Source organism: Pistacia vera, unplaced genomic scaffold, assembly GCF_008641045.1.
Source record: "Pistacia vera cultivar Batoury unplaced genomic scaffold, PisVer_v2 Contig1238, whole genome shotgun sequence".
NCBI classification, from domain to species: domain Eukaryota; kingdom Viridiplantae; phylum Streptophyta; class Magnoliopsida; order Sapindales; family Anacardiaceae; genus Pistacia; species Pistacia vera.
The window spans coordinates 29,461-101,549 of NW_022195291.1; the positions used below are offsets into that span (position 1 = coordinate 29,461).

Here is a 72,089-nt window from a genome sequence, read left to right on the forward strand (position 1 = left end):
ATAATAAGAGCATGCGAGCTCCAGCATTGTCAACTCACCAAGGCCATTCTCGCCACATGTGATATACATAGCAACAGCTATCATATACGCATTGGGCGCCAATTGTAATGGCGCGACCTCAAAGTGGTCGAGGATCGATCTAATGAAGGGGTGAAAAGATATCAATGCCCTACATTTGAAGATCACCTCTGAGATCATGGCCATTCCCTCTAGGGGATTCCAAGCTGTGTATGTTCTGTGCTGGTAGACATCCACGCTAAGTGCATATTGGTCCACTGCCTTTTGTATCTCATCCCGGGTGGCCACTGACAAGGTCTCTTGCACAGGACCCGTTGGGGCGCCCGGTGCCTACGAGCTTGTCCTCTCGGTTGCTTTGGTCGCTAAGGCATCCATTGCTCTTAAAGTCTGGAAAACGGGTGACACGTAGAGATAACTCAGTCTTCGTACAATGTTCTGTATGATGATGTGGAAGGGCAAAAGAAACACTACTGTGCCTTCCTTAAACCCTAGAAAAAACCTAAAAACCCTTGGGGATGAATCCCTAAGGATTCGTGCCCTAAGTTCTCACTCTTTGTAAAGACAAAACTTCTCTTCTCACCACTGTCCAGAAATACGCACCATGAAAGTTTACTAGACAGTTTATACCCACCATTATCGCAAAGGTCAAGCAAACAGTAAAATAATAAAAGAAAACGATGCAGAAATCCTCTTTACCTCTTGGTTGCAAGGATGAACTTCTTGTCGTAAAGGAGAGTGCGCATCAACTAGAAAAAAGACAGACTGATTTCATGAGAGTATTGTTCTTTCTCTAAAAATATGAGTTATGTACAAAACTTAAGGGGAGCCTAGGGTTTTATAGGGGAAAAAAATGATGATTTGCTTCCCTAGGCAAGCGACGCTTGGGCGGGATGCGTTTCTCGCCATTGATTGCGACCACGCGTCGTTAATCCGCAAGAAGAAGTAACCGCCACACTTCTAGAGTGTTGTTGAGGCTTCCCTCCATTGGTGCAACCAAGCGACGACTCGATTATCTCCTCCACATTAAATGCACCCTCATCCTCATTTAATGTTGTGAAAGAGAATATCGTTTCAGTATGGCTTGTATTTAATGCGCATGGCTGGCACTTATTGTGCAATAGACATGTCTGTCAGAATAAAGATTATTTTATTAACTAGACTAGCTATCAAGCACAATGGATAACATCTGAAGAGGTTGTTCGAGTGAAACATTCTTCGTAATGTATCGGTTTCAAGACGATATGATTCCTTGCTTTCGGTAAAAAATGTGCTAAGTATTCTCAGATTGCAAGCTGCGGATGAGATTCAAAGTATATCGGTATGGCACTGAGTAGGGTCTGACCCAAGTCATTGAACCTATAGGAGAAGGCCACCTCAGGTCGCTGGTGCTATTCTTAGAGGTATATGCCGCGACCTCCTTGCAGCTCGATCAAATCAACCAGACGTCATTCGAGAAAGCATATCGGTATGGCACTGAGTAGGGTCTGACCCAAGTCATTGAACCTGTGGGAGAAGGCCACCTCAGGTCGCTGGTGCTATTCTTAGAGGTATATGTTGTGACCTCCTTACAGCTCGATCAAATCGACCAGACGTCATTCGAGACAAGTCAAGTTGTGGCATAATCATGAAATTCCCAAGGTTCAATTCTTAAACCTTAAAAATTGGAAGGCTTCTGTTATGCTTAAAAAGTTAGGGCTGACGTGGACTCTCGTCAGAAAGAGCCAATCAAAATTCAGGGAGGCTTTGTGCCATCCAAACATTACCACGTTGTGCAATAACGGAAGAGGTATGGTTCTTGTCAGTGCAGCAGGTGAATGCCAAGCTTGCAAGTGGCTAGGGATCGTCCACCTGCCCAAGCCTATGCAATTTGAGAATATCTCTCATGCAAACAACCAATGGGATGCAAGAAAAGAGTTGCACGACACCCTTACACACTTGCAAACTTTTAATCATTACCTTGAATTCTCCCACTATAAATAGAGGACTCCTCTCTCATTTACGGGATTGGCTTATCTTAGTCTAAAACAACATACACACACACACACACACTCTCTCTCTCTCTCTCTCTATATATATATATATATATAGATTGTAACTCAACTCGCTATGTGCGACCTGATTGTAACCATTACAGTGGATAGGAATTGCTTTTGAGCATCTGAACCACTTTAAAAACTGTCTTTTGTTTACTCTCTTGCTGCATATTTCCATATTACGTGTAACTTCTAAGCCAGCTTAGCATTTTGCATGTGCGAGTCCTTGGTGTCAAAATCAAGCATCAACACAATGAAATTGAAAAAGAAAACCAGGATTAGATAACCAGACACAATCGATCTAAATCGCATGCATTGGTTATATTCAAATCAATAATCCAGCACAACAACTCATTTAAAACAAAATCCACCACAAACCGCACAGTAAAACCCATAATTTTTACCCATTTAAACAAAACCATCAGACTCGCTTCTTCACTTGCTCTATAGCTATCGTCGCCAACCACGGCTCCGCTAGTCCGTAGGTCATGCATATCCAGCCCCCCACCCATCACAGCCGCTCCCCTATGCAACCTTCCATTGCCTACAACCCACCCGTTATGTTCGACCTCGCAACCCCTACCCCTCCTAATCTCCATTTGTTAGAATATGGTTTTTGATAGTGCATTTGAGGATTTAGTGGAGGTCCTGTTTACAATGGAATGTTAGAATATGGTTTTTGATAGTGCATTTGAGGATTCAGTGGAGGTCATGTTTACAAGGGAATGTTAGAATATGGGTTTTGTTATTAATGTTTTTAATCCTTGAAGGATAAATCTGTAATTTTAGTTAGACTAAGGATAAATCTATAATTTCAGTTAGACTAACTAGTTGACTTGTTGATTGGGGTCAGTTTGTATTTTAACAAACTGTGTAATAGAATTCATTAAATAATATTTCTCACGCACAGATATTCAATATTTTTCTCTCGTTTTCTCACATTTTCTCGCACTTTCTCGGCACTTTTCTTAGCTGTTTTTCTTTTGATTTCAAGCCCTCATTTGGTATCAGAGCCATCGACAAACGTCAATAATGGCCTATCAAACTTCTTTTGCTTCTTCCTTTGACAAATCTGAAACAAACCCAAACTCAAAACCTTCCACTAGCTCAACAAATCCCAGCAATTCCTCTGGTTTTTCATCATCAACACTTCCAATTATCTCACCCAAGTTGACGAGAGATAATCACAAGTTCTAGAAGTCTCAAATAATCTTCGTTGTCGGCTTGCACGATCTTAGGGAACATCTCACTGGTTTGGTTTCTTGCCTAGCTCCTTTCGTTAGAGTTCAATCAGAAATTTCAAACACTGAGGTAATCAAGAAACCTAATCCTGAGTATACTTTGTGGAAGAAAACTGATAAACTTCTATTTAGTTGGTTGTTGTCTTCGATTTCAGAATCAATGTTTACAATAATTGCTAAATGTCAACATGCTACTGAAATCTGGATAACACTAGAAAAGGAATTTCTTACTGAATCTAGAGCCAAAACATTACATGTTAAAAGCTTGTTACAGAATACTAAGAAGGATAGTCTTAGCATGCATGCCTATTTTCTTAAGATGAAAGGATTTACTAAGAATCTGACTACTAGTGGGGTTAGTGTTACGAATGAGAAAATACTAAATTATATATTAGATGGTCTTGATTCAGATTATGACGCTGTTGTAGTCAATATAACCTCTAGGTTAGAGTCTAGACTAGAACCAATCTCTATTCAAGAAGCTCAAATTATCCTGCAAAAATTTTAGCTAAGATTGGAAAAGGCAAATTTTGCCCTGAATTCAGTTATCCATAATGAGTTCCATGGAGTCTCAGCTAATATTGCCAATCTTGCTATAGACACCAACAAGAAGAAATCTCAGTTACCTCAAGATGCTCAAAACCTTATTGGAAAACTTCAATACAATACCCTACCTCAAAGTGATCAGCTTCATAGTTTCCCTTCACCATATGCCCCACCTACTCAAAATCAAACCATGTCTACACCCGGATATGCTCATAATTCATATTATAGTCAACAGTTTCATAATGGTTATTCTGGTGGTAGAGGTAGAGGTAGGACTGGAGGAAGAAACAGATTTGTTTGCCAAGTTTGTGGAAAAACTAGGCATCTTGCACTAAACTGTTACCATAGGTTTGATGTTCACTTTTCAGGACAACATTCTCCCTCTCCTGGTTTTACAAACAATTCTCCTAACTTCACACATAACCCTGGTCCTCCTAACTTAACACATAACCCTGGTCCTGCTAATATTGTTGGTTTCTCCAAATCACATGAGTTTAGCCAAAACAACTACTCACCCGCAGCTCATCATACTTACTCACAGAATGCTAATCTTGGAACTTATGTGCAACCCTCCAGAAATCAATTCCCTCAACACACCATAGTGTCACATACACCCACTCATAATGTTGGTTCTCCATTAAGTACAGGTCCTATAGGAGGGCAGAACCAGGCCTTCATAACACAATCACAGCCCTATTTGCCTACCTCTACAGCAATCAACTATATAGCTACACCCTTTACTGTTCAGGATGCTGCGTGGTACATGGATTATGGAGCTACAGACCATGTGATCTCTGACTTTGCACAGTTGACAGCAAACTCTAGCTACACTGGTGGTGAGCAGCTCCAAGTGGGTAATTGTGAGTTATTATCTATTTCCCATATTGGCTCAACTGTTTTACCTACTGCTTTCCAGCCTTTATACCTTAGGAATGTGTTATGTGTACCTACTATTACCAAAAAATTGCTTAGTGTGTCTAAGTTGACTAGGGATAATCCTGTGTTTGTTGAGTTTTATACTAACTATTGTGTGGTTAAGGACATAACCTCCAGGACAATTCTGCTTCAAGGGGTACTTAAGGCTGGTCTGTATCAATTTCAGGTTCCAGCTTAGTCATCTCTTCCCTTATTTCCAAGCTTGGCTGTCTCTTTTAATTCCAAGCTTGCTAATAAGCCTGATGTTTCTTTGTCTAATCAGCTTACTAAGTCTAATAGTGTTACTTCAAATAATAAGTCTTTTTTAGCTCCTATTTCGAATATGTTCAGTTCAGATTGTAATACTCAGTTTACTCATTTGAATAATTCATGCACTGAAACATTAATGACTAGCAATGTATCCAATTATGATGTTGTAACTATACTCAATAAATTCATACTTTTGAATCATTTCCTGTTCAAAAAATTGATCTTATGTTGTGGCACAATAGATTAGGACATCCTAACATTTCAGTTCTCACTAAAATCCTTAAAGACTTGAATCTACCATACTCTATCACAATTCTGTTCCCTTCTACCAAACCTGCCAGTATGGTAAATTACACTAGTCAGTGTATCCTAGGTCTACTTTTAAGGCCCTTAAGCCACTTGCTATAGTGTACTCTGACCTTAGGGGATCTTCTCCAGTACCTACACCTGAAGGTTTCAAATACTACATACAGTTTTTAGATGATCACAGTCAGTTTACATGGATTTTTCCATTAAAAGCTAAGTCTGAAACCTATACAGTGTTTACATAGTTCCATAAGTTAGTTGAATGACAATTTGACACTACACTCAAATGTGTTCAAACTGATTGGGGTGGGGAATATAGAAGTCTAGTACCTTACTTTAAGACTCATGAAATCCATTTTAGGCACTCTTGCCCTCTCACTCATCAACAAAATGGAAGGGTTGAGAGGAAACATAGACAAATTGTAGAACAAGGCTTGACTCTACTTGCCCAAGCTAGTATGCCTCTCAAATTTTGGTGGCATGCTTTCCAAACTACCACATATCTCACAAATAGGTTGCCTTCACCAGTGCTGTCTAATCAGTCACCTTTTTAGAAATTGTTTCATAATAATCCCAATTATTATGATATTAAAGTGTTTGGTTGTGCTGTATATCCCTTTCTTAGGCCATATAGCTCACACAAATTCAATTTCCATACTTCCAAATGCACTTTCATTGGATATAGTTTGCATCATAAAGGATACAAATGCTTAGATGTTTCTAGCAGGATTTACATTAGCAAAAGTGCTAAATTTAATGAACTTGATTTTCCTTTTAAACATTCCAGCCCTGTCATTGTTTCTACCTCTTCTAGTAACTCATCAAATTCTCCTATTTATAATGCTTGGCATGTACCTCTTCCACCCTACATTCATCTCACAAACAGCCCACTAACTCTCTATCCTCTGGTTGTCTTACCACACAATGTCAGTCTAACTCACAGTTCACTTCTCTCACGCATCAGCTTTCTATCACACCAAATCAGTCCCATTCTTAGTCAACATCCTCACTTGGATCCATATCTCAGACCCTACCTTCCTCTGCATCCAAAACAGAGCTCCAAACACAACCCCAAACACAACAGGTTTTACCTTCCCCTGCATCCAAAACAAAGCAGAGCCCCAAACACAGCCCATACCTTCAGTGTTTCCTCCCATTTCTTCACCAATATCTCTCCCATCAAATACTTCATTTGATACTGTTCCACTGGTAGTTAAGTTGCCTTATCCTCAACAGTTATCCTCAGTGAAAAACATTCATCCCATGATCACTAAATCCAAAGCTAGGGCACATAACACAACTTTAGTCACCTCCTCTTGTCTGGATTCTAAGGAACCAACTACAGTTACAGAGGCCCTTTCCCATCCATCTTGGAAAGCTGCAATGCAAGCCAAATTTGATGCCTTGATGGCTAACCATACTTGGGAATTAATTCCAGCCATTTCAGATATGCATACTGTCGGTTGTAAGTGGGTTTTTAAGGTTAAATAGAATCCTGATGGCACTATTCAGAGGTTTAAAGCAAGGTTGGTAGCTAAAGGGTTTCAGCAAACACCCGAGATTGATTACCTAAAAACCTTTAGTCCTGTTGTAAAATCCCCTACCATTAGAGTAATCATGAGTTTGGCTGTGAGTTATGGTTGGGATATTCAACAAGTAGATGTCAATAATGCATTCCTAAATGGTGATCTTACGGAGCAAGTGTATATGGTTCAGCCTAAAGGGTTTGCTAGCTCAAAGTTTCCACATCATGTATGTCGTTTGACCAAGACTTTATATGGTCTTAAACAGGCCCCTAAGGCCTGGTTTGATAAGTTGAAAAAGGCTTTTATTGAATGGGGTTTTGTTCATTCCATTGCTAATCCTAGTCCGTTTATTTACCAAAATAAGAACACCATTATGTACGTGTTAGTCTATGTGGATGACATTCTACTTACCGGTAATAATCCTCAATTGGTTCAAGAAACTGTTCACTACCTGAATACTCAGTTTGCCTTGAAAACATTAGGGTCTTTAAAATGCTTTCTTGGTTTTGAAGTTTCTCGGGATGAATTTGGCCTCCATATGAGTCAAGCAAAGTATGCTAAGGATCTCTTAGTTAAGACGAATATGATTGACTGCAATCCATGTTCTACACCTATGTCGGTTGGTGCTAAACTCTCCTTGGATGATAGTGAGTCCTATGAAAATCCAGCCCTATACAGGAGCACTATTGGTGCTCTCCAGTATCTGACTTTGTCCAGGCCAGATATATCCTTGCAGTGAACAAATTGAGCCAATTTTTAAAGGCTCCCACCCAAATGCATTGGCAAGCCTGCAAGAGACTGCTCCGATACATTAAAGGCACCTTGAATTTTGGTCTCCTTTTTAGCAAAACATAGAGATTTAATCTAGAATGCTTTACGGATGTTGATTGGGCCAACAGTCTTCATGACAGGAGATCGGCCAGTGGGTGTTGTGTTTTCTTGGGCAATAATTTACTACAGTGGACTTCTCGAAAACATAAAGTGGTCTCTTTATCCTCCACTGAAGCTGAGTATAGAGCATTGGTCCAAGGAGCTACTGAAATAACTTGGTTCTATAGCCTATTTACTGAAATTGGTCTACCACTTAGTGAAGTTCCAGTTATATGGTGTGACAATCAAAGTGCAGGATCATTAGCTTCAAATCCTGTCTTTCATGGAAGAACTAAACATATTGAGTTTGATGCTCACTATGTGAAGGAACAAGTTACAACCAATAAACTTAAAGTTTAGTATGTGTCTACTGAATATCAGAAGGCTGATATATTTACTAAAGCACTTCCCACTTCCAGGTTTGAAAATTTGAGGGATAATCTCACCATTCGAGCTGCTCCTGTCTCTTTTTCAAAATCACCTGCTGATGTTTCAAAGTCACCTACTGATATACCTGCTAAATGAGTTGAATAATTTTGCTGATTCACTGAGGTTGATATGTTTCTAGTTGAGCAGTATCTGATATATAAATTGTTGTTGTTATGCTAAATGAATGGGTTGATGTTCTGACTGGAGGTGGTGTTTGTTCCTTTGTTATACTGAAAAATGTATATTGGTGTTGTTTGTGCTTTGACTGGAGGAGAGTAATTGATATGTTTCTGGTTGAGCAAGTTTTTTTTTTTTTTTTTTTTTTTTTTTTTTTTTTAATGCTAAATGAGAGTGTTGGTGTTGCTGATTGGTGCAGTTGACTGATGTTGTTTTTATTCTGTTGTATTGGAGAATGTATGCTGTTGTTGTTGGTGTTTTGACTGGAGGTGAGTGGTTGATTACTCTATTATATTGGAGAATGTATGCTGTTGTTGTTTGTGTTTTGACTGGAGGAGAGTGGTTGATATGTTTATGGTAGAATTTTTTTTTTTTGGATGAGTATGGTTGTTGGTGTTCTGAGTTTGAGAAGCTGCTGATTGGTGCTATTATGCTTATGTTCTGTTTTTGGATGAATATGGTGCTACAGCATGAGCTGAATTTTTTTTTTTGGTAAACTATTGAACGAATGTTGCTGAGTGTTCTAGATTGGTGAATAAGTAAAATAGAACTAAAGTTGCTGATTTTTCTGGTTTGCTGGATAAATCACATTGGGCTGATGATTATTGCGGCTGGAGAGTTTGATGCTATTATGCTACAGGATGAGTGTTGCTGATTGCTTTGGTTTGCTGAATAAATAAACTTGGGTTGTTGATCATTGTGACTAGAGAGTTTTCTATGGAAGTTGAGTTTACAAGGGAATGTTAGAATATGGTTTTTGATAGTGCATTTGAGGATTCAATGGAGGTCCTGTTTACAACGGGATGTTAGAATATGGGTTTTGTTATTAATGTTTTTAATCCTTGAAGGATAAATCTGTAATTTCAATTAGACTAAGATAAATCTGTAATTTCAGTTAGACTAACCAGTTGACTTGTTGACTGAGGTCAGTTTGTATTTTAACAAACTGTGTAACAGAATTCATTAAATAATATTTCTCACACACAGATATTCAGTATTTTTCTCTCGTTTTCTCACATTTTCTCGCACTTTCTCAGCACTTTTCTTAGCTGTTTTTCTTTTGATTTCAAGCTCTCATTCCATTTCACTCCACTGCCATCGCATCTCCACCACACCCGACCCTTCTTTGCTGGGATTTGGTGATTGAGATTTTTTTTTTCACTTTACAAAACATTGTAAATTTAGAATTTTGTGAAGCTGTTGGCCCTAAAGGGTTAAGTTTATTAGTTGTGACTTGTGATGCCGTTTTCAGTGGGGAGTGATGGCCTGGCGAGAGGGATGCCATGTGTCACGGGCTGGGAGTTTCACACCCAAAAGGGTAACCTATTAGGTGGAGGGACTCCCCCCATTTATAAGCCCAAGACCTCTCCAATACGCTTCCAATGTGGGATTTGTTACATTCTCCCCCACCCAATCCTGTGACGCCCTCGTCACAGGTGGGGCCTCCTGCCTACCCGTCCACCTCACTCTCGTGTGGACCCACAATCACATGTGGACGCCCCTGCGTGGGCGCTTGGCAGGACATCGAAAGACGGATTGGGTTTGCTCTGATACCACTTGTCACGGGCTGGGAGTTTCACACCCAAAAGGCTAACCTATTAGGTGGAGGGACTCCCCCCATTTATAAGCCCAAGACCTCTCCAATACGCTTCCAATGTGGGATTTGTTACACATGGCTGCCACGTTTTTGCCGTTGAGATTTAAGAGAGAGAGAGAGAGAGATATTATTTATTTTTAAATAATAATATTTTATTTTTCAGCTCTAAAAAGATGAATATACCCTTTGTCTGTTAATTTTCATAGTAACGTTTGTGAGTTTCAAGGATGATTTTGAAAGTAAAAGATTAAGATGTCCATATGGACCAAAATGTTTTAGACCCTAACATTTGTATATAGTATATACGTGTGTTGACTCATAAAGAAAGACCTCTAAGGAAAAACATTATGTCTAATTAAATTCCCATGTGAGACACATTAAATTCACAATAAATTCACACACATATTATTTTTAGGTTCTAAAAATATATAGAAAAAAGGATTTTATAATTTTATTTAATTGATAAGGATTTTATCTTTTAATAATTGTTATTATGCTATAAAGATACTATTATAATTGATAAGATTTATTCACTTAAATATTAATTTTATTTTTTTATATAATTTGTATTTCATCCTACTATAAATGCCACTCTTATATTTATTTATAGAATTGAAGATTTCATAAAAATATTCTGTTGTATTTTCTTTTCATTTCTTTTTGTTTTTCTTTTTCAAAAAGACTTATAAAAGGTATATTATTAGTAGCATTCAATGTAAGAACAACCACTCTTACTTGTAAGATATGGTTCTAATCCTACAAAATTAATATTCCGTTAGATAAATGGCCACAAAGATGAGTGTTAAACATTGGTTATAAGGAATTAACGCTAATACTTTTTTACGAAATAAGTTCATGTCAAATAAAACTTGTAATTGGGTCCCTTATTTCAGTTTTTTGTTTTTAAGAAAAACCAAAAATAATTATTGTAAAATCACCCTACAATAAATAATAACAGTAAAACAACGAGTGACTCGTTTATCGTATTACATTGATACAAAAAATGAGGGCTAAAACATAAGTACTCATATTTCATAAAATAATGCTGCTATGATTTTTTGCGATATCATGAGTTGTTTCTCTTCTTTTAAAAAACTCTCACCTAGTATAAGGGCAATATGCATTACATCTCCAAAGCCAATCCAAATTCTGTCGAGGCTTGTAGATTGTGAAAAAAGACATTACCGCAACAAGAATAGGAATCCATAACATCCCATCTTTGAAGACAACGACCATAGTTGCACAAAACGCACCACCATTGCTTCTACTGAGAAAAGAAGTAAGATTAATCCCCAAGCCAACTCAAAAGGCATCCATGAAAGAAAATCTACTTTTTCACAATGGGAAGAGAACAATTATGAGCATTAGTATAGAGAAACAGGACAATAGTAATGCTATAGTATCTGATATTGCAAAAACTATGAAGGAAGCTCTTCGAACAAAATGTGGAGTCCCTGTTTCTTCATTAGTGCTACCTGGTATTGTGCAAGCTGTAGTGAAAACCATGGTGGTAATATGTATTGTCCCCATGATGTTTGCATTTGTAATGTCCTTAGTCCATTTCTCAACTTCCTTTCTTAACTCTCTGTGTTTTCTCTCACTCCTCATTTTAAATGTTTTTCTTTCCCCCTTGCTAAGTCAAGAAGGACATGGTGCAAAGGACTGAATCCCACTCAAGGTTGGGCCACACGACTTCGGGTGCGTTTACTATTTATGATACTATTTGAGCTCTAATTTTCAGAATGTGCATTTGTTTCATTACTCAGGAAAATGTATCCCAAAAATTTGATTCTTGACATATTTTTTGACCGTTTGGTTTGTGGGGCCTGCCATTTACTAGTTTTATTTTAATCTTTTCATTCTTTCTTCTTCTTCTTTATTTCTTCAGTCTATTTTCTTCCAACCGCTGCGACAACTCTCTTTTCCACCTGCCATCTGCAAGTTTTTTTCTCTTTTCCTTCTTTCTACTTTATTTCTTTCTTCTTCTTCTTCTTTATTTCTTCAGTCTGTCTTCTTCCAACCACCGCTACAACCCTCTCTTCCACCTGGCATCTGCAACCATTTTTCTCTTTTCCTTCGTTATTCTTTAGTTGTTAATGGAGTATAGGTATACAAACGATTCTAAGGGTTGATAATTAGTAGCTTTGTTATATAGTTATATATATATATTAATGTATTGTTTCTAAAAAGTTGGATTAGTACTTAAAATTAATATAGGAAATTTGTATTTAATTTAGTAGTTACGTTATTACCAATCAAATGCTTAATATTATTAAAATGCAAATTGATAAGTTTTCAGGTTATAATAATAAATTATTTTAATAAAATGCACCAAAATATTGTATCAATAAATCATTTATAAAAAAATATACCAACCAAATATTCAACAATTTATTCAACTCAAATAACAAAGTCAAAATACTCTACCAAACACATTTTGTTCATATCCTATTTTCGTAATAATAACCCAACTCCACTCAAAAATACTATTTCAAAAATTCTACCCAAAATAACAAAACAAACACACCCTTCATTTTATCATATGTGCCATAGTTGTGTTTTATTTTCTGTTACAAAGTTTATGTTTCTTCATCATATATTTATTTCATGTCTTGGATTGTAAAAGATATGGAAAAATCTGATACCATATGTTTCATTTTGTAGAAATTCAGTTGCATTTATTTATTTGCAAATGATTTTATATTTATTTGTGAGAAACAAAAAAGAGTGCTTATAAATGTTTTAGTTAGAAGAGTTTTCTAATGCTTTAATTCATAAACAGATTTCATAGTTTTCTCACATGACACGTCTCGGTCACCCGAGTCTCATGGGTGCACCCGAAGCCTATGAGATAAGGAGAGTCGGGACATGTCGTGTCAAAAATAGTATATTTGACCAAATAATATTTACTTCAATTATCAAGTTATAAGCATATTGACGCAACTAAATCAACCTTAGCAAGTGCACTAGTCATGTTTAAGTAATAAAGTGATGAGTTTGAGTATCGTCCCACAGAGAGCAAAGTGAATATTTGTAATTACTTAAAACTGCCTACACGTTATTTGAGAAAACGAAATCTTAGAGTGTAAAAGCAACGGATTAAAAATAACTCAATTAAACAAGTAAACAGTGTGAAGAACTTTGCAGTATTAATGAAGTTAGGGTACATATTTCCCCCTAATTATGCTTGACAACTACTCTTAATGCTCGTTTGTGCTATGAATTGGTAGGATTCTTTTAAAGCCAATTATCCTTATTCAGGCATAATATTCAACTTAATACAGATCCCTATTTGGTTACTCTAAAATTAAGAAGCATGAATTCATCAATCCCTTACGACTAATTCGCCCTATTCGGTTATCAATTAGATGGACCACAAATTAATCCTAGAATCTCTATTCGATTACTTCTAGTTTTAATATGTTGTGCAATGTTATTCCCATAAAACAATTATGAATATGAATTAAGCAATAAACCCTAACTTCTCTATTCGAAACATCATCAAGGTAATTGAATCAATCCAACATTCATAAAGCATTAAACCTAAACTCTTGCACAATTTCATAAACATAAATCTGGTATTAAGAATAAAAATTGTTCAAAACATTATTAGGGTTTCATCCTCTCCTAACAAAAGAGATTTATTCCATCTTAAGAACAAAGAAATAAATAGAGAGGAAGGAAAACATATTCAGACTTGAAAAGAAATAAAAATCAAACTCTTAAATTTGATCTTCAGTCTTCAAGCCCCCATAATGCGTCTTCTCCTCTCAAAAATATGCAAAATTTGTCCCTTGACAACTTATCCCAATTATACTTAAATACCCAAAAGAGTCCTAAGTGAAAAAGAAAAGAAAAACTGATAAAAAACGCGCTAATAGCTTCCGCCACAACCCTGGCCGTGGCCAAATTTAAGTCACCACAGCCTAGGCCATGGTGTTTCCTGGTCTATTCGTTTTTTCTTTGTTCCACCACCATGGCCATGGTGAACCACCAAGGCATGGCCATGGCCTTCAAGAATGTTAGGTAATCTCAACTTCTTCAAGCTTTAAGTCCCAATTTCATTCCAATACTCCAATATACTAAATCAAAGCCTAAAAAAAACACAAAAGTTATCCAAATCAATAGGTAACCATTCATATCTCAAACTTAACAAAAACAAACATCAAAACAAAGGAAACAAATGAGAAGTTAACTAAACTAACATCAAAACAACCCTAAAAACACTCAAATTGTGCAACTTATCACATATCTATAGTAAATTAGTAATTATATATGATAAATTGATGAACATTAGTACATTATTTAATTAAATGATTAGATATTTAATTAACTTATGGGCAATTTCAAAAACTTCAGTTTTACTCTAGTAATTATAATATTATATAATATTTGTATTTTTGGATAATAAAGTTAACTATAAAATTTAATTCCCAAAATTAATTCCACAACTATACTTTGATGTAAAATTTAATATATATATTTCCAAGGATCTATAACTGTGATTGGACACAAATGATAATTTTTTAGGGGTGTATTTGTAATTTTTAAATTTTATTTGTCATTTTTTAAATTAATAGGGGAAAGTTAAAATTTTATAGGGTACCCGGGTAAGGAATCGGAACCTACAGTTCCGGTTCTGGGAACCTAAGAACTGGGTTCCAGTTCCAAATCTTTGGAATTGGTCAGTTTCGATTCTGATTCCTCCAAAAAGTGCAAGGTACCCGGAACCACTCACCCCTATAATCAAATAAATCGTTTCGTCCCATCGTTGATTCATTAGGATTACATAAACATCCGACGTGATTCTAACACTATCAATCACATACCTCTCTTTGTTGTGATTTCTTGCATCAACACATGTTATTTTTAGGTTCTATAAATATTTAAGAAAACAATTTTATAATTTTATTTATATTGTTAAATTCTTGAATAAAATTAATAAAATACTTTATCCTTGTAATTGTGATTGTGAATTTTGAAATAATACTTCAATTTAACACTTATTGTTGTTTAATTATGTTGCAAAGAATTCTTTTGTATCCCAAAGTTCTTGGAATTATCATTTGGTAACTTGTGTCTCGTTATTGAATTTCAAATTTATATCCTTGGCATGCATCTTGAGAAGGAGTTTGATGTTCAATAGTACACATTATTAGTTAAAGAAGATATCAAGACTAAACTAAATGTGAAAAAAAGAAAAGTAGGATTTGTTTATTGTAAACTCATTCTAAAATAAATAATTAGTAGTAAAACAATGATTAACTCGTTTATTGTATTACATTGATATAAAATTAAAAATACTCACATTGTACATATTGGTGCTATGATTTTTTCTAATATTGTGAGTTGTTTCTCTTCTTTTAAAAAACTCTCACCTGGTATAATGGCAATATGCATTACATCTCCAAAGCGAGCCCAAGTTCTATCGCGGAACTTGTAGATTGTGAAAGAGGACATTACTACAACAAGAATAGGAATCCATAACATCCCATCTTTGAAGACAATGAACATAGTTGCACAAAATGCTACCACCATTGCTTCTACTGAGAAAAGAAGTAAGGCTAACCCCCAAGCCAAATCAAAAGGCACCCGCCAAAGGAAATCTACTTCTTCACATCGGGAAGAGATAACGGTTATGAGCATTAGTATGGAGAAACAAGACAATAGTAATGCTATAGTATCTGATATTGCAAAAACTATGAAGGAAGCTCTTCGAACAAAATGTGGAGTCCCTGTTTCTTCATTAGTGCCACCTGGTATTGTGAAAGTTGCAGCGAAAACCACGGTGGCAATAAGTATTGCCCCCATGATGTTTGCATTTGCAATGTCCTTAGTCCATTTCTCGGCTTCCTTTCTTAACTCTCTGTGTTGTTCAGTGAATATAGCTTTAGCAGTTTTCCCTTTATTATTTTCAGCTTCAGCATCCATTGGATGCAAAATTCTCTTCACTCTCTACAATATTATGATTTATCAATCAATCAATGGAGAGAAATATTATTTTTTCAAAAGAAAGAGGGGAGTTAATTAATATTCACCTCAAACCATCGCATCTCGATAGACATTTTGAAATGTGTTGCAGTTGATTCAGCACCAGGTGTATCTTGTTTAGGCAACTCTGCAGCCAAATGCAAGATGTTGTTCCCTTTCTTATCTATTTTCTTAACTACCAAATTTTTCAACGGACCTATGGTGTAAATAATTTTGAAAATGTTATAGTGACGATACATAACAGCATAATGAAATATGGTGTAATTATTTTCATCAACTTCAAACATCAGATCAGGATATTCATGGAAAATTATGTCTAGAAACCGAAGGTTTCCTTGTTTTGCAGCCTCGAATATTAGCGACCAAGGCTTTCTAATAATTTTCAAAATCTGGGAGTCATCCAAATGCATAACTTCTTTCCAAAGGCATTTGACTAGCTCAAAAGCTGAATCGGGAATCTCTTCACCTCTAACTGAAACAGCAAAAGTTTAGTTAAGCCAACATTAGTTCTAAACAGAAAATTTGAGAATGTTAGTATCCCACATCGGGATCTCACACCCACTAAGTGTGATACTTAAACTTTGAAGCCCAAAAAACCTGTCAGATAAGTGGGAACGCCCCTAGCCTTAAGTACCATATTTGGTAGGTGTGAGATGTCGATGTGAGATCTCAATAGAGAATAAGGTAATTAATTATCACATAATTCTAAATTGATAAAAGAATAGAAGATTATGACACATTTCTAATAAAAGGTTACCCAAAAGGTAAACAAAATTTAATTAGATTACTACTATAAATCCCCAATAAAATGCCAAAATTTCAACTCAATTTTATTTTGTGTGACGTTGATATATAATTTATTACCTTAATTTTTTATTTACATATCAAGAATTATTTGTTTTATTAACTTTTTAACTAGAATTTAACATTAGATTTTAAATCTAAATTTTAAGTTGCAAATAAGAATTTTCATTTTCAGTGATTATAAAGGGTTAATTATTCTAGTAGTGAACCCAGAAATATCTTAATTTTCACTGTTTTAATACCATATTTGATAAAAATAAATAAAAACCTCGTCATCCCAGCACTACAAAGTTAAGTAAAAAAATTAAGAAAGCAACAATCAAATAATACCCACAATTCACTTTCCATATGCCCTCAGCCCGATCAATCCAACGCCTCTCATTTAGCCGATCCCTCAAGCTCATGGGCTCTTTCCTCTCCCCAACACTGAATGACATTTATTTATCACCTCTCTTTTCACTTCATTATCTGCTTTGAAACCACACAAAGCACCTTTGTTCTTACATACAATTGCTTTTCATAATTTATATATTGCAAAAAAATAATAAAAAATTTCATAAATTATTGCTTTAGAAGGAAAAATTAAAAAAAAAAAACATGTTAAATGTAAATACAAATATTTTCTTAACAACTAAAAAATTCAAATTAATCTTTTTCATTAAAAAACTTCTTTAAATATTATTTTAAGGTTACTATATAATTTTGTGATCAACACACACACGCCACAAAAAAAAAAAAAAAAAAAAAAAAAAAAAAAAAAAAAATTCCTGATGAAGGCAAAGGTGTTAATGATAAGGAAACAACATAGGTGGATCACTGATTTCCTGAAAAGTCTACTCAAGCTCAAATCGAAGTACGTCTCGGTACATGTAATCGTGCCAAGTGGTGCAATACTGTCATGTCCTTTTTATCACGTATATGAGCTATTTGTGGGTGCCCCTTTGCCAAATCCCGCAACATCTAAGAAAAAAACAACAATCAACACTATCAATAACTTAGATTGAACTCTATATAATTTAATGGCAACTAAAGAAGCAATGCAATTGTATTTAATGGCACTACTTGAATATACATTACTTATTATTTTTTTTTTAAATTTGTTGTTATCAAACCTGAATTGTATTATGAAAAATATAATAATTATTATTATTATATTTTTTTTTGTGTGTTTTTTCTTTTCCATCTCATCATCTTTACAGCAAATATATGATATATGGTGTTGCTAATGTGTCTCCTAATATCATAGAGCCTGAAAATATAAAGTGATTCTTTTGTTAATTAGATCCTAATCATTTGTCTACTAGAGGTAAAATACAATCCACTTTGGAAAATTGACCTTTAAGTATGACCTAGGTTTTTAAAAGTCATCTAATTAGCCCGAATATAAATAATAAAACTTACCATACAAACCATGGTATATCAGATTGACAACCAATTCAAAGCGATTATTATCATCTAATAACTTATCTCCAGTGGTTTCATAAAGGTATTCTATCATCTCTTTGTTTCCCATCAGAGTTGCTTGGTGAAGCGGTAAAATGCAACTATCACATCGGCTCTTTACGAAGTCTTCATTCCTCTCCATCATACTATTCTCACGGTTCTTTATGAGATCTTCATTCTTCTCTATCATAGCCTTGGCGATTTCAACCGTTCCTGACGCAACAGCAAGAAAAAAGGCCGTGTTGCCAGCATTATTTCTTATGGATAAATCCTCCTTTTGCATAAATTGAAGCAGCTTTTTAACAAAACTAGTGCGCCTTGCTCCAGCTGCAAGATGGAGAGCTGTGTCCCCTCCCTCTGATAGCTTAGTTTTTCTATTTATTTCAGGATTCAGGTTAATTAATCTTTGAAATGTGTCCCAATCACCATCTAGTGCAGCCAGGTACAGTTTGAAGCGTTTATTCCTCTTCTCTGTCAAGTAGAAAATATACTAAGTTTATGCATAATATTTTTGCTAAAGATACACATACTTCTTGAAGTTTTTGGCTGTAACCGTGAGTAACCTAAGAAAATTATATTAAATTAATTCTAATGAAATACAAAGCTTTATTTACTTGAGAAAAAGCGGCCCATACATAAATTTATCCCAAAAAAAGGATGCCATATCAACATTGAGATCTAAGGGTCCATCAAAATATCCACATTAAATCTAAGGATTTAAATTAAACGAAAAAACATTACAGTTAGCAAAAGTTAAACTTTGATGGCTGATTTTTTTAAGCAACTGTTGTATCCTTCCTACTACATTAGTCAAAATTTTGAGATAAATCTTAGGCTCTTATATAATTGTTTTGGACTATTTTATTGGATAGTCTCACCACTAAAACAAAAGAATTTGGTAAGATAGTGCCACGAAGGCATACTATGTTTGGAAATAAAAAGAATGAGTGTAGAGAAACTTGTGGTCTTGAGAGTGTTTGTTATATTTTGGTTCATTTTATTTAGACATTTTTTTGAAGGTTTGTATGTGTTCAGGAAAGGGTTATTCAAAGAAGATAGTGTTGATGTACGTAGATATATAAAGAACTTGTGTTGAAGCACTTTAAATTGTCGTGTTTCTTTATTTAGTGTATGATTTATTTGTATATGTGATAATCTAAATATTTATATTATATGTATCTATGCGGTTTCCTATTAGGATAAAGAGTGTAAGAAATAATTCGTTGATTATAAATACCAAGAGAAGGTGGGAATGAAGTAAGAAGAATTATGTTTGTTGAAACAAAAAAGGAAAGCGATAACCATGGAATGATTTGGGTTGTATAGGAACTATAATATTTTTTAATAAGATTTATTTAGAAACGAGGTTTACTTCTAAATTACACAAAATTATTTGATGAAAATTTTGTTGATAATTAATTAAAAAAAAAAAAAAACATCTTAGTTAAAATTTAAATGGTGTGTACTTAATAAATTGGAATATAGAGTATTTTTATGCGTGTATATCATTACACCTTCAATCTAGGATGGAGGAAGCTTCTCTAAATAATCATTAAAGCTGTTTAAAGCTTAAGTGTGTAGATGGAGATTCAACATTAATATTTATTCCGATAAAAATAATGCATCTTTAAAAATATAAAATAAAATGATAAACAATTTACAAGATACCATGAAATCTTACCAACTTTGTCATGAGGAGGGGATGCCATATTCTGAAGTTCAACCCCATATTCATGTAACAAATAGTTTTCCTCTATGTGAATCCTCTCGTTATCAGTAGACATTTTTCCTGTAAACTCTGCAAGGAATTTTAAACATATTTAGATCTAAGTTTAATTTAAATTATAAGACTACATATCTTCAGATGAAAAGAGGCTTTCAAATTACATTGAAGAAGTGGTTTTGAAAGCTTACCTCTTTTGGAGTATGGCTTGCTATATATCTTCAGCTTTTAAAGGAGAAATGCGGATGAAAAGCCTACGTAGTTCAGCGAAAGACTGAAGTTGCTAGCTTATATAGACTTCCAAAGATAAGGTGATTATGCATAACAATTTTCTCTGGTGGCATGTATCGACCAATTACTCAACTGAAAATTGGTAGTCATTTTCTAATATTGATTGTACAACCCATTTCAAGATATAACACAATTAAGTATTATAAGACAGTAATTTAAATAATAAACGTGTTCAGTAATGTTCACATTGAATCAAAGGACAACTGTTCAATGAATAATATTTAAATTTCTTGAAGGAGATTTTTAAATGTTGGGATTTTAAAACCAATGATTAAGAGTCTGGTTTATGGTAGAAATATTAACAAAGAAAACTCATCTTAACTAATGTTCAATTTTTTCTAAGATCAATCAAATTTTTCAATAAAATTTCTGTAGATAAATCTCTAGCTTAGCAAGAGAAACCAAATTTATAGAAACGGTGTTACATGAAATTCAAAGAATACTCAGTGGCGGAGCCAACTAAGAAATAGGNTTTTTTTTCTATCTCCGTTTCCATAACAACAAAATATTAATGTAACTTTTGACTCAGATGCTATGCTTGTCTTCTTCACTTGTCAACACTCAACATTCTTCTTCCACCGTACAAATATGGAAACATTCTGACCGACTCATTAAACTTTTGACTCTCCAAATCGGACTACACATGATCACAACAATATCTCTTCAGGTCTACATTTGAGCTTTCATCCTCTGCTTCCATGACCAACGCCGTCAACTTCTCCACCGCTCTTCGCACACCCTCTTCTTCGACCCCTGCTCTCCGCAGATCGACGGCGTTCAAGCGAGAAAATCTCAGACCCACTCGCCGATGTCGTTCATTGAGTCCGACACCGACTTCGAGCTTCAGTCTCCGTCACGGTCAGGAAACACTGTTCGAGGCTCAAGACGCCGGCATTGAAGGTCAGAATCGCAATTGGAACATTTGCTGAACTGCTTTTCATTTAGAATTAGTGAAAATTTTGTTCAGTTGGATTAAAACTTGAATTTTGCTCTTCAATTCAGTTATCAAAATGGAGGATGCTTTTTCTCAGGGAAATCTTTAGTAAATCATGGCTTTTTTTTAATTGGAATAAAAAGGTTTTAGTTTTAAGTAAAATTGTTATATTTAACAGAGCATGAGCAAGTAGTGGCGGAAAGAAATATGCTGAGGGATCAACTGGCTGGAGAAATGAGGAAATTAAGAAGCTTAAAGCAGTTGTTGATTCTGCATTGAAGGATTTGAGCAATGTAGTTACTCGTTTAAAGGAAGTTTCTCCTTCTAATGAAGAAGAAGATGGAAGAAAAATAGCTCAGCAGCCGATATCCCCTGAAGTGAAATCAGCTAACAAATGCGAACCCCAAAAAGTTGAGCCAAAAACATCTGAAGTAAGAGCAACAGGAAAACGCAGAAACGATATATGGGGACGATCAAGTGGAGATGATTCATTGCCACCTTCGAAAAAGTCTCATCTCAGCCGGAGCACAGGTCGGTCCTTTCTTTAGTTTTGGATTTTCTTAAGTGTTAGGGGGTTCTCTATGGAGTTTGAAGTTATTTTGCTTGAGAGGATTTTCTCATTGTACTTTTACTTTGTTTAATGAAATTTTGCCTTGATGTAACAGCACGATCATATTAAATTTCTGGGTTCTAAGTAACTTCTAGAAAGCATCAAATGATGCATGCGCGCTACCCTTGATGTTGGTGACTTTGTATGTCCTCCCTTGGCTTGCCTTTTTCGGGAACTCACTGGCCGAGTCAGACTCTTGACTCTTCTTCCTTTGAACCATATTATGATGATCTTGGGGCCACGAAGAATCAAATGAATAACAATTCCAAATAAGTTCAGTTTTATAATAAACAGATAGAAAAACCTTAAAAGTACAAAATCATATCATAATTCTACAATTATTTTCTTGTGCAAACATTCAATTGTAGACCTGTTAAGTTCAGTTGTGTATGTTAGAAAGTGGCATAGCAAATGGCTGATGCAAGATAAATCTGAAGAGAAAATAGCATCAAATTCTTCTAAATATGAAACTTTTGGTTGTTTCAAATGAGCCACACTAATTGTTCTTTCCTTTTTTTAAATAATTCTCTTCTCCTTAACGATCAAATTTAGTAAGTTTGTGGAGATTGCAATCTGCAGAATCCCACATATTGAAGAAAGTACTATAAAGTGCAATAAACATTTTACAAACGGCTGTATAGTTAGGCATGGTTTGAGCAGAAGATAGGAATAACCAAATTTGTGAATTGGAAGAGCTTGTTGTAGTTAGCTTCTGGTAGGCCTTATGCGACTACTGAAATTGGGTCCAAGATGGGTCAGGCTTATTAAAGGCATGCAATCTTATGGCAAAATCAACATAAAGTTGGGCTGGGGTAGAGATTCGATGGGAAGGTCTGGGTCCTTGAATTAGACTCTTGTTAATGTCAAATTTGATGTCTCTTTATTTCGGTTGAGATTTTGAGAAATTTTGACTCACCTTTATTTGATGGTTTCTTAGTACATTTGATCACTCTTGAGAAAATACTAATACTTAAAAGAACGATGCATAGGAATACAATTATTCCTAAAATGATAAGAATAACCTCCCTTTATATATAAGTAGTTCAGTGGAGGAGTCAGCACCTTGGAGTTTCCTAAACTGATCAGAGTTTTGTTTACTGTAGATCCAATAACAGAAACAAGACTGGAATTCACTAGATATGTTCTCTAATGCAATGCAGGAAGAATGTGCCTGAATTTAGTGATGAAATAAAGATATTTTTTAGGCTTTGTTAAGTACATAGAGAAGTACTGTGTTTAATTATTATATCATTGCATATCTATGATAACATCAAAGATCTTATATTCTTATATAGTACCAGACGAAATTAGGTTAGGTTAGGTTTGCACATTGTATAGATCATTTGTCATGGATTTGAGTAAAACTCTACATTTAGAGACAACTTTTGGACACATTAATATGAGAAAATGATCCCCTACCTTCGAAAAAGTCTCATCTTAGTTAGAGCACATGTAAGTAATTTCCTTAGTTTTAGCTGTAGAATTTTAATTCTTTTTGCTGGATAGTATTTTCTCTTTGTACTTTCACTTTATCTGAGAAATTTTTACCTTAATGTAACAGAAGATGAATTTAAATTTTTGGTTTGAATTTTAAATAATATCAGTGCATGTTTAGAGAGAAACATTTGCAAGTCGGCTTGCGGTTTGAGTGTTTTGTTGCCGCTTAAGAAGAAGCTTATTCTAAGCAATTTTTCAGAAAAAACTTGTTTGTCCGTATAATCATATGCATGGGTTGCACGCTTTATGAAGCATTTTAAAATATAAGTGATGAATGGTTCTGTTAAGTTCCATTTTATACATTAGAGAGTGACTTAGCAGATGGTTGAAGCAAGATGAGTGTCAAGCGAAATAATGCTAAGAAAAATATTCTTCTAAAGATCGATCAATGTCGATCATATTTAGGGTTTAGAGTTTAGGGTTTAATGTCTAAAGATAATATTTTTTTGATTTCATGTAGCAGGGCAAAATTAAAGAGACAATTCAATTATTAGCTAGAGCAAATATATAGAATTAATGTCTGACTTTCCCAGTAGGATGTTGTTGATTAATGATAAAATAAGTGTTGTTAAATAAATTAAATTATAAGTTAATTAATATAGAAACATAGTATGAATTAATTAACAAATGCTACTGAGTTGCCAGCTCTGTTTTTGACCTCTTTGCAAATTATAGAACAATCAATAATGCGGAGTGTTTGTTACAAACCAGGATCCCGATCCTCTGTGATCCTTGCAAATTTATTTAACAAATACTAATTAAAAAAATTAATTTTATTAAATAAAATTAATATTTGTTCTATTAGATCATCAAAAGATAATGTGATTCAATTTGAAAGGTACCAATTCTGACGGTTGATTGTCAAACTGCCATGTGCTTTACCATAAATTGTCACATGGCATTCAACAATTAATAATTAATAAAATAAACAGTGATTAAATAATTAATAAGTATTGTAAAAGATAAAATTATAAGTCGATGTAAAGCGTATGAACTATTGAATGCCATTTTGTCAGCTCTATTGACTTGTTTGCAAATGACAATTAAATAAGTGATAAGATTATTTCATGGCAATTTTCTTGTGATCTCTCAATATAATGGCAATTTTATTGTGCTATCTCAATATATATTGATGGAGGCTTACGTCATGGAGTTACATGTTACCTAACGATCTTTTTAATGCTTCTACTAAAAATTAAAACCTCACAGTGGTCAATATTATTAACTAACCCATGTTTATAACTATTGTTTTAGATTTTAAATCAACATTATCCTGTTCTTCGATCACAAAATAGAGATGGCAGACTATTAAATTCTGTGTGGCCTAACATAAAGGTGTTGCTTCCACTTTGTCTCGAATTGCTGGCAACATTTTGTTCCATTCTTGTGAATCTTTTTGATCCCAAATGCTGCAGCAAAACAGAGAGTTGTGTTTCCTCTCCATACTTCATCTTATTAACCTTTTTTAAGTTTGAAGCAACACCTTTATGTATTAGAAAGTATTTTAAATGCGTTTAATATAAATTTGAAAATTAATTTTTAATAATATTGTATACTGTAAGGGATATAAAGGTAATATAATAATCAATAAGATTTATTCACTGAAATATCAATATAACTGCCACTTTTAGTTATAGAATTGAAAATTTAATCATAATATTCTATCGGTTTTTATTTATTTATTATTATTATTTTAAGGAAAGCCAAATAAAGGTAACATAGTAGTACCATTCATCATATGATCAACAATCAATCTAATTAGTAAGACATGGTTCTAATAAGACAGAATATAAAGCGCCACAATGGGGTAATTTACTGCAGATTTAATAAAACTGAAAAATATAAGTATTACATCTTATAACATTCATGATAACAAACAATGAGTGACTCATTTGTTATATTACATTGAGGTAAGGTAAGTAAATAACGTTACCACCGCCAGTTTTCATGGATAGAATGCTACACTTTTGCAACGACATGAAACACTTGTACAACGACACTGTAAGTTTTACCCACGTACATGAAGATTGCGAAAATAGCCATTACTGTAAGAAGAATAGGCATCCATAGAAACCTATCTTTGAAGACAATGAACATAGTTGCAACAAACGCTAACATCATTGCTTCTAGGGAGACTAGAAGTAAGTTTAATCCCCAATTCAAATCTTCAAACACCGGGCGACTGAGATCTGCGTGTTCACATCGGGAAGAGATAACAGCTGTGAACATTATTAAGGAGAAACTTGATAGTAATAAAGCTATAGTATCTGATATTACAAAAACTATGAAGGAAGCTCTTCGAACAAAATGTGGAGTCTTTGTTTCTTCATTGGTGCCACCTGGTACAGTGAAAAGTGCAGCGAAAACCACGGTGGCAATAAGTGTTGATGCCATGATGCATGCATTTGCAATATTCTTGGTCCATTTATCAGCTTTATTCCTTAACTCTTCGTGATGTTCAGTAAATATAGTTCTAGCAGTTTTCCCTTCTTCAGCTACCACTGAAGGCAAAATTCTCTTCACTTTCTACAATCGTTGGTTATAAAATATCTATCAATCAAGGGAAAGAAATATAATTTTTTTCAAACGAAAGAGAGGAGTAAATTAATATTCACCTTGAACCAGCCCATCTCAATTACCATTTTTATAGATGCTGCAGGCGATTCAATATCGGGTCTGTTAGTGTTTTGTTAATGCTGGTTGTGCAAAGAAAAGAGAAAAAGAATGAAAAACTGGACTGCAATTTCATTAGACAAAAGTCTGCATATAACATACTTTTGCTTACTGTTTCAACAACTATCAGAAACTTTCACTTAATCTCAGCTAAACCACTCAAGTCTAACAACTTCATTACAAAATAAGCTCAGTCAGTAAATTCAAAATTAACTCTAAAATCTGCATAAGGACTTAAACTACTGAACTCTAGAACAGCACCATGCACGTCCATCCACAATCGCAAAACAGCTTCAAACTTTCAGCAAATCATACTTCCAACACAGCACCAACCTTCAACACTCCACCTTGGTGCTTTGGCTGGAAACACCAAGTTTTAGCCTAAAGGCTTCAAACTTGGATTTGCACAATGTCTTTGTCATAATGTCAGCAACCTGATCTTCCCCTCTGCAGTGCACCAAATTTACTTCTCCACACTGTTCAGCTTCCCTAACAGCATGATACTTAATCTTAATATGCTTAGTTCTGCCGTGGAGTACAGGATTCTTTGCCATTGCCACAGCTGACTGGTTATCACATAGGATCAACGTAGGACCACCCTGCACTTTGTGCAAATCATCCAACATCTTCCTCAGCCACACAGCCTGGTTCACTGCTGCTGCAGTAGAGACATATTCAGCTTCAGCAGTAGATTGTGCCACAGTCTCCTGCTTCCTTGACAGCCAACTGATTGCACCCTTATTCAGGTAAAACACATAACCAGAGGTGCTTCTTGCATAATCCAGGGATCCAGCCCAATCACTGTCAGTGTACCCCAACAATTTTAGACTTTCAGCCTTCCTAAAACAGATGCCTAACATGATGGTTCCTTTTACATATCTCAGCACACGTTTTGCAGCCTTAAAGTGCAGTTCACTTGGGTTGCTCATAAACCTTGAGAGATAACTTGTTGTGAACATAAGGTCAGGTCTGGTGGCTGTATAATACAACAAACTTCCTACCAAACTCCTGTATTTCCCTTCATCTACCCTTTCTCCATTGTCTGTTTTGCTCAGTTTCAGGTTGTGAACCAGAGGTGTATCCACTGATTTACAGTTGTCCATTCCAAACTTCATGAGAAGCTCGGTTGCATACCTCTGTTGGCACACAAAAATCTCACCTGTAGCCTGCCTTATCTCCATGCCTAGAAAATATTTCATCAATCCCAAGTTAGTCATTTCGAACTCAGTTTGCATGGCTGACTTAAACTGGTCCAACTCTTCAAGATTGCTTCCAGTCACCAATAAGTCATCAACATAGAGAGAGACCACAGTCACTCCCCTTCCAGTTTTCCTTATGTAGAGTGTGTGCTCATTTGGGCTTCTAGAGTAACCAAGGCTGCCCAAATGGTCATTTATTCAGCTGTACCAGGCTCTAGGTGCCTCCTTCAAGCCATACAAGGCTTTCCTCAACAGGTACACATAATCCTCCTTACCTTCAACCTTGTAGCCCTTAGGTTGTTCAACATAAATCTCCTCTGAAATCCACCCATTCAGGAATGCTGACTTGACATCCAGCTGGAAAATTTTCCAGTTAAATTGGGCTACAAGAGCCAGTAACATCTTGATTGTGTCAAGCCTGGCTACTAGGGAAAATGTGTCTGAAAAATCAATGCCTGGTTGCTGTGCAAAGCCCTTAACCACCAGCCTTGCTTTGTGCTTGTGGATTGAGCCATCAGGATTAAATTTCAACTTAAAGATCCATTTCACCTGAATTACCTTCCTTGTTTCAGGTCTTGGTACTAACTTCCAGGTTTGGTTTTTATTGATCATGTTGAGTTCTTCCTGCATTGCAGCCTCCCACAATTTAGATTTTGCAGCATCAAGGTAGCACCTTAGTTCCACCACTGCCACATTGCACCTTTCATACACATCAGCCAGAGTTCTAGTTCCTCTAACAGCATGTTCTTCTTCCTCATCAGAATCTGCCTCTTGAATTAGACCCTCATTTCTCTCATCCTGACTTGATTCAGCTTGCACATCAACCATTTTTTCTTCCCATTTCCAGACTCCACATTCGTCAATCTTTACGTCCCTTGTGATTACAATCCTTTTGGACTCAGGAACATAAACTCTATAAGCTTTAGAGTTGCTGCTATAGACTATAAATATCCCAATTTCTGCCTTGTCATCCAGTTTGGACCTTTTGCTAGCTGGGATCATCACATAGGCTATGCTTCCAAATTCTTTTAGGTTCCCTACCGCTGGCTTGACTCCACTCTATGCCTCAATTGGTGTTTGATGTTTGACTGCCCTGATGGGCAACCTATTCAGTAGGAAAACTGCTGTATTAACAGCTTCTGCCCAGAACACTATAGGGAGGTTCTTTCCAGCCATCATACACCTGGCCATTTCCATAATGGTTTGGTTTCTTCTTTCACAAGCACCATTCTGTTGAGGGGTGTATGGTGCTGTGAACTGTTGCTGAATTCCAGCTAGGCTACAGATTGTCTTGAACTCATTTGAAGTGTACTCTATTCCATTGTCACTCCTTACTGTTTTGATCAAGGTTCCAGCTTCATTCTCCACCAGCAACTTAAATTGTTTGAACACAGCAGCCACTTCATTTTTCTGCTTCAAGAAATAAACCCAAGCCACCCTTGAGAAATCATCAATGAAGAGTACAAAGTACTTGCTGCCATTTAAAGATTATGTCTTCATTGGACCACGCATATCCGAGTGGATCAATTGTAGCTTGTGACTTGCTCTCCAGGCTTGATCCGAAGGGAATGATGGCCTGCTGAGTTTGCCAAGCTGGCAGGCTGTGCACAAAGTCCTCTTATCTTCTGTCTCAGGCAGGTATAATACCATCTCCCTTGACTTGAGCTCTTTAATTCCAAGGTAGTGAAAATGTCCAAGTCTTCTATGCCATAACTCAGACTCTTCAACCTTGGTGATTAATGTTGAGTTTTCTGGTTTTTTTCAGTCTAGAGGAAAACTTTTACCCATCATCCTTACACTCAACAATTCATTTCCCTCACTATCCTTTATAATGCAAGAATGGTTTGGCAAATGCAAGGTATAATTTCTCTCTAACATTTGACCTACACTTAACAAATTTTGTGCAATTTCAGGTACAAATAGAACATTAGAAATAACCTTAGTCCCTGCCTAAGTTTGGACTGCCACATCTCCAATTCCTCTTGCTTCCACATAGTCACCATTTCCAACCTTAACCTTGGAGCTGTAGGTCCTGTCCAGCCTAACAAAATTCTCCACATTTGCTGCCATGTGGTTAGTGCATCCACTGTCTATCAGCCGAACATCTCTGCTAGTCTGCATTGAGTAGCATGAAGCTACAAATAACTGTTCTGGTTCTCTGCTCTGCTACTGGTCATCTGCACTTTGTGCTTGCTGTGGTGGCTGTGCAGCCTTGTTCCTGCACACTTTTTCAATATGGCCAAACTGCTTGCATCCCCTGCATTGAATCCCAGGCCTGAACCAGCACTTGTTGTCCGGATGTCCCTTCTTTTTGCAATGGAAACATGGTGGATAATTTCTTCCTCCACTCTGCCTTCCCCACTAACCACCGGCCTTCTCTTTTCCTCTCTTATCTCCAGCATATTTTCTATTACTTCCCTGCATATTTACTCCCTTTTGAGCAGCCAACATAGCACCTTCATTTAAGTCCTCCTGCCTCATCAACCTTCTTTGTTCTTGGGCCTGTAGGGCATGAACCATTTCAGTGAGACTGATTTGGGAGAGATCTTTTGAATCCTCTAAGGAGGATATCTTAGACTCAAATCTTTCTGGTAGGCTGACCAACACTTTCTCAACTATCATCTTGTCACTCATCTCAACTCCCAACAACCTGATTTTGTTCACCACACTCATGAGTCTAGCTACATACTCTTTAACTTTCTCTACCTCCTACATTCTCAGCATTTCAAACTCTCTGCGCAAGTTCATGACTTGCATGTTTCGGGTTGTATCACTTCCTATGAACTCTTCTCTCAATCTATCCCAAGCTTCCTTTACAGTTTCACATGCTATTATCCTTGTAAATACAAGGTCTGTTACTGTAGAATGTATGTGAGAAAGAGCTCTTGGAGCTTTGGAAATTTCCTCCTCATACATCCTCATTTGATTCAAGGTTAGGTTTGGACCAAGCTGCGGTGGCTGTTTCTCCTCTTCCATATACTGCCACACCCCTTGCCCTTTTAGATAGGCTCTCATTCTAACTGCCAAATGTGATACTGGTCTCCATTGAACACTAGAGGTGAGAGAGAAGCTGATTGAGTAGCCATGTAAAAACTGGTTGCAGTTTTTGAAAGTTTTGTTCTTGGGAAGATGGAAGTTTGATGGTGATTTGGGGTGAGTTTTTTGAGTGAATTTTTTGGATGATAGTTGGTTAATGAAGCTCTGATACCATGTTAGTGTTTTGTTAATGCCGGTTGTGCAAAGAAAAGAGAAAAAGAATGAAAAACTAGACTGCAATTTCATTAGACAAAAGTCTGCATATAACATACTTTTTCTTACTGTTTCAACAACTATCAGAAACTTTCACTTAATCTCAGCTAAACCACTCAAGTCTAACAACTTCATTACAAAATAAGCTGAGTCAACAAATTCAAAAATTAACACTAAAATCTGCATAAGGACTTAAACTACTGAACTCTAGAACAGCACCATGCACGTCCATCCACAACCGCAAAACAGCTTCAAACTTTCAGCAAATCATACTTCCAGCACAACACCAACCTTCAACACCCGGTATGCAGAAGAAGATTTCCTCTCACAATTGCCAAAAAAAGCTGGTTGCTGGACCTGTAACACTTTTATTATCAATAGTAGCAATGATGGTAGTGTTTTGTGTAACTATTTTCATTGTTTTCAGAGATGGAGTGTTGTGGGTTCCTATTGTTGTTACTGTAATCACTTCTATACCAGTCCTTTTGTTCACTAAGAAACAATGGCGTCTCCTTTTTGATGTGGTGCGCTCTACATATGTAAGTAGCTCTCTTTTCCAGCCACACAAACGTACTCTTTTCTGCCAAGGGAAAGCAATGGAGTCGAAGAAGAGGAAGTAACTTAGTGTACTGAACAATTAATGGTACTACACAAATTTTGAATCTATTTGTCCATAATCTGATGCTGCAACTCTCAGGTCTTGTAATCCATCGAAGTAATAGTTTGGTTAAATTGAAATCCTTGACTACGGGACTCACTCCATATATGCTACCATCCCTTCATTATTTGTTGGAAATGCAAGTACAGGAGGGGAACAAAAATTAGAGGATGACTTAAGTTTTTAAAGTCGTCTAATTTGGTAGCCCGAATATTAAAACATACCATACAAACCATGGTTTATCAGATATTTATGTTACCAATGAATGTTTAAAAGTCTAATGCGCCCAATATTACTTACCATACCAACCGCGGTTTATGAGGCTGATAAGCAATTCGAAGCGATCATTATCATGATCTAATATCTCATCTCCAATGGCTTCATAAAGGTATTCTACCGTCTCTTTGTCTCCAATTAGAGCTGCCTTGTGAAGCGGTAACATTCCATTGTCTCCTCTAATCTTTACTATGTCTTCATTCTTCTCCATCATAGCCTTGACATTTTCAACCCTTTTCGACGCAGCTACAAGAAAAAAAGCCATATTGCCGGCATTATTTTGTATGGCTAAATCCTCTTTATTCATTTGTCCAAGCAGCTTTTTCACAAAACCAGTGCGCCTTGCTGTAGCTGCAATATGGAGAGCAGTGTCCCGATCCTTTGATAGCTTAACTGGTATATCAATATCATCTTCCTTATAAATACTTTCAGCAGTGTTCCAATCACCTTTCAATGCAGCCCTGTATAATTTGCGGTGTCTACTTCTCCTTTCAATTTCTGTCAAGTTGAAAAAAGAACAAGTTTATGAATAAAATTTTGCTACACATAATAAAAGGGATGCTATAGCCTATAATCAATCAATAAAATAAAAAAGACTTTACCTTTTGAGAATGAGATAGAATTTTGCAGCAGCAGCACTGTTTCTTCTTCTATGGTGGAAGAGTCCACCGGTATGTTCACATTAAACTCTGATGATTAAAATTAAGAGAAGATAATTAAGTACAGTTAACAAGGTTACATGTAGGGTTTTGATATATAAAAAGTTCTTTATGTTAACTTTGTCATATTTGTAATTCCTCTTGACAAATTTATTGAATAGACCATTATGACCTATTAAAACATTTTTTTTTTTAATTAAGTTTAAAAAATTGCATTTATGGATAGATTATTAACCATAAATATATATTTTTTTTCTGGAATTACAAAGGAAATAATAAATGCAATAAGTGACACCAATATATCTAGGTGAAGATATCGGGGACGTCCTACAAAATAAATAAGATGATCACATGGTCTGTTATCAAAGTTTTAATGAATGTCTACATTGTACTATATAATTATATCTTGTGTGCTAATATGAATCTTTTATCTTTATTTCCTTAAAGAACAAAGAGTCTTAAAGTAACATATCAATTTCCCCCCAAAATTGAAAAATAAAAAAAATTGGATATTCATTGCCTTTGATTTATATGAATTTGATAATAACAAAAAAAAAAAAAAAAATGTGTTTACTATTGAAAGATTCAATTTCACACGTGATCATCTTAAAATGAGAAAGTCCTGGGTACATTTTATTGTAATTCAAAAATCTAATGATTAAATATATATATTTTACTTGGATTGATGTGATATATAATCATCCGCTAAATACTTTAGTGTAACATTATGTATATAAGGCTTTCTTATAATATAGAGTAAATCAAGAATAGAAAGATGAATTTGTGAAATTAACCTTCAATCAAAATTTAATATCTATTTTTAACCCTCAAACTTCATAAGCACTTCATGATTACATAAAAACAAGAGAGATTAATGGAAACAAAAAATTAACGCGAACTTAAGAAATGTAGATTACATTTGCCCCTAGACACCAAAATGGTATTCAAAAAATGCATCTTACCCGAAAAAAAAAAAAAAAAAAAGGGGCACAAAACAGATGCAGCATTCATTGCAATGTCAAATCGTACCATCCATTTTTTTATTAGGTGCAGCAATCACAATCTCAACTTTTTCTTCAGCCGAGGTGCATCCTGATGCAGCAACGTAATCTGTTATGATTTATTTTCTCGTTTATTCGTGATAAATCTGCAATGAACTTTATAAGTATTATACAAGGAATTTTGCAGCATAATATGAACCTTATGTTCTAATTGGATTCAAATTGGTAATGAATATTAATTGGAATAACAATCATTCATCCCTAGTACTTCAAGACCTTATATATAATAAATTCAGTATATAATCTTATATTTGTAGATGCAGCAAACCTAAAGAACAAAATAATGAGTTTAATTTAAGACTCTACAAATCAAAGAAGAAGAAGATTAGAATAACAATCATTCATATCATGTACTTCAAGATCTTGTATATAATAAATTCAGTATATAATCTTATATATGCAGATGCAGCAAGTTGAAAGAACAAAAATAATGAGTTTAATTTAAGGCTACAAATGAAAGAAGAAGAAGATTAGAATAACAATCATTCATCTCAAGTACTTCAAGATCTTATATATAATAAATTCAATATATAATCTTATATATGCAGATGTAGCAAGCTGAAAGAACAAAAATAATGAGTTTAAGTTAAGACTCTACAAATCAAAGAAGAAGAAGAAAAAGAAATGGGTTGAACTATTGTTGTGAGGATGATTGCACTTACTTGCCTCTTTTGTCACCTTGGATACAATATGGAGCTAGCTAAATTTATAGAAGAAAAAAATGGCCTGAAGTGAAGAGTAAGAGAAGAATATATGGCTCAAATGGTCTGAAGTGAAGAGCAAGGGAAGAATATATGACTCAAATGGCCTCCAGTGAAGAGTAAGGGAAGAATATATGGCTCAAATGGCCTGAAGTGAAGAGTAAGAGAAGAATGTATGCGTAAATGGCCTGAAGTGAAGAGTAAGAGAAGAATATGTGGCTAAATTGGCCGGAAGTGAAGAGTAAGAGAAGAATGTATGGCTCAAATGGCTGGAAGTGAAGAGTAAGAGAAGTATATGTGGTTCAAGGCCTCATAAAGGAAGTCATGAAGTCAAGCAGCGTCATAAATAACATATTCTCTGTCAAAGAAAAGGAGATGCTGAATGATGACAATATTTCCTAAGATGAATGCCGGGGTTTCTGCAATCTGTATCTTCCTAATAAAGAAATATTAGGTATAATTAAATTCCCATGTGGGATATATCAAAGTTTTTCCAAGTTCTTTACTAAATTACTCAATAAATTCTTTCAAGTTTGGTTATTCGTATATTCCCTTCCTAGGTAGCCCTTTCCCAAGTTGCCTCTTCCGTAACATGGGCTCGTTGGCCCACTCTAAATGACTTCACTCTGGGTGGCCTACTCTCCCAGGTCGCCCCTTCTATAACATGGGCTCATTGGCCCACTCTGGACGGTCGTAACATGGGCTTGGATGGGGTTTGGCTCTGATACCATTTGATAGGAACCCACTCCCAAATTAATTCCCTTCTTAGCCCCTTCCAAAACATCGTTGGCCATAGCCTAATGTCCCAAGTCGCCCCTTCCGAAACATCGGTGAGGTTTGGCTTTGGTACCATTTGATAGGAACCCACTCTCAAATTGATAAAAATTGGGCTAGATAGTGGGACTTTGATGGGAATTGGGTTGGGCAGTTGTCCTTTTGTGAACTTAGGTAGAACTCTCCTTAGAAAACCGACTTGCCAATGAATGATGCCCAAGCCCTTATAAACCACATGCCCTTATTTTTTCCATCTCAATGTGAGATCCTAACAATATATAGGTATCAAGCATTGGTTTCAATGAAGCAAACTTAATATGAAGTTTATAAGTTGGTTACATGATCAGAGGTTTTACGTTGGAGTGATTGAGCAATTAGAGCAAAAGTTGGGATTTGTTTATCATGATTTGATAAATTAAATGAATCTTTGTTCATTACTCAACATTTCCAATACATATGAAAAGATTGTTTTGCAATGAGCTATTACAAGTGATGATTTGAACTAGAAAAAAATACTAAAATCATACAAATGACTAATCATATCAGAAAGAAGGGGGAATTGGAGCAGAGGAAACAGGGTGACAGGAACACTAGCAATAGTGGCTATAGGAATGGCTATCCATGCAAAGTCATCACTTAGAACAATGAAAAGAGTGGCTCCAAATGCTGCCATCATGGTTGCTATAGAGATGAAGAGAGTTGCAAGCCCTATTATCAGCCTGTTTGGTAATGAATACAGGAAATCTTCTTCTGCATAGCGCGAGGTGAGAATGAAGAGGAACATCAATATTGAAGTGGCAGTGCAAAATAGTGCCAATGTATCCGATATGGCGAAAACCAAAAATGACCCGTGATGTAGAAAAACAGGCTTCCCTGTAAGATTATTATTGCCACCTGGTACAGTAAAGGCTGCAGCAAACATCACGGTTGCAATAAGTGTTGCGACAACCATTCATGAAGATGCAGTGTCTTTCATCCACTTTTCCCCTTCGCGAACAAGTCTTCTATGCTCCTCCGAAAACAAAATATGAGGTGTCCTACCCTCGAAATTTTTGGTTTCTCTCTAAGATGGTTGAATAACTTTTTCGACTTCCTGCCATATCAAAAAGATAGTTCATCAACATTCAAACCCAGAAAGAAAATGGTTAATTGAGTTCAGGTTTTGCTTCATTTACATGGTATTTCCCAACAAAACTAATTACTGTGAAGTGCAAGTTTTATGGTTGAAAAGTAATTATTAACCTTGAACCAATGCAACTCTCGTCTAAGTTGCATAGCTCCACGGGCAAGCTTTCTAGCCAAATGCAACATGTTATTTTCATCTTCATAAGCTGCTATCAAAGCTTTATGAGCGCCAATCTCATGAATCAGATTAAAAATGTTTTCTTGACGATGCAACACTGCAATGTGAAATATGCTTCGACTGTGATCATCTACTTTCCAAATAAGGTCAAGATACATCCGAATCAGCACTTTTATGAATTCAACATTCCCCAACTCTGCAGTGGTAAACAACAGCCTTGAAGGTTTCAGATGTAGTTCTCCAATTTTAAAGTCATCTAGCAACAACACTTGCACCCACAGTTGCTTCACCAATTCTAAAGCTTGAAGATGCATCAACTTTTTGTCAAGGATTGCCCTGAAACGTGGAACTGAATGTGCAGGACACAGTCACCTCTTTGTCCAAAATCTTTTATTTTTTAGGAGGAATAAATAGGCAGATAACGATTAGTCTGCAAGAGTAATGGCAGTGAGAAATGGCCTGTAATAGAGTTACTAACAGGAGTAAATGCACCTCTGCCAAATTCCAATCTGACTTCCACTTACAAATGCTGAAGGCTTCCGTGCCAATACATGAAGGAAAAAAATAGCAAGACAATGAGAGCCATGCTGGAGTATTTTTATTTCTCCATCATATAATTTACATAAGTATTAATTGGAGGAAATTGAATGAAATTTGCAATAGCATACCAGTCTCTACTGCTCGTGTGTTTGGTTCTGCAGAAACAGAGAGCATTTGATTGCTTGAATCATGAAAGGTTCAAATTGATGGATCTAAAACGACATGGTCATCAAATCCTTTAGCTTCCAGAAAGTCTACTGGGCTTGTTACAGCTTGATGAGAGTGTTGAATGTCAGAGGCAAAATTGAAGGAAGATTCATAATGGCCATGATCAAATGTTGCTGGCCCAAAAGCATCTTTCAGGCTCAAGTCATCGTCAGAAAATATGGCTAAGCTTGTGTCATCTTCCCCAGAAGACTTGCAAGTGGAATTTACAACAGATTTGATCTCAGGGAAACGAGATTGAATTGAAAGTCCCCTCCCATATTGTGATGGAGGAAGATTGTTCAATATCATTATCTTCAATGAAAATTACTACCTGAGAACAAGCAAAATCAGTAGTATAACAAAAAGAACAACAAAAGAATGTGGTGCTTTATTAGGAGTTAGGACATCACTGTTTCTGGTTCTGAGCAGCTCAATCAGATAAAAGACTTTAAACCTCCAAGCAACTATAACCAAGAACAAGATGAATTATAAATCAAAACATGTAGTGCCGTAAAATGATTGGAATGTCAAAAGCAAAAGTTGAAACAAAGAGTAAAGTTGTTTTCTTATGTTTGAAAACTGATGGTTGCGATCTTCTTCCACCAACTTCACTAATGCTGCCTCGTTTTCTTGTGGCTCATAGTTATTAAAATCTTAAGGAACTGACGTGACCCACGTATGCAATTGGACTGATCAATGCCTACACACTAAACTTTATTCATATAATTGAAGAAACTGACACCGCTGCTTTCTGAGAAAGTTCAAAGCGGGATATTAAGAGATGGGATCGCTTGGCTCTTGGTTCTAGTTCTGTCGTTTACATTGACTAGAGAAGTCTCTTATGGGGATCTTTTTAGGGCTCTAAACGAGCCGAGCCGGCTCTCGACTCGGTAAAAGCTCGTTTAGAGCTCGGCTCGGCTCGACTCGAACTCGGTTTGTTAACCGAGTCAAGTTTGAACACAGTGAAGCTCGGCTCTGAAAGATTCAGCATGCATGAAGAGTGGTGGAGATGGAGAATGAAAGCATGAAAGCATGGATTAAAAAAAACGGTTTACATGCAAAGCTTGGATATGAGATTATACCTACTCCTTTGCTTTGGATTGATGAAGATTAGCTTCAAAAGGATGAAACCTCCACACTTTAACACCACCTTGAGAGGATTAGAGAGTGGCCTTGGCTAGGGAGAGAGAGCTTTTAGTTTGTGTTTGAGTGAACAAGTGAATAATGAACAAAAATGCAACCTTTTGCACTTATATATACTTGGGCTATTTTGCAATTATTTATTTTTCACTTCCAAGCCCAATAAAATCTTATTTTATAAAGGGACCCCACGAATTTAATATGCTACCCTTTGAATAATCAATATTATTCAAGGGCCCATGTAAACTAAACTAGTTTACATTAACAACCCATAAATTTACCCTTTTTACCCTTTAACTATTAAAAGGTTATTTTTGTTCATCTCATTAATCTTAACACTTTAAGATATAATAATTAAATATAATTAATTATTGCTTGACCATTTTAACCCTTAAAATGTCACAAATTGTTTTCTATGTAACTATTACTATAGAAATCCCGTTATTACCCTCGGAAGGTGCTAGCCCTCTTCGGATAATCATTTCTCTCTCTCATCATTCTCTAACTTCTCAAGGCTATTGGTGTGACCATGTAGGTCCACCGTGGATTAGCCGTGAGCCGGTTCGAAAAAGGGAGGTAGCTGGCCCTCGAAGTCCAGCGTATTAGTTTCATATTTAATTTTCCTTGCTGTTTGTTAATTAACTCTGGTATTTGGGTTGTATCCATATTTGAATGTAACTCATATTTTCCATGAACATTACATATTAGAGATCTGAATGATAGATTGTTTACAATCATTGTTGAGTAACTTGATATTGGAAAACTGTGGATGATTGATTAATCAAACAGAGTAGGTTCGAAACAATTGGTATCAGAGCACGATTGTGGGTAATGGTAGCAACGAGAATGGAATCAAGACTAGAAATGTGGAAAGAAAGTGACGAAATTGGGATTGACATGGGAACGATTCTTAGTGTATGTGTTGAATACAAAGTTGGTGAGAAGAAAAGATGACGAGGAAGCTGGACGAGGTGAACCATCATCATCCAGGAACGTGAGAAACCAGTGTGGGGAAATCAAAACGGGATCAGTGGATTGGGAAGTACAGGACAGAATCAGAGTGAGGTGAGGAGGACGTAAACTTGAGGTTACCTATTTTTATGGGGGAAGATCCGTATGGGTGATTGTTCAGAATTGGAGGTACTTCATTTTAATGGAATTCCAATGAAGGGAACTCACAGCTTGCAGCAGTTTGTATGGAAGGTAAGCTATTACTGGTTATCAATGGATGGAGGTCAAGCACCGGTTAACCGTGGCCATCTCACAACTCGCCTTATTTCAGAGATTCAGTGGATCCCAAGAGAGTAACCCTTACAAGACACTCAGGCCATGAACCCACCAGTACAGTTGCAAATTTAGACGCAGATTTGAGGCTGTCGCGACTTGTTGTGGGGAGAAGGAGGAGATATTGAGTGCTGCGTTTTTGAATGGACTTAGGGCGAGATTAGGGCGAATTCAGACGGATCCAGCCCAACACTACTTCTCAATCATAGAGAGAGCCCATAGAGTGGAGGAGCGCAACGGCTTTGAAGGAGGCAAAGAGTGGCCCAGCAAGCACAATAAGTGGAACTGGACCTGGTCTTCATGTTGGATTAGTAACCTTGACCCAGAAATTTTAACCCAAATGTTAACCCAATTACAACCCGACCTGATTCACTCAATTCCCAAATTCAAATGAATCCCTAAGATCAAACGCATTTTCAATTCCTTCTCCAACGTGGGAAGACGAAACGCAGAAGTAACACATGGGTTCACGCTTCAGTCCGTCGTGGGTTCATCGTTTATTCTTCCCCTCGCGAAAATGCGTCCCAACCTTCAGGTCCTTCGGACAGAGTTCAGCCTCCACGACGCAATTCCCTTTCCGAATGACAGAGGCCGAAATACAGCGAAAGAAGGGAAAGGCTTGTGCTTCAAGTGTGTGTGGAAGTTTTCTTGGTCATAAGTGTGGTGGAAGCAATTTCAAGTAATTCTAGTTGACGAAAGAGAAGAAGATCCGGTCGGGTTGACGGTGGAAATCAGTGAGCAACGATGGAGGAACAAAGCCAAGGTAATGTTGAACCTCTCTTTGAGCTCGGTTGTTGGTCAATGGCCCAAAAACGATGAAGTTGAAAGGAATATTATGGGTCAGGAGTGATTATCTGATTGACAGTGGGACTTCCCACAATTTCATTAGTAAGGAGTTGTTGAAAAACTAGGCTTATTGTGACACAAACACAGTCATTTGGGTACGTGTTGAGATGGGTATAAGTGAGGATGTGAGGGAAGTGTAGGCAGTTTGTTTAGAAGTTCAGGAGTAGAACATTTCAGGATTTTTTTTCCTTTGACATAGAGTAGTGCGGATGTTGTCCTAGTATGGTTGGTTTAGAAACGTTGGGCGAAACTACAATGGATTGGCGTAAGCAGGTATGAAATTTCAACTGGGTAGGAAATGGTGACTCTTATAGTTCCGGCACTTAGTAAGACAATGGTCTCCTTGAAGCAATGTTAGAACCTGAAGAGTGAAGGGACTGGCTATCTGGTCGAATTTGGGCAATTTACAAAAACAAGGCGGATGAAGAAGCTGATGTCAGTAGTAGCGTGTTTATCATTGTTACAAATTCAGTTCGTGTCTTTGAGCCATTGCCAGGGTTACCACCGAGTATACTCAGGATCTGCCATTCGATAAACCCTGATGCCCAAATACCGAACCTTCGACCTTATAGATTCCCTATTACCAAAAAAATGAGATTGGAAAATCATCAGCGAGATGTTAGCTTCTGGGATTATTAAGCCGGCATCACCCTTTCTCCAGTTCGGTTCTGCTGGTTAGAAGAAGATGGTGGGTGGCGATTTTGCGTGGATTACAGGGCACTCAACAAGGTAACAATTCCAACAGGTTTCCCATCCCCGCCATTGACGAGTTATTCGACGAACTGGGATTGCCAGGTATTTTCAAGCTGGATTAAAGTCCGGGTACCACCACAATCAGAGTGCAACCAAAGATACACACAGACGGCATTCCGAACTCACGAGGCATACGAATTCCGCGTTTGCCATTCGGATTAACCAACGGCCCTGCCCCATTCCAAGCCTTAATGACGAGGTTTTTCGGCCGTACCTTCGGAAGTTTATCCTATATTCTTCGATGATATTCTGGTTTACAGCAAAACAATGGACGACCACCTACAGCACTCAGTCTCACTTTTCAGACACTGCTCGCAACACAGTAGTGGCCAACCGAAAGCAGTGTTTCTTCGAAACTTCCAATTAGAATATTTGGGCCATTTCATCTCGGCACACGGTTTTGGCTGTGGATCCCTCCAAAATTGAAAGCATTGTCAACTGGCCCCGACCGAAGGATGTGAAAACAACTCAGAGGGTTTCTTGTCCGACAGGGTATTCACAGACTCTTGTAAAAGGTATGGTAAGATAGCACCTTTGACTAATTTGTTACGCAAAGATTCATCATGTGTGGGTGAGAAACCTCAGGAAGCATTTGAGGCATTGAAATCTGCCCGACCAGTGTGACCAGTGTTATTAATGCCTGATTTTTCTAAACCATTCTCATTGAAACTGATGCGTCAGGTTATGGTTTGGGAGCTGTTTTTAATGCAGGAAGGAAGGCCTCTCTTGTGCTTTTCTAGTAAAGGTCTATCAGCAACTTCGAAACTCAAGTCGCGTCTATAAGGAAATGAGGCTATTGTGATGCGGTACAGAAATGGAGACATTATGTTCTTGGTCGCCGATTTGTCATCAGAAACTGACCGAAAAGTCTTCATTTTAATTGACCACACAAGTTGTTGAATGAGTAGCAGCAGAAATGGGTATCAAACATTACTTGGTGCAGTTTGAATACAGTACCCGCCCGGGGCCAAGAATAGGCTGCGGATGCATTGTCCCGACGCCTAAGCATGGCGTAATACGCATTTCAATGGGCCTTTTCGGTGGATTCGAAAGAACTAGAATGTGGGCGCCACCAACAAGAGTAAGTTGCGGCACTCACTCAGCAGCTCTGGTTAACCCTCATGGCACCCCTCAAGTTCAAGTAATTGTAGACACCTTATGTACCAAACAGGTTGGTTGTCCCGAAACAAGGCCCCCATATTCAAAAACTTTGCATGATTTCACTCATCCCCTATTGGAGGCCACTTCGTATTTACAGAACATACAAGCGCTTGATGAAATGTGTTTATTGGACGGAATGAAACGAGATATCCAAAATTAGTGAACTCTTGCGTGTGTGCCAACAAAACAATATGAAGCATTGCGCCGGGCGGGTCTATTGCAGCCCCTTCCCATTCCCATCCAGGTTTGGGAAGATTTCCATGATTTATAGGGGGCTTCCAAAGCACACAATGTGGATACATCTTGGTTGTCGTTGACAGACTCACTAAATATAGCCATTTCCATCACACCAAACACCCTTATACAAGCCAAAGGGTGCAACCGCTTTCATCAAGATGTCGTACGACTCCACGACTTTCCAAGAACAATTGTTTCGGATCGTGATAGAGGGTTCATGAGCCATTTTTGGGAGAACTGTTTAACAGGCTGGCACTAAGCTTCACATGGCTCGACCTATCACCCGCAGACAGATGGTCAAACGGAAGTTGTTAACAGATGTTTGTAAACTTACCTTCGTTGTTTTGTAGGAAATCAGCATCGGCAGTGGCCTCACTGGTATTCCGTGGGCTGAATTCTGTTTAATACTACTTCACAGCAGGTTCCCACGTATGAGTCCTTTCAAGGCCTTGTACGGACGAGACCCTCCACCATTGTTGAAATACGCAACCACAGCTCACCGGTAGATGAAGTTAATCAGCAGCTTCAAGATCGCACAGTATTCCCTGTAATTAAGGAGAATCTGCTCAAGGGCTCAAAACGGCATGAAAATAGTTCAGCAGATGCGAAGAGAATTTCAGTTTGAAGTGGATGACACTTGATACCTTAAGCTTCAGCCCTACCGTCTGAATCACTCGCCCACCGCTGCAACGAAAAGCTAGTCCTAGGTTTTATGGACCGTTCCATCCTGGAAAGATTGGATCAACCGCCTACAGGTTAGAACTCCCCGCTGGTGCTCGTCATCGCATATGTATTTCATGTGTCCCAACTCAAAAAGCCAATTTTCTTCCACCACCGACATTCAGCCTCTTCGACTCCTTAAATGAATCTGGTTTTAGTTGTCGAACCAGAAGAAGTGTTGAATACGCTCAGCTAATCAATGGTCAAAGGGAAGTTCTAATTAAGTGCAAGGGTTACCCCACCATGAGATACTTGGGAAGAGTTTGACGGCCTGAATTCCCATTTTCCTTCCTTCCACCTTGGACAAGGTGGCCTTCTTCGGAAGGTATTGATACACACACGTGAAGTGAGGTGTTATATAAGAAGCGTGGAAAGGCAGCAGGGAATCCAATGTGACAAAGGGAACAACTAAAGTGTGAGAGAAGCAAAAAGTGGAAGCAACAGGATGGCAACGATAAGAGGCTGAAATTGAAATTCGTTAGGAGGAGGTGAATAAAAGGGAGCAGCAGGGTTAAAAGTTATCAGGAAGAATTGGGAAAGGGGAGGTAGTTGGCCCTCGAGTCCAGCGTTATAGTTTCATTTATTTTCCTTGCTGTTTGTTATTAAACTCTGGTATTTTGGGTTGTATCCATATTTGGAATGTAACTCAGATTTTCCATGAAATTACATCTTAGAGATTCTGAATGACAGATTGTTTACATATTGTTTGAGTAACTTGATATTGGAAAACTGTGGATGATTGATTATCAAAACAGAGTATGTTCGCAACACATACCGAGACGTTAGCTGGATCAAAGGTTAGATGGAGCATGCGGAAGATACTAGCGAAACTGCATCTGATATAACAAAATTTTGAAGAAAGTTTTTTGAACAAAATGAGGAGTCCCTGTCTCTTCTTTGTTGCCACCTGGGACATGAAAGCTGCTGCAAAAACACAGTGCAATAAAGTTGCCACCATCAGGCAATAGTGTTGCATGTGTCCTTCATCCATTTCTCTCCCTTTTCCTCATTCTCCATGCTCCTTAGTAAATGAATAGCTCTAGAGCTTTCCCTTCACTGTTTTTATACCTGGGCATCTCCATGGATGCAATTTTACTGACCTCCTCAAATAATGTTGTAAAACATCTTATCACTTGCGAAACAAATATTGGCTTTCTAAACAAGGTACCGTAATATTCACCTTCAACCACAGCAACTCTCGCTGAGTTTGCAGAGCAGCTCCTGTACCACAGTGAGCCGATCTGGTGGTGCCAACATTCCAGCCAAATCAAGATATTATTGTCTTTTTTATCTTGGAAGCACTACCAACATCCTTAAAGTCCCTATCTCATGTAATGAGTTTGAAGATGCCCCTATGACGATTCATAACAGCAAATGATAATGCTATAATTATTTTCATCAACTCCCATGTATCAAATCAGGACATTTCCTAAGTATCAATTAGAAAAAAACTCATGTTTCCTACTTCTCTGCAGCAACAATATCAGTTGTCGGGCATTCTAATATATTTGAAATTGCCAGTCTCATCTGCCAATATGACTTGTTCCCAAAGGCGTTGGATTAGTTCAAGTCTTTAGGAGGCACTTGGTGTTGCTACCTGAACCTACAAATTTGATTAGCCACATCAGCGTATCAGAATCTTTAGGCCGGTTAACAATGACAGAAGTCATTGCATTCATTCTATATAGTAAAAAACATAGGATATTACTACCTAACAATTCGCAAGGAAAAACATTTTCTGGCAATACTTAACTATTATGTAATGATCAGTTAAACGAAGAAGTTGATTAACACTCCGATCACACATAAAAATGTCCAACAATGTAACTTACAGTAACCACAACATTACCACTTCATTATGCTAAATAAGAAATCACATATTGCATAAATGCCATATGGCCAAAATTTTGATTTGTGAAAAGTCCAAGAACAAATTCTATATTGCATAATCAAGATAAATTAGCAGTTTGAAAATATATCAAAAATCCTTTAGCGTCAGAACACCTTGAATAATTCTTTGGCACAAGTGCTGTCGTATAAGAATATATCATGAAATTATATCAAATTCACTTGCTAAGAAATGTTAGTAATAGCAGGTTTGCAAAAATGGTTTTCTGAAACAAAAGGAAAAATTAAACTGAAAGGTTAAAGTGCAAATTTTTCATATCTGTTCGCGCTCCTAATCACAATTGTCATGTAAAATATATTTCACTATAAAAACCAAAAACAGTAACTTATATATTAGGCATGCTGAATATGTCAAGCATTGAGGAGACTAACCAAATTGACACATTGTTTCCAAAATCCTTGCTGAATTTGAGAGGCGCAATAGGGCATTCGAGCCTATGCAATCAATGCTGTCTCCTCATTTCCATCACAGCGATGGCTACTAACTCTGGGTGTTTCTCTATTGCAAATCCAGTGCAACATCTGAGACAAACAACCATCATTAGAGATGATATAGTATCAATTCTAAATAGTGGAAGTATGCAGTTGCTATAAGCATAATACATATTATTATGTTTGCATAAAATGAAAATTTTTCAGGATTTGTATTCACCAAGCCAATTGTGTTATGAAGCATTCTTCATTAGTTTTGTCAAATCTATGTCTCTTGATGGGAATTCACAGTGTTCCTTAAAAGAATAATGGACATTTGTCAAAAAATATACAAGGAGGATATATTATTCTGACCACCATACCTGGAATTTTGAATCCTATACCAAAGGTTTCAACTTACATTGTAAATTCAATTTAAAGATATCAAGTGTACTACAATTAGCCAAAATATAAAGAATACCTTTACATACCCATACAAACCCTTGCTTATTAGAGTGATAAGAATTCATGTGGTCGTTGTCTATAATGACTCATCATCAGTGGCTTCATAAAGGAACTGTACTCATCTCCTATAGCCAAACAAAGCGGCCATGTAAGTGGTAACATCTCATTTCTACCTCGATCTTGCTAAGTTTCTACTCCTTTCCAGGACATCAGCTAAGTTTTGTACTCTCCTCTATCATGTTTGGGAAGGTCCCCCTTCTGGGACTCACAGAAAGACAATAAGCTGTTTTTCCATCTCCTTTCTTTGCTGTTTACAATCCTCTTTTTTTTCATCCTTATTCATCATCACTTGAGCCAAGTTCCACATTTCCAGACACAGCCGCGACAAAAAGCTGTATTGCCTGCATAATTTTTATAGCTAAATCCTCTTTATTTATATATATTCCACCAGCTTTTTCAAAAAATCATTTGCTCTGCTGCAGCGGCAATATGGAGAGCAGTGTCCCCTTCCTTTGATATCCTTTCTAGTCTTATATCATTTTATGTTTCTTGTCATAACCCTCAGCCATGGCCCAATCACCACTGTAGTGCGCTTGATACAATTTTAAGTGCTAAATTCTTGTTTGCTTTCTGTCAAGTGGGAAGCATTTTTATACAAGTTTTTATCACAGAAATTGTGATTCTTTTTTTTTAATAAATGCATATAAAAATACCATCATAGGCACCCAATCATCTATATTAATAGTACTAATATCATCCTTATGTAATGGAAAATGTTTCTTGCCAAGTTGCCAAAGTGATGCTACTGAAGCTAAAAGATTGTCCCCAGTTTAACAGTCATCAACAGAAATAGGCTGGTATAACGCATGTAAATCTAGCTACCAGCCAATGACCATAAGTTAAGCATGACATTCAACTTCTTCATTTTAACCATTCGCGAATCAAAGGTATCCCTCTGATTTCAATAGTTAGCTTTCTGTGTAAACCACAACGAACTTATATTTTTGGATAAGTTGAATTTGATAGATTTCTCTTTTATTACAAAAATAATACTTCCATCAATTTTGAAATGTAATTGATTTATCACAGTTAGTTAACATTACCATATAAATGAAATGATGCGATAATAATCATTAGAAACAAGAGTGTGATGTTCATATGTAACAAGAAACGAAAAACATTAGATGCATTTCTCATATGCCGAATCTTAAATTTCGATGTCATTACTTTTTGATGTTTTAGTATAATTACAGTTATAATTACTGTAGTTGCTACCACAACTACAAGTAATAACAATGTAACTGTGTCCACTTTACAAGTTTGAGGTATGGATGCATATCGCCTACTCGTTTGGAGAGAGGGGAGTGTCTAATTACTTCCCCAGATATTTCACAAAGAGGGCTTTGTGTTTGTAGATAAGACCTGCCTTGTTCCAGAGGCAATTAAGTGTAAAGTCTGATTAAAAATTGCACTAATAGCCTACATATTTATTGTCTTATAACAGATAATTGGAATTAATTAAGGGACAGCTACCTAGCAAGATTAAGGAGCTTGCATCTGTTCGAACTCTACAATTTATCAATCTCTTATGCTCCCAATTCAGCAGCTAAAATTTCCTCAGATGCCAGCGCGTCACTGGGTCATCATGATCCCTATTGCATTCCATTTGCCTCACAACCTTCAACGTCCGCCACTAACGGATAGTTCAACTGAGGAAAATTTCAGCGAACTTGGCATAAACATGGATTTCTTTTTTTATGACCACATTTTGCGAATTTAGTCCAATTCTGATATACGAGTTGTAAATAGATAAATTAAGGCATACAGATAAATCTAAGAACTTAAAAAAAATTGAATTTTTGCCTCTTTAGAATCCTTAAGTCATCCAGCTATTTGACATGCAGTCCTAAAACAACAAAAATGAAACTTGACAAAATAAAACAAAATATACATTAAAAGAAGAACTGATTTCAAAAGCTTACCTTTTATTCCTGGTAGAGATGCAATCCTCAGGCTCGAAATGTGAAATGAAGAAAGAAGCTTTAGTGAAAGAGCAAATGAGAGAAATAAGACTGAAGCTAGAAAGAAGTGAAGTAAAGTAAGTGCAGAAGAAGAACAAGGTCACACACATCACCACGCTGACCATAAGAAGGTTCCAGCAGCTCTACTCTTAGGCACGCTGTCTATCTGTGAAGGACCGAGACCAGAACTACAAGAGTGACTGATTCACAACAAAGAAAAGGAACCCCGTTACTGATTCAACCGTCTGTTTTCAAGTATTTACACTCTGTACCACTGAAACTTGCCAAAGAGTTTTTAATTTTTTTTTTTTTTCCCTTCTACGGTCGACCCTTTTTCTCACGAAAGGCCTCTGTTTCTAAAGTACATAAAATATTTTACATGTAACTGTTGAACTCAGGAATGCTTGGCTTTGTCTTCTTCTGCATCTTGTCAACACTCAGCATTCTTCTTTCACCGTACAAATATGACCGACGACTACTCAACTTGACCCCAATGCCTCACATACACTACAACATCTCTTCAGATCTCATTTGAGCTTCTCTCTCCTCTGCTCCCATGAACCCAAACGCCGTCGAACTCTCCCCAGCTCTTGCTGCACCCAACCCTTCTTGCCCCTCTCTCCGCAGATTCGACGGCGTTAAGCGAAACAAATCTCAGACTCCACTCGCCTATGGTCGTTCCACATGAGATCCGACCCGACTTCGACTTACAGTCCATCACTGTAAGGCCACTGTTGAGGTCCAAGAGTTTCGAGACATTGGTTCCGATCGCATTGATTCTGTGACTCTTTATAGAATCGTTATTTTTGGATTAACTTGACTATTTCAATTCAGTTATCAATAGATGTAGGATAGCCTTTCTGAGAGGAATATGTTTAGAAAGTTCTGGTTTTATATTATATTATTATGGTTATTAATTTGGAATGAAAAGTTTTTAGTTTTTAAGAAAATTGTTATATTAACAGAGCAATGAGCAGAGTAGTGGCGGAAAGAAAATGACTGAGGGATCAACTGTGCTCGGAGAAATGAGATTCAAAGCTTAAAGCATTATTGATTTCTGCATTTGAAGATTTGAGCATATGAGTACTACGTTTAAAGGAGTGTTTCTTCTATGAAAGAAACAGATGGTAAGAAAACATGCTCATCAGGGCCGATATCCCCTGTAAGTTAAACTCACTGACAAATTGAACACAAAAAGTTTGGTCCAAAACACCTGAATTAAAGCAACGAAAACGCAGAAACGATAGTAGGTTGTAACGGTCAAGTAGTGATATTACTTTGCCCACCTCTGAAAGAACTCTCAATACAGCGTCGAAGAGGTGCACAGTTCCTCCTTAGTTTTAGATTTTCTCAAGTCTTGGGATTCTCATATGGAGTTTGAGTCTTTTTGGCTATATAGAGGAGTTTCCAGTCTAGTCTTTTACTTAGTTTAAAGGGGCAAAATGTTGGCCACATATCTTAAGCATCAACAAAATACAAAATAATTCATAATATTATGTCTTTTTCCTCCTGAATGTAGAATATCAACCAAAGAAAAAAAAAAAAAAAAAAAATCATAATTTAACCTTAAAATAAATTAAATTGAAAAAGCAATACAGCATATTGAAACTGAAAAAACATAAAACGTAGCTAATTGTTTGCACGACCTAAATTGAAAAACTTTAATAATTTCAATCCCTTCAAAAGGAGCACTAAAATTCAAACTTAATAATTCTCCGTCAAAGAGCAAATAGCATGATAAAGAGAATGAGAAATGAAGAGTAAATCATTTTGTATAAAATCATATAACATGTAATTTTGAAGAAAAATCGTTGTTCGAGTTTTAAATTTTTAATATGATTTGTTTGAACTCTATATATTACTAATAGGTCTTTTGTAAACCTATAATAGTTGTCCATTTTTATTTTTTTAAATCTAAAGGTGAGTTTTGACATATATATTAATAATAATTTTTTGTACGCCTATATATTATTATTATTACTTTTTTAAATATGAGGATAAAGGCCCAATCCTGGGATCCGCCCTACAGATGTTGTTTATTATGTAAGATAGTGTTGTTACTAAATTGAATAATAAAGTTAATTAATATAAAACATATATGAAATAATTAATAATTGTAGAGCAATCAATCACGTGGAGTTCTTGTTACAAACGAGGACTTCCACCTCCGTGCTCCTTAAAATTATTGAGATTTGGGACCAATAAAATGATAATTTGAAAACTTCAGTGTGATTCATTTAAAAGTACGAATTGTGACGGTTTGACTTGTGAAAATGCATGTGCTTTACAATATATGTCACATGGCATTCAACAATAATAGTTTATAAAATAGTTAATCTTCGATGTATAGCACGTAGTAATGAACTATTGACTTGTTTGCAAATGACAATTAACAAGTACGCATTGAAGTTTATGCTTGTTTTACATTATAGTAAACATTTATGGTCATTCACATTTAAATTTATTTATATAGTAATGCATGTGACATGTATACTAATTCTTGAATTAATAAGCATATGAGCTGTCTTAATAATACCAACAAGATGATTCCCCCAATTATTTAGGACTTATCTTATACAAAATGCATCATATATTACTTAATATATTGAACATCAACAATTGCATAATCTAAATTTTATGGTTGACATTTACATTTATACATACAATTTGAATTTCTGACAGTGATTGATGCCATGTGCTATTTCATGCATTTTTCTTGTTCTCTCTCATTTGAAAGTTTCGACTTACCTAGTTCATTTAACATAGTGAAATAAGTTGATTGAGTTCATTTGTGCTTGTGGAAGGATCATTCGATCATCATATATTACCAATCTTAAGGACATAAAGTAAAGCACATAAGAGGTTTTTACCATGTTCTACAATTACCTACATCTATGGGATTGTTTCCAAACGAAGGCAAATCCATTATAGCAAATATTCAAATTCATACAAAGTCGAAGTTAGCAAAACAAATGTAAAACACTCCCTGTTTCATAACGCTCTAACTCCGCCCTTTTAATTGATCCAATGTTTTGTGTCACAGCTTGCTTGAATCCAAGAAAAACCTCTTGAATAGCCGAAGCCTCCACTCAAACTCTTCAAATGCCAAGAACACCTTCAGCTCCATACTTTGAAAGCCCTATAAGGTTTCATTCAATAGAATCAATTTTCCAACCACTCCATACGAAAGTTAATATAAGTACTTTGAGCATCAAAAAAATAAAAATGAACCTCACCTAAAATAAAAAAAAAAAGAATAAACTCTCTGAAGAATGTTTCAGAGAACAAACAAGGAATATTAATATTCAACCTAAATGCAGGATGAAGAAGATAAATAAGAATCCTTGCTCACAATCCACTAAACACGCCTTACAACATGTTTGGCTATTTTAGAAAGTTTTTCAACAACTTGTTAGGACCACTTCTGAAAAGACAAAACAATTTCCAGGACCACATTTGAAATATTGACACTTTATTTTGGACCACTCACCCATATTTCATACTTGGCGAAAATCTTAACAACCAATGAAAATTCAACATTTGTACTAAAGCTTGACTAGAACACTGATTACACACTGACGTAATGTGTTCACATAGTTTGCGAGAAATAAGATTAAGAAATGTACATACTTTTATACAGAATGTTATGACTGTAACTCATAAAAAACCCCAATCCCCCCCACAAAAAAAAATGTTTTTATGGTTTTTACAAATGAATGTGAAACAACATAATGGTTATCAATATTATTAACTCATATTACGAAGGCTCACGTCAGGGAGTTATATGTTACCCTTAAACGATCTTTTCAATCCACGATTAAAAATTAAAACTCAGGGTGCTCATATTTATCAACGTCATTTTATAATTACAGTTTTAGATTTTTGAATCAAGCCCACCCCACCCCCCCCCCCCCCCCCCCATTATCACTGTTCCTTCGTCCGAACAAAGATAGGCATCATTAAATTCCTCTGTGGCCTAACTAAGGGGTTTTGCTTCCACTTTTGCCTGATCGGTGAAACTTTTTGCTCCCAGATCTACAACAAAACGGGGAGTGTTTTGTCCGCTTCCATAGTTGGGGGGGGGGGGGTTTACTTCATCTTATTAACCTTTTCTAAGTGAGCAACACCTTTATGTAATTAAGGTAATATATACTTAAACTTCACACCCTTATTCAGTGAAGTTAAAATAGATTGGTAAAAGAAACAAACTCTAGGATTTAATGCATATAAGAAAAATAGGAGAATATATTTATTTCCAATTGTTTAGAACATCTTCTTATTACAAGACGCAATCCAAGTGAACCTGATCTCAACGGTTGTTCATACAATAAGAAACACAAGTTGAAGTGCGAGCTGTTCGTAGGATTTGCTGTGCTTTCTTCACTCGTGATTAACTGGGCTCTTTCACTAGAAGATGACAGGTCGTTTAAATGGAAAGATTTGAACTAAACGCTTCTAATAATGAGTTAGAAAACAAAGCTCTGAAGTACACTTAGACGTTAACGTCTGTTCGTTTAACCAACAGTACTTAATAACTTTGAACCTGTATGAAAAGTTTGTATTTAAATTTGTAAAGGTATCTCATTCAAAAAACAACTTTTTCAGTCTGATTTTTCCAGTCATTCCTTTAACTAACACACCGTGCCTCTTCGATGAAGTTTGAATGTAGCTAGCACACCGTCCCTCACAATATTCACTGAACCTATCAAATATAACTGCCATTTTTAGTTATAGAATTAAAATTCAATCCATAATATTCTTTTATGATTTTTTAAAGAGGAAAGCCAGATAAGTAATACACGGTCTTTACCATTCATCATAAGATCAACACTAATCAATCTAGTTGTAAAACATGCTTCTAATAAGATAAATATATTACATTAGATGTAAATAAGTAAATAATGTCACCTGTTTTTCAATGACGGATGGCGCACTTCTCCGTGACAGTCAAGTTTTAACCCACATCATTACGTTGTTAAACAGCCATGTACCGTAAAAGAACAGCACCCATAGCACCAAGCTTTGAAACAATAACATAGTGTCAGAAAACACTACCATCATTGCTTCTACGATATAGAAGTAGTTATGGCCCAGACCCAAATCACACCAGTATCCTCAAAAGAATAGGCTTCTTCACATCAGGAAGAGTTTAACTGATAGAGAACATCGTTATGGATAAGATGACGCATAGTATGCTATAGTATATGTTTAAGTGAATACTGAAACGACGTTGTACTGGATATAGGTGGAACGGTGTCGTTTTGACAGCTTAAAGATGAATCCTGACCATTGATCCACACAATCCAACGGAGGAGAAATTCGCCACAAGTCCACAATATAAAAGAGAAAGTCTTGCATTCGCAAGACTAGGGTTTCTCACATCGAACTGTTCTTATCTTGACAATTAGGGTTCTTTGTTTTCTGGTCTGATCCTTGTGCAATCTGTGTATCGTTGAGTGGTTATGGTGTAATCATTTGAGGAAAAGCGACTGTGTTTTATTGTCTAGGGATTCTATGGTTAGGTATTCCTAGGGTCAATTTGCAGTTGAATCAGAGGTGTGGTGAGTTGGGTTTCTGGGTGGATTTGATCTAGGACGGTAGTGATTAATTCTATTAATCTAGTGGCGAACGACTCCCCTGTTCTAAAGTTCACCGTGTATTAGCTTGCTCACAATAGGGTAGTGAACCACGGTAAAACTGTGGTTGTTTGTGTGTTTGCTTTCTTGATTCTGGGGTGGGTTGGTGTGCTTTGTTTCTTGGTAGTTTCATAACAATAGCTGATATTGCAAAAAACTATAGGAAGGCTCTTCGCAAAAAAATTAAGTCCTTATATTTTCCTTGGGCCACCTGTACGTGAGAATTTTCGACAAACCAAGGTGGACGATGATGCAGGCATTTGCCATGTCATTGGCCCATTGATCGCTTTTTTCCCATATAACTCTTTGTGCTTGTTCAGTAAATAATCTCTAGGAGTTTTCCCTTCAGTATTTTTTAGCTTTAGCTACACACAGAGTAAAATTCTCTTCATTCCCTGCAATACTTACGAAACATCTATCAATCACGGAACTAAATATATTTTTTCAAAACCAAAGAGGGGAGTAAATTAATATTCACCTCGAACCACCACATCTCCCTTTCCATTTATAATGTACTGTAGTGATTCAATATCGCGTGTATCTATTGGTGGGAACTTTTGCAGCAATCCCGTCAAAATATGTTCCCTTCTTTTATATACTGCGAGCGATGTGAACTGGCATTGACAATGTTACCGCGACGATACATAATAGCAGACATGAAGTATGGGTAATTATTTCGTCAACGTTCAAAACATTAGGTCAGGATATCTGGGAATTAGGTATAGAAACCGAAGATTTCCTTTTTGTAGCTCGAATATTAGAGACCAAAGGTTTTTCTAATAATTTCCAGAATCTGGAAGTCATCCAAAAACAAAAGCATAACTTGTTTTCTGAAGACATTCGACTAGTTCCAAAGCTGAATCGAATCTCTTGACGATCTAAAACAGAAGTTTAGTTTAGAGCCAAAGCCAACATTAGTTTAGAAGTTGAGGATGAGGAAAATAACCAGAGAGGAACTGATTTATATCTTCTTACTAGACATTGAAAAATGCCCATAACAATAATTAACTTTTGTTAATTGACATTTAATTCTATATTTTAAGTTAAACGTGAGAATTTTCATTCGTATTTAGTATTCATACCTCCTGTTAGTGTGAAGCGCAAAAACCATGTCGTGAACTTTTAGTGCAATGCTGTTGTTTACTAGTTTTTACCAAGAAAAATCCTGACCATTGAAAGCATAAAGCATCTAACGGCCAGGTTTCATCTCTCCTCAAAACAGAATAAAAACGCACTACTTACTCTACTGCAGAACGAGTTTTACATACTGTCTTTTTTTAGATCTTTGTGTTCTCATTAGGGTCTGCTTTGTATCTTATTGTTTGATTGTAATCTTGGGGTGTTATTGTAATCAACGTTTTTACTGGTTGTGTTTCCCTTGAGTCTTGAGGATCGATTATAGTCTTTCTCATAGGAAAGATTGCTGGTTACATGAGAGAGATATTCCGTATTTTGTATTGAGTGATTTGGTTTGGATCTGTGATTTGTGTTGGATTAATCTTTATGCATGAGTCCCAAGTTTTTGGAGCTTATCGTGATTAGTTTTCCTATATTGTATAAGTGACCACGGTAAATCCTGTTTATTGTTTCTTGATTCTTTGACGTTTTTGATTGTGTGTGTTAATTGGGGAATGTGGATTGTTAGGTTGTTAGATTTGTAAAAAATAACGATTATCTCACAGTGGTATTAGATCCATCATTTTGGGTGTTGTCGTTTTACCTAGTGAAATTGGGGTTTGATAAAATTTTTGGGGTTTTTTGATTCAACATTTGGTGAGTCTAGGGTTAGGAATCTTTGAAATTAGACCCTATTTCTTGTGGTAACCACGACTCCAGTGAAACCCTTTGTCTTCGAATGTCTGTTTGTCAAATTTACCAAACACCATTACTATCTATTTCAATAATGATCCCACACGGGTTGCAATCACGCACTATGGAGGGAAAAATTGATTTCACCATGGAAGAAGAAATGAAGACACTCCTATCACATAACCAAGTGGCGTCGCATTGGAGGAAGGACCATACCAAATGGCTCGAGGAAAGCTGAAAAAGGAAAGCCAAATTGACGAGGAAGCGTACAATTCTTATCACATAACCAGCCGACAACGTGTTTAGTCAGGTAGATGGTGTTGAGACGCCAAATATTTTTTAGATAACCTCTAGGGAAAGCTTGATCCTCTATGTAGTTCAATCTGCTCCTAACTTGCTTCTTTGAAAGGTATCGTTTTCATATAGATGGATAGTGCTAGACATAGAAGAGAACCTAGATGAGTTCTTGAAAATTACCCTTGTACTCAATAGCACTGATCAGAACTCTGATGTCTAGCTAGCGCATGAGTCTTTTAAATTCCATTACCGAGGAATATCAGGTTGTAAAGAAAGCTCTGCTTTACACAGGAACTTTCCCTATCTAGACCTCATTGGCAATCAGATTGAAGGCTAAGAACTAGAGCTTAGGTCTAGAAGAAAAACAACAGTATCTGTTGTAAAAGGAAAGGGAGATGTCTAGGCAGTCTGGGGTATTGTTTCAGTTTAATACTGTTTAGAAACAAAAAGAAAAACAAGATTACTCATAAGGTAACGGAGAAACAAGGAAATGTTTATTTCTGTAACAATTGTCCCTGCAGATAACTGTTATGATTTTTTTTGGAAATCAGGGAAACAAAAACCAAAAACAGAATAGTATAAAGAGAATTTGGCCTCTAGTAAAACCTGATGTCAAGAATCAGAAGTCTCGACTGTATGCTAGGGTTTGAAAAATAGATGAATTGGTGTTAGACTTGGGTGCTCATTTTCATATGAGCCCCCATAGAGAGTGGTTTCTGGAGTTTGAAGCTGGTGAGGTTAGAGGACAGTGTCACGCTTGGGAAAATAATAATGCCTGCAAGGTTCAAGGGATTGGAAGGCTATGTTCTACAGTCTTGATAATGGAAAATCTGTCAAAATAACTAGGGTTAGGTACATACTAGAATGAAAAGAAACCGGACTGCATTCCCTAGGCACATTAGATGAATCAGGTTGTATGCTTAAGGCTGAATAGGTTGCCTAATGTGTATAGATAAAGAATTTATAAAAAAAAGTGTCAAATGAATTGCCTCTACAATCCTGTGTGTAATTACATTCAAATTATGTTATATTCCTGCCCTGTTCACTACTAATCTTAATGTTTGTTAAAAAAAAAAGTGGTCACCTCAGAATGGTTCATAGAGTCCAGTAAATGGACCTAAACATTCTGAGCCAGCAAAGTTGTTTGGTAAGGATTCTCATTGCACTTTAAATTTCTGGAGACATGATTGTTTATTAGGGTAACAACACAGGGTGAGTTTCCAAAAAGGACTCACTGGCCCATCAATGGCCCTAGAATACTTCATGCTGACGTTATGGGGGCCTGAAAAGAAAAAACCAAACACAATGGGGGAAGCAGTTACTTTTGTATATAGTTGATGGACTATAGTAGAAAAGTTTGGTGGTTATCTGCTTAAAAACCAAAGATTGGATACCCTTTGCTAGGTTTTAAAGGTGGAAAGTATGAAAATAACTAAACTGATAAGAGAGTCAAACGCTCTCAGAATGACCAAACGGCCTAGAATTCTATACTAGTTGAGTTTGACCAATTTTGTAGGACAAGGGCCTACTTAGACATAGGCTATGAGAAAGACCTCCACAACAGAAGGAGTTGCGAAAGGATGAACGAAACCCTGGTTGAAAGACTAGGGTTATTGTTACACCTCAGGTTTACCAAAATCTTTTGGGGGAATGAAGCCCTTAAATTATTGCCAGCTTACTTGTTATATAGTGTCCCTCAAGTGCCATTAATTCATATGGTCCAGAAGAAAAATGGTCTAATATGAAGCCACAATAGGTACAACCTTAGAGCCTTTGTGATGTGCTGCCTATGCACACACTAGGGAGGGGGAGAACTAACCTAGGTCTTGAGATGTGTATTCTGAGTTACCTATAGGTGGAACCAAAGGGTATAGATTGGGGGAAAGAGAGGCACCGGGGGTCAAAGTTATAAGCAGGTAGATGTAATCTTACGAAAATCCATTTCCTTACAAAAATCTTAATAATCCCTACAGGTACCTCAACCGTGAGGAATTAGTCAAGTTAGTATATGGGACACAAATTGAGGGGTTGGAGCAGGGCCAAAGTTCAAACTGACATTGGAAAACCAAGAATAAACACCTGCAACTTATACTTGGAACATGAATCAGAGGAATGATCAAAATTGAAATTCAAGATCAGCCCCCATATAGGAGTCATTATTGCACACTATCAACTCACCAGAGATGACCAGAGAAGAGAAATTAGACCTCTACAGATATTTATATGGCGACTTAGTTTTGTTTATTGCTCTGTTGCAGGTGTGAAATTAAGAGAAATTGAACCAGATAGCTACGATAAAGCATATAATGTCCAAAGACAGGTGAGAAAAATGTGCAAGCTTGACATGGAAGAGGAGATGTACTCCTTGAAGGTAAATGGACTTGGTCCCTAATTACCCGTCCTAAAAATCAGAGCTCATTGACTGCAGCTTGGCGTTTAAGGTAAAGGAATGTATGATTTTCTATTGATCACTACGTGATTTCAAGCTGGCGTTGTAGCAAAAGGCTACACCCAAGGGAAGGGATGATTTCAATGACATCTTCTCCCTTTATCAAGTTATAAAACTATATTAGACATACTATCTATATTGCACATCTAAACCTAGAAAACTAAAGCAGTTAGATGTAAAACTGCTTTCCGTCATGGTGATACCTAGATGAACAAATCTTCATGAAATAGCCTATGGGATTTATATAGAACTGCCTCTGACATATTTGCCTGATACATAAACCTTGTATGGCTATAACAGCCCTAACAAGGTATAAACAGTTTAAACACCTTCGTATCCCAGGTATAGGATTCCAAAGAAGTGAAATACAGTTGTTTCTATTATGTTGAATGCGGGTTTGCCTGTGTATATTACTGCTTTATTGGATGACTGCTGCCTGATTGAGAATCAAAAACTAGGATAAAATTATAGTGATGTCTAGGCTGAAATTCGAGTTGACAGGAAAAAAAAGGAAACTAGGTAGTGCTAAAAAGATCTAGGGATTAGTCATTGACGGAAAAGAGGGATTGTGAACTCAAACTTCAGCAGTCTTCTTACTATAAAATGATATCCGATTTGGAAATGTCAGATTTCCAAGCCAGTATGCATGCCCATAGCACGCATTTTACACTTATAAGACACCATGTCCCAAGTCTGAACTGAACTCATTAAAGATGGAAAAAAAAAAAAAAATACCTTATCCAATGTGATGGATCAATCATGTCTGATTACACTAGGCTTTACCTATCCTTATTCATTTCAATCTAGGTGTTTATGTCCTCCAGGTATAGAACATGGTTAGCTTGAAATGGTTACTGAAATATATTAAGAGACCATATATGTTGGGTTGGAATATAAAGAAAGAGGAAAGGAATGCACTTATCTTGTAGGGATATGTATGTATACTCTTATTTTGAAAGAGACAGGTTACACAAGAAGCTAACCACCCATACAACTTAACATTGGGAGGAATTCAATAGTTGAATCCTAGCTTCAACCCCATTGTTGCCCTCTCCTCCACTAAGCAGAATACAGTCTGTAGCATATGTATCAAAGAAGCATTATTGCTTAAGGGGATTCTATCTGAGGTGGAGCGGAATTGATGAGGAAGACAGCGTGTTTTCAGACAGCCGATGCAATTCACTAAGTAGAACCAGTCACCATGAAGGACGATAGCATATGGAGAGATGGAGATACATTTAGTAAGAGGTTGGTGGCTCTAAAGGAACATAGGACTTGAAGAAGATATCAACTGGGACCATCCGTGCTGACATGGGCACAAAGGTAGTACTGTCACAAAGTCAAACATGTTTGAACCGTGCTATTGTAACCCCAATAAGCAGCAACAACAGAGCTGAGAAGGAGTTCTTGGGAGGTACCGGCACTAGAAAAAATCATAAAGTCTAGCATATGTGGTTTCTTTTTTGTTTTGGGAGCTTCAGGGTGGAGAAGGTTAGTGTGAAGCACAAAAACGATGGCGTTGAACTTTAGTGCACCACTGTCGGTTGTTCAACGCAGTTGGCTAAAGAAAAAAATCCTAAAACCATTGAAAGCATTAGAGCATTAACGCCAGGTTCATCTCTCTCAAAACAGAATGAAACCAATACTTACTCTGTTGTAGAACGATGTTTACATGCTATCTTTTTTTAGATCTTTTTGTTCTCCTGGTATCTCATGCTTTTGATTGTAATCTGGGTGTTGATTTGTAAATCCAGAGTTTAAGGGTTGTGTTTTCCCTTGAGTGTGAGGATCTGAGTGTAGTATCTCATAGGAAATATTGCTGGTTATTGTGAGAGAGAGATTCGAAACAGGTATATGAGTGATAGTTGTGGATTGGTTGTATGTTGGGTGGATTTAATCTTATGCAGTGCGTCCCCCAAGTTTTCGGAGCTCAACGATGGAGTAGCTATCCTGTATTGGATAGTGAAACCACGTAAAATCCGTGTTAGTGTTTCTTGATTCCTTTTACAGTTTTGTTTGGTGTGTTGAGATGGAATTGGTGGATTGTTAGGTTGTTAGATTTGTCAGATTATCTTCTGTATACTCCTTTCACCATTTTTATACCTGAAGTGTTAAAAATACTTAAAACCTCGTTCAAAGCAGGGTTAATATCTATATTATTCAACGAAACCACAATGCACTTGACCTTTGCGCCTCAAACCCATCCCTCAAGCCCAGCCTGTTCTTACTGCTTTGCTTTTCTCATTCATATGTTGCTCCTTCCCCCCCTTCCATTTTTTCATTGCATCCCTCAAGGCTCAGCTGATTCCTCCCTCACCCGCTGCGTCCCAAGCATTGACTTGAACATGGTCGTTCTCCCGTCTCTTTTACTTCATATCTATTTTAAAACAAAACACCTTTCTCTTATTACAATTAGATATATGAATATTAGGTATTAAAAAAAAAAAAAAACATACTTAAGGCAATTCTGGAAAGTATATAATGATTAGAGAGAAACACACAGGTAGATGGCTGATTTATTGCAAAACTTAATTGGTTTGAGTCTAACTACGCGTCAATACAGGTAATCGTGCCAAGCGATTGCAATGTATCTTCCATTTTAATCACGTCAAGAGCATCTGGGGTGCCTCTCCACCACTTTATTACCATACCAGCCGCGGTTTTATGAGGCTGATACATCCATGTCGTGTGATCATACATTGATCTAATATCACATCTCAGTGCTTAATAAGTACTTCTAACCGTCTCTTGTCTCCAATTAGAGCTGCCTTGTTGTAAGCGGGTTAAATATCATTGTCTTCCTCGTACTCTTACTATCGTCTCATTTTCTTCATCATGCTTGACAATTAACCCTCTCGACGGCAGCGCAAGAAAAAATGGCCGTATGCCACATTTATTTTTTACAGCAAATCCTCTAAATTCATTTTTCAGCAGCTTTTTTCACCAAAAAAGTGTGCCCTGCTGCAGCTAGCAATATGGAGAGCGGTTGCTCCCCACCTTTCATAGCTAATGTTATCAATAGCCTCTTCCTGTAAATTCTTTCAACAGGTGTTCCAATCACCTTCCAATGCAGCCTGTATTGTGACCATTATATATAGATAATGCTTTCTTATAATACAGAGTGAATCAAGAATAAAAGAGGGAATTGTGTGAAATTACCATCAATAAAAATTTAATATCTATTTTAAACCCTGGAACTTCATAAGCCTTCAGAACAAGAGAGAATTAACGAAAAAAAATTAACGCGGACTTCATACTAAATGATGATTTCAGAAAGAGGCCTCTAAAATACAAGACGATGCGGCATTCATTGCTATGTCAAATCGTACATCATGTTGTTTATTAGGTGGACGCAATCACAATCTCAAATTTCTTCATTAGGTCCTTCCTAAGCCACCATGATTTATTTCTCGTTTATTCGTGGTACGATTAACATGACTTTAAAGTATAGAAATGAATATTTGCAGCATAATTAGCGAACTTTATATTCCTAAATGGTTCAAATTGGGAATGAATATTAATTAAAAATAATAGTCATTCATCTCAAGTACTTCAAGATCTTAATATAGTAGGATATAAGAAAAATCTTAGCTACTGTGATAAATATAGTTGCAATGTAGCAACTGAAAGAAAACAAAACTAATGAGTCCTACTAAAGACTCTAAAATCAAAGAGAAGAAGAAATGGGTTGAAAGCTTTGCCTCTTTTGGTGCGGATCATCTGCATCTAGCGTAAATTTATATTTAAAAAAAAAAAAAAACTCATGAAATGAAGAGTAAGAGATATAATAAAGGGCTAAATACATGAAGTTAAGAGTAAGAGAAGAATATTGGCTCAAATGGCTGAAGTGAAGAGTAGAGACGAATATATAGCTAAATTGGCCTGAAGTGAAGGGGTAAGAGAAGAATATATTTCCAGGCCTCGTATAAAGGAATTCGGAGTCAGCGGGTCATTAAATAAACCTATTCTCTTCAAAGTGAGGGAGATGCTAAATGATGTATAACTTTCCTAGAAGATATCTGGGATTTCTGCAATTTGTGTTCCACAAGAGAAATAGTTATTGTCTAATTAAGATTCCCATGCAGGATAATATTTGAAGTGTTTGAGTGAATTAGATAAAATGTTTGGGTTTGCTTATCATGATTTGATAATTTAAAAATAAATAATCTTGTTCATACTCAGCATTTCCAGTACATTCTGAAAATGTTTTGCCCCAATACCTAATACAAGTGATGATGTGTAATTACAAAAATACTAAAATATACAAGTGACTAATCATATCATAAAAAGGGGATTGGAGCAGAAACGGGGTGACAGGAACACAAGGAAACAGTGCTATTGGAATAGCTCCACGCAAAGTCATCACTTAGAACAATGAAAAGAGTGGCTCCAAATTCTGGCCAATCATGGTTCCAATAGAGATAAGAGAGCTGCACCCTTTATCAGCCATGTTGGTATGAATGCAGGAATCTGCTTCGTGCGTAGCGGGAGGTGAAGAATGGAGAGAAACATCACTAGTCTGATGGTGGCAGAGCAAAATGTAAGATAGCCAATCATCCGATGTTGGCGAAAGTAAAAAATGATACCTGTGATGTAGAAAAACAGGGGTGGCCTTTGCTGAGATTGTTATTGCTCTCTGTACAGTGACAGGCCTTGCAGCAAACACACAGTTGCAATAATTTGTTCGACAAGCATACATGAAGATGCAGTGTCTTCATCCCACTTTCCCCTTCGTGAGTCTTCTAGCTCCTCCGAAAACAAATATGAGGTGTCCTACCCTCGGAATTTTTGGTTTCTCTATAAGACGGTTTTGAACAACTTTTTCGACTTCCTGCCATATCAAAAAGACAGTTCATCAACATTCAAACCCAGAAAGAAAATGGTTAATTGAGTTCAGGTTTGCTTCATTTAATTATTTCCCAATAAAACTAATTACTATGAGTGCAGTTTTATAGTTGAAAAGTAATTATTAACCTTGAACCAATGAACCTCGTCTAAGTTGCAAGCTGCACCAGAATCAATTTTGAGTCTCTCTGGGGGGGGGCAAGCTTCCAGCCAAATGCAACAGTTATGGTTATGTTTCTCTTCATAAGCTGCTATCAAATCTTTAATGAGCCCAATCTCAGAATCAGATTAAAAATGTTTTCTTACGATGCAACACTGCAATGTGAAATATGCTTTGACTGTGATCATCTACTTTCCAAATAAGGTCAGGATCATCCGAATCAGCACTTTAATGAATTCAACATTCCCCAACTCGCAGCGGTGAACAACAGTCTTGAAGGTTTCCGAAGTAGTTCTCCAATTTATTAGTCCTAGCAACAACACTTGCTCCCACAGTTGCTTCACCAATTCTAGAGCTTGAAGATGCTCAACTTTTGTCAAGGATTGCCTGAAACGTGAAACTGAATGTGCGCGACACAGTCACCTCTTTGTCCAAAATCTTTTATTTTTTAGAAGGAATAAATAAGCAGTTAACGATTAATGTGCAAGAGTATGACAGTGAGAAATGGCCTGTAATGGAGTACTAACAAGATAAATGCACCTCTGCCATTCCAATCCTACTTCCACTTACAAATGCTGAAGGCTTCCGTGCCAATACATGAAGAGCCTCTCTCTTCTTCCTCCTCGAACAAACAGCTAACTCGATGATGCTTAATTAAGTCCAATGCCACATCTGTTAAATTAACACAACACAATCATCAATTTGCTCCTCTAGATATTATAAATTAAGTTGCAATATGAAATAGTGAAGGTAAGAGGTGGGTACCATAGAGGCCTGCATTGATGACAGCAACAAGAAGCTCTACACGATCTTCTTTTTAGATACTCTTCCTCAGTCACAGAATAAAGATCCAGACCATTCTCTGTGGCCTAACAAGCAGCCTACCACAACGAGGTTGCTCCCTTACTGCCTCGAATTGATGGCAACCTACTGTTCTTATTAACATCACCCTGCAATCTTTTGATTCTGGATTGGCAGCAAAACAAGGGCTTGTTCCCAACCTTGTCGGCAGTGCCAGGTTTTCAGGGTTCATGATTCACAAGCTCTTGGACAAAAATTGTATGTCTAGCTCCAGCACAATGTGAAGAGCTGTTCCTGGTTTCTGTGATCCTAGCACACATACTGCTTGTGGATTCAAAATCAAAAACCCCTTGCAAACTCCCAATCGTCCTTTAGCGCCGCATTATGTAGAGAACAAAAGCATAAAGTAATTCCTTTGTACATCACTGCAAAAAAAGAAAAAAAAAAAAAAAAAAGCAAGACCATGAAGCCTGCTGGAGTATTTTTATTTCTCCATCATATATTTACATAGGTATTAATTAGAGGAAATTGAATGAACTTTGCAGCAGCATACTAGTCTCTAAGCTCTGTGTTGGTTCCCGGAAATAGATGGCATTTGATTGCTGAATCATGAAAGGGCAAATTGTGATCTAAAACGACATGGTCATCAAATTCTTTAGCTTCCAGAAATTCTATTGGGCTTTTACAGCTTGATGATGTGATTGAAGATGAGAGTGTTGAATATCAGAGGCAAAATTGAAGGAAGTTTCATAGTGGCCATGATCAAATGTTGCTGGCCAAAAAGCATCTTTCAGGCTCAAGTCATTGTCAGAAAATATGCCTAAGCTTGCTCATCTTCCCAGAAGATTTCAAGAGGAATTTGCAACAGATTTGATCTCAGGGAAACAAATTGAATTGAAAGTCCCCTCCCATATTGTGATGAAGGAGGTTGTCAATATCATTATCTTCAATGAAAAGTACTGCCTGAGAACAAGCAAATCAGTATACAACAAAAAGAACAACAAAATGTGTGCTTTATTAGGAGTTAGGACATCACCGTTTCGGTTCTGAGCAGCTCAATCAGATAAAAGACTTTGAACTCCAAGCAGCTACCAGTCAACCAAGAACATGTAGTGCCGATAATGATTGAGAGTTTGGAATGTCAAAGGCAAAAGTTGAAACAAAGAGTAAAGTTATTTTCTTGTGTTTGAAAACTGATGGTTGCGGTTTTCTTGTAGCTCTTAGTTATTGACCCACGTATGCAATTGGATGATCAACGCTTTCACACTTAACTTTATGCATATAATTGAAAAAACTGGCACCGCTGCTTTCTGAAAAGTTCAAAGCAGATATTAAGACATGGGACCGCTTAGGCTCTTGGTTCTTGCTCTGCCGTTTGCGTTGACTGGAAAAGTCTCTTACGGGGATCTTCCATGGTTCCAACGCGTTGTAGGTATGTAATTCATTGATAATGTTCTCAGAAAGTAAACTTGTACAATTTCTGGTCTAATTAGAAACAATGTGCATAGAAAGTTGACTTTTTTAAGCACTTAACTTTTCTAACATTCAAAAAGTCATGTGTAGATTTTGAGAATACAATTGAAGTACATAGATCGAGCTATTATATGTACCGCGCTTCTCTTTATTGCATACTTTCTTCTATTAAGAATAATACTATACCAACAACATTTTTTTCACAAAACTTTCTATAACAACTCTAACGTGGCAACTTGTAATTGTCAATCACCAATAGGTCTTATAGGTTATATTATTAATTACAAACTGATTAATGCGAGTTACCACGTCAGGGTTGTGAGAGAAAGTTTATGAGAAAATGTTTGTTAGTGTAATATTACTCTTCTATTAAATCTAAGGATTACAATGCTAATAAATGTCATAAACGTCTTTCAAAAGAATAATCACACTAACAACCCTCTCTCACAATCTTGATGTGACAACTCACATTGGTTAATTCACAATGGAACCACATGATACCACTAATTAATTGCAAGCTGACCAATAGTGAGTGCCACTGTCAAGATTGTGAGAAAAGGTTGTGTGTAATATTACTTCTTTCAAATACAGTTAGAATTTGAAGGAGGCAGTAAAGGGTTAACCTACTTCAAGCAAGGGATGCTCGACTCCTTGTGAGGCAGTATTTAAAACACTTTTTTTCTTGTTATAAATAATAGCAATCATAAACAAATTACTTCATTGTAAATGAGAGAAATGAGATAGTATTAAAATAATATTATTCTACTAGACGTAGCTTATTAAAAGTGTGAAAAAATTAAATTGCACATACTCTTCTTTTATTTTTACTGTTTTAATTTATGTGTTTGTTGTTAATTTGTTTTCGTATTATCTCTATTCATTCACAACCACATAGTTGTCTTTTTGGTAACAATATCTTAAAAGCATACCTTAGATTTCTATCCGTATTGTTAGTACATTGGGTTTCTTCGCTGTCATTCAAAGACCCTTCTTCTGTAGGACTTGAAGAGAAAACTGGCATCAGAAATTTCTGCATGAACTTGCAGCTGGCAGAGAAGCCATTTGGTGACAAGAGTGGGAACACATTAGCATCCCATCTTGAGATGATGAACATAGTTGCAGAACATACTACCTCATTGCTGCCACTGATAAGGCGAGGTGTGTCATATCCACAGCACATATGAGGCAATAGTAAAAGGAATCTCTTCGCACATATCGGGAATGAAAACTGATAAGAAACTTAGAATGGGAGAAGAGGATAAAACCAGCGCTATATAGCATCTATATGGCAAAACATTAAAAGGAAGCTTTTCGAACAAAATTAGGAGTTCCATCTTCTTCTTTGGTGCCACCAGTACTGTCAAAGCTGCTGAAAAAAACTACAGTGGCAATAGCATCAAGCTAATTTACAGTTCCTTAATCCATCTCTCCAGCTTCATCCTTCAACTCTTTGTGCTGTTCATTAATATGCTCTAGCATTTTTTCCTTCTTTTTTGTAGCTTCAAGCATCCAATGGATGTAAAATTTTCCACAGCCTACAGAGTTAGTTATGGAACATTTATTTAACAAGGACAAAATATATTGTTTTACAAACGAAAGATTGAGTAAATATTCACTTGAACAACAACAGCTCCCCTCACAGTTTGGCAAGAATTCCAGCTGATTTGATATTGGGACTATCAGATGGTGGCAACCTTGCAGCCAAACGCAAGATATTGTTCCCTCATTACCTTTGCTCTGAAGAACCAAATCCTTAATGACCTATCTCATATGATTTTGAAGACGAGTTGGTGACGATACAGAACAGCAAAATGAAATATGCTGTAGTTATTTCATCAATTCAAATATCAGATCAGGATAAGCATCCAGGTTAACCTTAGAAACTTAATTGTTTCCTCGTTTTGCTGCCTCAAATATCAGTGGCCGAGGTTTTCTACTATACTAAATGTCAGAGTCACCCAAAACACTACAAGGCACCGGACTAGATCAAAAGCCGAGTCGGAGTCTCTTCACCAGTCATGAAACAGAGTTTGGTTAAGCCAACATTAATTTTGCCGAAAAATCAGTAACTTTGCTGATACATAATATAATTAAGTAAACAAAACCCTCATCCAAAAAAAAAAAAAAAAAAAAAAAAAAATCAAACAAGATACTCCACGATGAGGTCCTCATCCAAGACCTCCAAGTCAGACTTCTCCTCCCACTCTTCTCCTCTCTTCTTCAACTGAACCTCCAGCCCAGCTTATTATTCCTCCTCTGTTTCTCTCCCTTTCCTTTCACCCACAGCCTCCCCATGCTATAAAGTGTCTCTATCATGTCAACTTGTATTTTCAATACTGCTTTGACAACAGAAAGCACATGTTTTCACATACATTGCTTTTGATTGTGAAAACGGATAGCTTAGTGTCAAAATGAGAAAACCATTGTTTAGTTTTTTAGAGTATGTGTGGTGAGTTACAAAGTTAATAGCTCATAGATGTCGATGGAAAAACAAATTCCGTGAAGAACCACAATAGGAAGTCAGAATAAATCAAGCCATCTGAGGCATTAAATATAAAAGAACTAACATATGTTGAATAATCTCTTCAAAACCCAGCCACTGTCATTCAAGAAAACGCATCAATACGGCATGCGAGCCAAGGCATGCAATGCTGTCTCCTCATTTTTATCTCGTGCGTGGCCAACTCAGGGTGCCTCCTTACCAAATTGAATGCAACATCTCAAAGAAAAACATCAACTCATGAATAATATCAACTAGATCCACCATCTTTAAAAAACTCTATCTTACATCCAAGATAATATTACAAAGAAAACACCTAGAATACCAAGAAATATAATGTCAGTTATTTATGCCATTTATTACTTTCTCTGATGTCATTTATCTTTATGGTATATTGATGGTGATTAAGTTGAATATCTATGTGTAATCTCGTAGTGTTATATATTCCCTCTTTATATAGATAAGATTTTTTTTTAATTAGTCTATCAAATCATTTGTCCGTTCGTAAGAAAATCATAATCTTCTCAGCCAAAAGATGTTGAGAATGACTTAGTTTAGCCCAAAAATAAAAGAAAAGGACTTACCATACACCTACGGTTTATCAATTGACAAGCAATTCGATGAGTCATTATCATGATCTAAACATTTGTACCAGTGGCTTGATAAGGTATTCTACCATCTCTCTCGTTTCCCATAGAGCTGCCTTGTGAAGTGGTAACATATCATCTTCGCCTCGAATCATCACTAGTCTCATTTTCTCCATCATGGCCTCAGCAATGTCAACCTCTCGGAGGCAGCAGCAAGAAAAAAAGCTGTGTTGCCAACATTATTTTGATAGTTAAATCCCCATTTGCATCTGTTCAAGCAGCTTTTTCACAAAACCAGTGTGCCTTGCTGCAGCTGCAATATGGAGAGCGGTGTCTCCTTCCTTTGATAGCTTAGCTGCTATATATCTTTATCTTCCTCGTAAATTCTTTCAGCTGTATTCCAATCACCCTTAAGTGCAGCCCGGTACAATTTAAAGTGCCTAATTCTTCTTTCATTACCTGTAAAGTTGAAACAAACAATTTATGCATAAAATTTTTGTTATACATGGTGCTTCTCCACATGTATCAGTGTATTTAATTTAGGTATAACTGTGTTAAGCTAGAAAGATTATATTAAATTAAATCTAGTGCATTTATTTACTTTGAAAAAGAGGCCTATATCCTATAATCATATATATAAGACTTTACCTTCTGAGGATGATGTAGAATTTATTACCAGCACAGTTTCTTCTTCTGTAGTTGAAGATCCAATTTGTTTTTGGTTACATTCCCACAGAGTACCATTGAGATTGAAGACTCCTTCGAGACATCCACATTAAACTCTGATGATTCAAAATAAAGAAAATAGTACTGTTAGCAAAATTTAAAGATTGGTTACATGAAGATTGTAAAAGGGTATGCGTTCAGCAAAGGAAGATATTAGCATTCATTCCAATGTCAAAACGTACCAGCCAGTTTCTATTAGGGTGAACAATCACATCTCAACTTTTTCTTCAGTTAAGGTACTTCCTGGTGTAGCATTATCCTTCATGAGTCCTGATTAGTGGTAATCTACCAAAAACCTTATAACTGATTTTTTTATTCTTAGTTTCCAGGGCAGACCCAAATCATTCCCAGAAGAACTTCACTCTAGGCCACCGTTCGGATTTCACTTGAAATCAGTGTCAAACTTGGTTTTACAAAGCAAGCTTGATATGACAGATTACGTTTTGAAGCATTATTAGGGTTCTATATTTGGATGAATTAGATATAAGATTAAAATGTTCAATTTTCTTCATGATTTGATAAATACGTTCAATGATTGTTATTGTTATTAAAATAGGCTTAATGTAATGAATTGCGAGTGAAACTAACCACAACTCCTGTACTCAGGGCATGATTAACTTCTGATTTACTTCCCCTCCTTTACTTGCATTTCCAACAAATAATGAAGGATGGTAGCATATATCGAGTGAGTCTGTATCAAGGATTTTCAATTTAATCAAACTATTTTTTAAGGGGTACAAGACCAGAGTTGCAGATCGGTATTATGGACAAATGAAAATCACAATAGCATAGATTCAAAATTTGTGTAGTACATTAATTGTTCAGTACACTGAGTTACTTCCTCTTCTTGGCTCCATTGCTTTCCTTGGCACGTTTGTGTGGCTGGAAAGAGAGCTACTTACATATGTAGAACGCACCACATCAAAAAGGAGACGCCATTGTTTCTTAGTGAACAAAGGACTGGTATAGAAGTGATTACAGTAACAAGAATAGGAACCCACAGCACTCCATCTTTGAAAACAATGAAAATAGTCGCACAAAACACTACCATCATTGCTGCTATTGATAATAAAAGTGTTGTAAGTCCGCAACCGCTTTTTTGGTAACTGTGAGAGGAAATCTTCTTCTGCATACCGGGAAGTTAGAATGGATAAAAGGTTAAGATGGAGCACGCGGAAGATACTAGCGAAACTGCATCTGCTATACAAAAATTTTGAAGGAAGTTTTTTGAACAAAATGAGGAGTCCCTGTCTCGTCTTTGGTGCCACCTGGGACAGTGAACTGCTGCAAAAACCACAGTGGCAATAAGAGTTGCCACAATCATGCAATAGTTTGCAGTGTCCTTCATCCATTTCTCTCCCTTTCCCTTTATCTCCTTCTCCTAGTAAATAAGCTCTAGAGTTTTCCCTTCACTGTTTTTATCCCAGGCATCCATGGATGCATAATTTTACTGACCTCCTACAATAATGTTGTAAAAGATCTTAGCAATTAGCGTAACGAATATTGCTTTCTGAACAAGGAGAACCGTAACATTCACCTTAAACCACAGCAACTCGGCTGCAGTTGCAGACAGCTCCTGATACAACATGGCCGATCTGGTGGTGCCAACATTCCAGCCAATGCAAGATATTATTGTCTTTTTTTCCTTAGAAGCAACTATCAAATCCTTAAAAGTACCTATCTCATGTATGAGTTTTAAGATGCCCTTACGATGATTCACAACGCAAATGATATGCTATATTTTTTTTATCAACTTCCAGTATCAAATCGGATATTCACATATAAGTATAGTTAGAAACTCAATGTTTCCTATTCTGCAGCAACAAATATCGTTGTCGGGCAGTTTTAATAATATTTGAAACTGCAGAGTCATGTGACATATGATTTGTCCAGGCATCGGATTAGTTCAATGCTTTTGGAGGCAACTTGGCGTTGGCACCTGAACCTACAAATTTGATTAGCCAACATCAGCGTACATAAATCTTTAGGCTGGTTAACAATGACAGAAGTCATTTCGATTCATCCTAATAAGTAAAGAACATAGGAGATTTACTACCTAAACAATTCGAAAGGGAAACATTTTCTAGGCAATACTTAACCATTTATGTAATGGTCAAGTTAATTTGGAATTTGATTAATACTCCGAATCACACAATAAATGTTCAACATTGTACCTACGTAACCTACAGTAACCACAACCCCCCCACTTCATTATGCTATAAAAGAGATCACAGTATTGCATAAATGCCATATGGCCAAAATTTTGATTTGTGAAAAGTTCCGAACAAATTCTATATTTCAATAATCAAGATAATTAGCAGTTTGAAAATATATTATAAAAATCCTTTAGAGTCAGAACACACTTGCAAATGATTCTTTGGCAAAAGGGCTGGTAGTATAAGAATTATTGTGAAATTATATCAAATTCAACTTGCTAAGAAATATTTACTAATAGCAGGTTCACAAAAATGGTTTCTGAAAAAATTAAAAGTTAAAGCCAAATTTTCATATCTGCTTGCGCTCCTAATCATAATTCATGTAAACATATATTTCAACTACAAAACCAAAACAGTAACTTATTATTAAGGCATCTGAATTGTCAAAGATTAAAGGAGACTAACACAAATTGACACGTTGTTCCAAAATCCTTGCTGAATTTGAGAGGCAATAGCGTTTGAGCCAAGGCAAGAAATGCGTCTCCTCATTTCCATCACAAGCGACGGCTAACTCCGGGTGTTTCTCTGGCTAATCCAGTGCAACATCTGAGAACACAACAATCATTATTAGAGATGATATAGTATCAATTCTAAATAGTGGAAGCACGCAGTTGTTATACAATACTATATTATTAAGTTGCATACAAGGAAATTTTCAGTTTTGTATTCACCAAGCCACTTGTGTTATGAAAGGGTTCTTTCATTTGTTTTGGTCAAATCATATCTCTCCTGATGGAATTCACAGTGTTCCTTAAAAGAATAACTGGACATTTTCAAAAATATACAAGGAAGATATAATTATCTGACCACCATACATGGGAATTTCAATCCTATCACCAAGGTTTCAATCTTCATTGTAAATCATTAAAAAGGTATCAAGTGCACTACAATTAGCCAAAATTTAAAAAATACCTTCTACATACCATACAACCGTTGCTTATTAGAGTGATAAGCAATTCAATGCGGTCGTTGTCGTGTAATGACTCGTCATCAGTGGCCTTATAAAGGAACTGTACCATCTCTTTATGGCCAAACGAGCGGCCATGTAAAGTGGTGACATCTCATTCTACCTCGGATCATTGCTAAGTTTCTACTCCTTTCCAGGACATCAGCTAAGTTTGTA

At 36.5% G+C, this 72,089-nt stretch overlaps 3 protein-coding genes across 3 annotated transcripts; all 3 read right to left on the reverse strand.

The window, feature by feature from the left end:
• Window positions 1-15,232: 15,232 nt before the first annotated feature.
• On the reverse strand, window positions 15,233-19,950 carry LOC116117713 (ankyrin repeat-containing protein ITN1-like). Its single transcript, XM_031403724.1, has 4 exons — window positions 19,848-19,950; window positions 18,125-18,637; window positions 15,967-16,391; window positions 15,233-15,883 (listed from the first exon to the last, which is right to left on the reverse strand). Exons 1-4 carry the CDS (start codon window positions 19,948-19,950, stop codon window positions 15,233-15,235), a joined length of 1,692 nt encoding a protein of 563 aa, XP_031259584.1.
• Window positions 19,951-25,180: 5,230 nt separating this feature from the next.
• On the reverse strand, window positions 25,181-25,863 carry LOC116117721 (ankyrin repeat-containing protein NPR4-like). Its single transcript, XM_031403735.1, has 2 exons — window positions 25,837-25,863; window positions 25,181-25,747 (listed from the first exon to the last, which is right to left on the reverse strand). The coding sequence occupies exons 1-2, from the start codon at window positions 25,861-25,863 to the stop codon at window positions 25,181-25,183; spliced, it is 594 nt and encodes a 197-aa protein (XP_031259595.1).
• A 4,572-nt stretch (window positions 25,864-30,435) lies between these two features.
• LOC116117738 lies at window positions 30,436-36,830 on the reverse strand. Its single transcript, XM_031403755.1, is given in 7 exon segments — window positions 30,436-30,488; window positions 31,301-31,774; window positions 31,879-31,965; window positions 34,988-35,564; window positions 35,714-36,123; window positions 36,253-36,361; window positions 36,537-36,830. Coding segments are annotated over 7 exon segments (2,004 nt in total).
• Between the last annotated feature and the right edge of the window lie 35,259 nt (window positions 36,831-72,089).

Coding starts and splice junctions, on each gene's coding strand:
- LOC116117713 (XM_031403724.1), bottom strand. CDS start 19,950: ATGTCTACTGATAACGAGAGGATTCACATAGAGGAAAACTATTTGTTA. Junction 18,638..19,847: donor CCCTCCTCATGACAAAGTTG/GTAAGATTTCAT, acceptor TCTACTTGACAG/AGAAGAGGAATAAACGCTTC. Junction 16,392..18,124: donor GATATACCATGGTTTGTATG/GTAAGTTTTATT, acceptor TTGCTGTTTCAG/TTAGAGGTGAAGAGATTCCC.
- LOC116117721 (XM_031403735.1), bottom strand. CDS start 25,863: ATGGTAATTGAGATGGGCTGGTTCAAG. Junction 25,748..25,836: donor TTGAGATGGGCTGGTTCAAG/GTGAATATTAAT, acceptor CAACGATTGTAG/AAAGTGAAGAGAATTTTGCC.